Source organism: Hyperolius riggenbachi, chromosome 10 (genome assembly GCF_040937935.1).
Source record: "Hyperolius riggenbachi isolate aHypRig1 chromosome 10, aHypRig1.pri, whole genome shotgun sequence".
Taxonomy (NCBI): domain Eukaryota; kingdom Metazoa; phylum Chordata; class Amphibia; order Anura; family Hyperoliidae; genus Hyperolius; species Hyperolius riggenbachi.
The window spans coordinates 221884233-221955246 of record NC_090655.1 but is presented as its reverse complement, the minus strand read 5'-3'; the positions used below and the strand labels follow the sequence as shown (position 1 = coordinate 221955246).

General features: G+C 46.5%; 3 protein-coding genes across 7 annotated transcripts; all 3 read left to right on the top strand.

Annotated features, from left to right (window-relative positions):
- The first annotated feature begins 12103 nt into the window (after positions 1 to 12103).
- LOC137534568 (histone-lysine N-methyltransferase PRDM9-like) lies at positions 12104 to 24652 on the top strand. 3 transcript variants are annotated; one of them, XM_068256124.1, is made up of 8 exons: positions 12104 to 12146; positions 16901 to 17019; positions 18691 to 18949; positions 19062 to 19159; positions 19275 to 19386; positions 21723 to 21820; positions 22550 to 22661; positions 23644 to 24652. In XM_068256124.1, exons 2-8 carry the CDS (start codon positions 16939 to 16941, stop codon positions 24414 to 24416), a joined length of 1533 nt encoding a protein of 510 aa, XP_068112225.1. In that variant the 5' UTR covers positions 12104 to 12146; positions 16901 to 16938; the 3' UTR covers positions 24417 to 24652. The 3 variants fall into 3 exon arrangements, with proteins under 3 accessions (XP_068112225.1, XP_068112226.1, XP_068112227.1); XM_068256125.1 differs by having other exon boundaries at positions 12126 to 12189; XM_068256126.1 differs by lacking the exons at positions 12104 to 12146; positions 16901 to 17019 and adding an exon at positions 17916 to 18004.
- A 4805-nt stretch (positions 24653 to 29457) lies between these two features.
- LOC137534566 (oocyte zinc finger protein XlCOF7.1-like) lies at positions 29458 to 67649 on the top strand. Of its 3 annotated transcripts, none has more exons than XM_068256122.1 (8): positions 29458 to 30687; positions 40907 to 41280; positions 58447 to 58564; positions 59287 to 59478; positions 59563 to 59686; positions 59793 to 59890; positions 63255 to 63351; positions 65773 to 67649. In XM_068256122.1, exons 3-8 carry the CDS (start codon positions 58487 to 58489, stop codon positions 66792 to 66794), a joined length of 1611 nt encoding a protein of 536 aa, XP_068112223.1. In that variant the 5' UTR covers positions 29458 to 30687; positions 40907 to 41280; positions 58447 to 58486; the 3' UTR covers positions 66795 to 67649. The 3 variants fall into 3 exon arrangements, with proteins under 3 accessions (XP_068112223.1, XP_068112224.1, XP_068112222.1); XM_068256123.1 differs by lacking the exon at positions 29458 to 30687 and adding an exon at positions 39601 to 39742; XM_068256121.1 differs by lacking the exons at positions 29458 to 30687; positions 40907 to 41280 and adding an exon at positions 56815 to 56907.
- LOC137536835 (gastrula zinc finger protein XlCGF71.1-like) lies at positions 40942 to 42019 on the top strand. Its single transcript, XM_068259025.1, has 3 exons — positions 40942 to 41055; positions 41146 to 41280; positions 41474 to 42019. Exons 1-3 carry the CDS (start codon positions 40942 to 40944, stop codon positions 41933 to 41935), a joined length of 711 nt encoding a protein of 236 aa, XP_068115126.1. The 3' UTR covers positions 41936 to 42019.
- Positions 67650 to 71014: the final 3365 nt, after the last annotated feature.

Sequence of the window (71014 nt, the reverse complement as noted above, 5' to 3'; positions counted from 1 at the left end):
AATGGCTAAGAACTAGTTCTACTAGATGGTAATTCTACTTTGCATGTTCTTCCACTCTACCACAGTTGCTGCTATTAAAATGACAAGCCATAGCATGCCGTTTGGCCTGATATTTGACTGTAAACTTCACAGTGCAAGTTATGGTCATTAGACATATTTAAGTTCCTATAAATGTATTTCCATGCACTTGTGGCTCACAATATGCATAAGCAAACCTGAAACACTACAAGAAACCAGTAAGTGGTGGCCTACAGTCGTCTAAATAATGAAAAAAATGCCTGTGTCTTGAGAAAACTGGTGGTAAATGAGTGAAACGCGTCGACTCTTTTGGGGCCTTTTAGGCCTCCGTAGGAGCCATTGGGAAAAGCCCGCGCTAGCGGCGGTAAGCCGGGGAAACTACGCAACGAGCTGTAACAAGCCGCAAACAGCCTGGAGAAGTAGCTGAAGTACTAAGGATGGTAACGGCTATGGAGGTCGAGACTTATTCTAAGGAGGAGATGGAGGGCGTATAGAGTAAATGGAGACACCCACATCAGTTTCCCAAAACTAGTAGAATTATGGAAGCTAGCTTTCCCTTTACCTGGATAAAATAAACTCCATTATTTGGGGACGGTTCTCCATCCAAAGGCTTCCACCTAAGTATTGGACAGCAGAAGACTGGTATAAAGTCTTCTCTGATGAATCCTCCTTTTGACATCTGGAAATCGATTGTCTAGAAAAGGAGAATGTAACCATGAGTCCTGTTTGATGCCTGCAATGAAGAAACCGTGCCCTCACGCAAGCTTCTAAGGAAGCTCAAACATCTCTTTTCCATTGACATAGATGGGTCAGTTGAGGAGGATATTTACTGTAGAATGTATTGAAACTTTTTCCAAAAATACAGGCTAGTCAAAAAACATCTCCATAAGTGTCTAACCATCAAAAACTCTACATCCTTCACAAATGCATTGCACAGCAGTAGAAGTCCAGCACACGGCAATTCCATGTGCTCAATAAGATGGTCAGTGAGGTTCTAATAATTCCAACCTGGATGGAAATTTAAGCTGTAGAGTCTTTTCTGATCTGAAGCCGGGGGAGGGACTGAGCCGTATTAAGGGTCTGTGCTACATAGTGCACCCATGAGTGGTGAGAGAATAATCTGCAAGTTTGGCACTGGAGTTACATGTAGCACACACAGCAGGAAGCAATGTTGGATGTTATTTCCCTCAAAATAAGCTCCAGTATTAGACAGATAATTTGGGCACAACCAGGGCTGGATTCCCCATAAGGCACTGTAGGCACGTGCCTGCAGGCACCTGATGATGGAAAGGCGGCTCACTCCCTTCCCCAAGCACCTCCCTCCTTCCCTATGCAGTGTCCTGATGAGAGTATTACTCACCCAGCTCTCGGCATTCATCTGACAAGATCTCCCTTCAGTCGGGCATAATACTGAGGTTCCTCTAGCTACCTAATACTTAGGGCACCTGTAGCTAGTTAATATTGAGGTTCCTCTGGCTACCTAATACTAAGAAGCACCTGTAGCTACCTGTGATGGGCAAGTAAGGGAGAAGTGACAGCTAGTACAGACAGCACACTTGTGGTGCGGTTTGGTGGAGGTATGTAGGTTCATGGAGGGTGAAGTCTAAGGTGCCAGGACATCTGTGCCTATAGGCTACTGTGAGATAGTCAGGGCCTGGGCACCTGATAGCGAGGGCGATTTGGGTGCTGCCATAGGTCACAATGTGAATCACAGCTATAGTAGTGCTCACTGAGTAATTTGGGCGCAGGCAATAGCCAGCACCCAAATTACGATAAAAACACTGTAAATCGATCAGTAGTAATAGCAATTACACAAGGAACAAAATATCAGAAACATTTATTTCGCCAAGCATGACCGGGGTCATGCCCGGAGTTGGGTTTGGCACAATACATATCTCTATGTGGAGGATAAAGGTAGATTAATAGAGATATATAGTGCAGTTAACAGTGCAAGGAGGGACTGACAACCTAACAAACAGTAAACATCATAGACAACTTAGTAATCAACTATAAACATTGCTCAAGCATTACCAATAAGAAAAGGTCTATGTTGTCAGTAGGGAAATAGTTTTAAAAATAGGCAGAATAGCTAAAGCAGGGTGAGCAATCTTTTGGCTTCACCCTGCGCCCCAATGTTAAACGTGCCGTTTTTACATATCTAATTTCTCTGTTATCTGGGATGCCAACCCCTGTAGAGAGGTCAGTATTTGAGTTGAGATGATCTGGACTGGGACATGCTAGAAATTTAGCAAGCTCTTCTTTGTCCATGGTATGCATTAGTGTGCAAGTAATATCTCTGGATTTTGTGTAAATGACTAGTACAAAAAAGACTTTGCATTAGGGTCTGGATTCTCTATTAAAAATAAATACTGTATATACTCGTGTATAAGCCTAATTTTTCAGCATAAAAATGTGCTGAAAAGTTACCCCCTCAGCTTATATGCGAGTCAGTTGAGCAGAATGGATGGTGGAGCAGGTTTTGTTACTGGCAGAGGAGCAGAAGGATTGTGCACTAGTGATCCTGCTCTTGCCAGCTGGCTCCTTGCTGTGTCTGTGCCCCCATCCCCTGCCAATGGTGTGCACAGTGCACTGCTCAAGACTACCTGTGTCCCCTGGTTTGTGGAGCAGAGTGTGCAAGCAACATGTCAGTGGTGCAATGATCAGGGATTCTTCATGTGTGGCATTTGCGGTCTCATATCTATGACCCCATCTAGCGGCTTCTTGAGACACAACTATCATCCTTGTGGCACATCTGGCTATGGGGAGGGGTGCTGACCTGTACTGGGGGCACATCTGGCTATTGTGGAGTGGGCTATACTGGGGAGGGGACTTATATGCGAGTCATTCACTTTTTCCTGGTTTCTGAGGTAAAAGTGGGTACCTCTGCTTATATGCGGGTCAGCTTATATGCGAGTATATATGATACATGTACAATATTTATTTTAGTGCTAAGCATGCTCTTGTAATAAAAACAAAAGAGGGACACCAAGAGCCCAATATGGTGTAGTATGTAGAGATGGCCCGAACGGTTCGCTGGCGAACGGTTCCCGGCGAACTTCCGGTGGTTTGCAATCGCGGACAACCGCAAACTTTCCTGGAAGTTCGGTTTGCCCCCATAATGCACCATTAGGGTCAACTTTGACCCTCTACATCACAGTCAGCAGGTACATTGTAGCGAATCAGGCTACACTCCCTCCTGGAGCCACTCCCCGCCTTATAAAAGGCAGGCACCGCCGGCCATTTTACTCACTCGTGTGCCTGCAGTAAATAGAGAAGGGACAGCTGCTGCTGCTGCAGACTCTCATAGGGAAAGATTAGTTAGGCTCTTGTAGGCTTGTTAGCTTGCTCCTTGCTGATTCTTATTGCTAAAATAGCACCCCACAACAGCTCCCACTGACACTTGTGTTGCATAGACAGCCTTGATAATTCATACTGTGTGTGCCACTGCCAGCCAGGCCCAGCACATTCAGTGACTACCTGTGTGTGTGACAGGTGCACATTGTAATACCCATTACTGCATATACCTACCTACCTGTTGTTTACAGTGCACCCACGTGAGCTGAGCGCACGCAGTGTCACTGTGCCTTTCCTCAACCTGTCTGTGTGTGACAGGTGTACATTGTAATACCCATTACTGCATATACCTACCTACCTGTTGTTCACAGTGCACCCACCTACCTACGTAAGTTGAGCGCACGCAGTGTCACTGTGCCTGACCGCTACCTGTCTGTGTGTGACAGGTGCACATTGTAATACCCATCCATCACTGCATATACCTACCTACCTGTTGTTCACAGTGCACCCACCTACCTACGTGAGTTGAGCGCTGGCAGTGTCACTGTGCCTGTCCGCTACCTGTCTGTGTGTGACAGGTGCACATTGTAACACCCATTACTGCATATACCTACCTACCTGTTGTTCACAGTGCACCCACCTACCTACGTGAGTTAAGCGCACGCATTGTCACTGTGCCTGTCCACTACCTGTCTGTGTGTGACAGGTGCACATTGTAATACCCATCACTGCATATACCTACCTGTTGTTCACAGTGCACCCACCTCATCACTGCATATACCTACCTGTTGTGTTCAGTGCCCCCACCTACCTACGTGAGTGCACACAGTGTGATATACCACTCCGTGCATACCTGTTAGGCCCGGTTCACATAATGTTCGCTATCCGGATTTTCCGGATCTGATCTGGACCGCATACTGTACAAACGGAACGTACGTTCCGCATAGCAATGTAAAGTCTATGCGGACATTCACACGCTTCCGTTCCGTACGTACCGGAGCCGGATCAGATCCGGACTCCGGACTCTTTTCCAACATGCGCTATTTTTTGGATCCGGATCTCCGGCCCACGCACCCGAACCGGAGCCGGACCTGAGCCTGACAGCACCATCCGGAACACAGAAACCAATGGGAAACGGAAGGCACAGAACACACTGCCCACAGAAACCTGACATTCTACCCCACTTCCTATGCGTATCCAAGCGGCCATTTCGGATGGGGACACATGGGCCAAGCATGTCTGGAGTGGAGCAGCAGTGACAGACGTGCTGGAGCTGTTTGGCAGAATGTCGGAGGTGGAGGTGAGGCCTACAGCGGAGGAACCTGATTCTACAGGTGCACCAGGTGCACCTTCTGCTGACCCCAAAATTTTTTTCTTAAATTTCGCTATTTTTTGCCCACGGATCCGGATGGCAGCCTGATGCATGCCTGATGCAAACGGACCGGATCCGGATCGGATCCAGATCGGAACCGTACGGTTCTGATCAGGTCAGGATCAGGTCAGGATCCGATCAGGATCCGGTCCGTTTACTTGCCAAAACGCAAGTGTGAATGGGGCCTTAAAGTGAACCAGAGACGAAGCACCCTCATGTATTTTACCATATATATCAGTGGGGACATTAGAGAAAACATTTACCCTGATCTCTGTTTCATCCTCACTGCTAAAAGTGTCTGTTATCTAGCTGAGATAAGAATCCCGGACTGAGCATTCAGTCTGGCTTTGCTATAATGACTCAGCTATAATGATTCCTGAGCAGAGCCAGCAGGGGGCAGGCTTGGACTTGAAAAGACACCAAAGAACACAGTCTCAGCTATAATCATTCTGTAGCAAAGCCAGAGGACTGCTCAGTCGGGATTCTTATCAGAGGTGATAACAGGCAAATTAAACAGAGAACAATGAAACAAAGAGCAGATTAGGTGTTTACTGTCATGTTTCCACTGATTTATAAGGTAAAATACATGAGGGTGCTTCGTCTCTGGTTCTCTTTAACTGCACCTGTGGGACTGCTCATTGTATTAGTCAAGTCAGTGCATACCTTTCACTTCATCCCCCCCCCCCCCCCCCCGATGTGGACACAACGGACAAAACAGGTGGAGGCAGACTCAGAGGAAGGCCACCCGGCAGGTCTGTGCGAGGTCGTGTTGATGTGATTTCGTGCGGCCCTGGCCCAAAGTACAGTGCTCAGAAGAAGGCACGTCCCATCAACTCCCAAGATTGTCAGGACGTGGTTGACTATTTAACACAGAACACCTCATCTTCCGCAGCCATTAGCGCTACTACAAGCGCTACATCCGTTGCATTTGACACTTCGCAGGAGTTAATTTGTGGGGAATTAACTGATTCACAGCCATTATTGTTACAACCAGATGAAGGCGCTAAGCAAGTTACACCACCTCATATGTCTGAGTTAGGTGGCAACACTATGGACGTAATGTGTGAGGAGGAGGATGATGAAGTGCCTGCTGTTGGTGCAGTTTTGGAGGTGTCTGAGGCAAGCAAAGCTGGGCAGGATGATTATGATGATTATGATGATACGGATCCCACGTATGTTCCCAATAGAGGAGATAAAAAGGGGGACAGTTCAGAGTCGGAGTCAGAAAGGAGTTGGAGGAGACAAGTTCCTGAAAGAAGCAGGGGGAGCTCGTCGTCAGAAACAGCTGGTGGCAGTGTCCGGCGCCATGTTTCGCGACCTATGTACAGCCAACCAACATGCCCTTCAACGTCAGCTGCTGATGCCACCATAGTGCCATCACCCCAGGGGGGCTCAGCGGTTTGGAAATTTTTTAATGTGTCTGCCTCAGACCGGAGCTATGCCATCTGTTCTCCCTGCCTCCAAAAATTGAGCCGTGGAAAGGCCAACACTCACGTAGGGACAAGTGCCTTACGAAGGCACATGGAGAGAAGGCACAAACTGCCATGGGAAGAGCACCAGTATAAGTAGCCAGCTATAGGTGGTGCCCCAGTATAGGTAGCCTGGTAAAGCTGGTGCCCCAGTATAGGCCAGCAAGATACAGGTGCCCCCAGTATAGGTATTCAACTATAGGTGGTGCCCTGGTATAGTTAGTCTGGTATAGTTGCCCCCAGTATAGGTAGCCTGGTATGGGTGGTGCACCAGTATAGGTCAGCCTGGTACAGGTGCCCTCAGTATAGGTAGCAAGCTGTTTTTTTAAAAGAAGGATTTTTGTTTTTTTCCCCCCTTTACCAGCTGGCAGGAAACCTGGCCCTGTGACTTGCTAATTAAGCCAGAGGTGTAACACTCAGATGTTAATTAACAAACCAGGAGTCTTTTCAGAGCCAAGGAAGCTAATCCCAGCAGGGGGCAGACTTGGCGGAACCATTCAGCCAGAATAGGGAAACATAGAGTTATGATCTTTATGCATGTTTTAGAAGTACTATTCATAGGAGAGATGTGGACGTTATCTCATTCTGTTGGTCCGGATCTCGTGAGTATTTTGATATTAAATTGAGGCCACTGGCATAACCAGAACTAGAGGTATTCCACTGTTTTGTAACCGGGCATGCAAACATGCCCAAGTTTGGTATCATATGAACTGGCATATTCTTTCTGAGGAATATGAATCCGTGATGGTCGTGTGTGCGGGAAGCGTAAGCCGAGATATGACAAATGTCATATTTGGTGGGCATGGTAAACCCAGCCAGGAGATTAACCGCCCTTGTCCAGCCCCTGGGCTGAACCTGAGACTCCATCCAAAGATGGGGGTCAGTCAAAAGTGCTTGCGAGGGACTCCTCCCTCTGTCCTCCAAATTCCATCTGTATGAGAGTCTGTCTGCTGCCAGCCAGAGGACACATGGCTAGCGGCCATCTTGTTTGGACTTTGCTCTGATCTGCAACAAAAGAATTTTGCTGAAGTTGAAACCAAGGACTTTATGATTTTCCCTCAAAAGGACATCTTCCATGAACCTAAGTATTTTCTCCCTTTTTATTTCATACTGGCTATTAATGTTTCCATAATTGTTGATTTTAATAATTTTCTGTATATATTAATTATTTATATTGCACGTAAATAAAGACTTTATCAAAGTCGTTTACTGTTCCGTTACACCTGCTATACAGCCAAACACAGAAACTGAACTCAGGTCTCTGAATAGACGCTACTCTTGTACTGATTCTAGCTAGACAGAATAGAGTGTGTTTAACCGTTTTTATTTGTAGATCTAGGCTCAGACAGTCAGTGGGCTCCTCTGTCCCATGGTAACAGAGGTGGTGGCAGTTATACCCTGAAATAGTGTGTAAGTTATAATTACCGTAACCCACAGGCTCCCTTTTAGTCGGGCTGCTGCCCAAATTCCATCAATTTCCGTGCACCGATTGCGACTACAGTTTGCATGGTCTGTGTGCTGAAACCGATTGGAAGGCAATTTGCGTTCCGGCCACTAGGGGCCCTGTGACAGATGGTGCCCCAGTATAGGTAGCTAGGTATAGATGGTTCCAGCCTCAGTATAGGCAGCCAGGTATAGGTGGTGCCCCAGTATAGGTAGCCTTTAGCCAGATATAGGTGGTGCCCCAGTATAGAAAGTCTGCTGTAGCGGGCTCACTCATCTGCTCCTCACGTTCAAGCGCTGATGTCACTCTTTTCGCTGGAATGCGGTGTGATGGTTAGTGAGCCACAGGCCCTCAGCCAGCACATGTGGGCCTTCTAGCGCTTTGGGGGGGGGGGGGGCAGGACCTCCTAAAGCCCTGGGCCACTCACTGCAGTGTCAGTTGTCCCCCCCTGATAGCTGCCCTGATGACAACAGTAGATGACAGCAATATCAAGATAGCAGTTGACAATTAAAATATTGAGTGTGTGCAGGAATTCACCTTCCTTGGCTCTCAGATTGATCGAAATGGTGATTGTAGTCATGAAATAAAACGTTGGATAAACCTTGGCAGAAATGCGATGGCAAGCATGAACCAAGTATGGAAAAGCAAAGACAGCATTACGACCAAATGTAGACTGGTTGATGCCATTGTTTTCCCCATAACCATGTAGGGCTGCGAAAGTTGGACCCTAAGAAAAGCAGATAGAAGAAAAATTGACTCCTTCGAGTTGTGGTGCTGGCAACGGTTGCGTCACATTCCATGGACAGCAAGGATGACGAACAAAGAAGAAGGACCAGACATATCACTGGAAGGCAAGATCACCAGACTCAGACTCACATATTTCGGCCACGTGATGCGATCAAATTCCTTAAGAAGTGGAATGAAAATCATACATGATTCCAAACATTTTTTACAAATAAATAACTGCAAAGTGGTGTGTGTGTAATTATTCAGCCCCCTTTGGTCTGAGTGCAGTCAGTTGCCCATAGACATTGCCTGATAAGTGCAAATGACTAAATAGAGTGCACCTGTGTGTAATCTAATGTCAGTACAAATACAGCTGCTCTGTGACAGCCTCAGAGGTATAGGTTTAAAATCGAATATTATGAGCAACAACACCATGAAGTCCAAAGAACACACCAGACAGGTCAAGGATAAGGTTATTGAGAAATTTAAAGCAGGCTTAGGCTACAAAACGAATTCCAAAGCCTTGAACATCCCACGGAGCACTGTTCAAGCGATCATTCAGAAATTGAAAGAGTATGGCACAACTGTATACCTACCAAGACAAGGCCGTCCACCTAAACTCACAGGCCGAACAAGGAGAGCGCTGATCAGAAATGCAGTCAAGAGGCCCATGGTGACTCTGGACGAGCTGCAGAGATCTACAGCTCAGGTGGGGGAATCTGTCCGTAGGAGAACTATTAGTCGTGCACTGCACAAAATTGGCCTTTATGGAAGAGTGGCAAGAAGAAAGCCATTGTTAACAGAAAAGCATAAGAAGTCCCGTTTGCAGTTTGCCACAAGCCATGTGGGGGACACAGCAAACATGTGGAAGAAGGCGCTCTGGTCAGATGAGACCAAAATGGAACTTTTTGGCCAAAATGCGAAACGCTATGTGTGGCGAAAAACTAACACTGCACATCCCTCTGAACACACCATCTCCACTGTCAAATATGGTGGTGGCAGCATCATGCTCGGGGGGGGGGGGGGGGGGGTGCTTCTCTTCAGCAGGGACAGGGAAGCTGGTCAGAGTTGATGGGAAGATGGATGGAGCCAAATACAGGGCAATCTTGGAAGAAAACCTCTTGGAGTCTGCAAAAGACTTGAGACTGGGGTAGAGGTTCACCTTCCATCAGGACAACGACCCTAAATATAAAGCCAGGGCAACAATGGAATGGTTTAAAACAAAACATATCCATGTATTAGAATGGCCCAGCCAAAGTCCAGATCTAAATCCAATCGAGAATCTGTGGCAAGATCTGAAAACTGCTGTTCACAAACGCTGTCCATATGATGTGACTGAAGCTGTTTTGCAAAGAAGAATGGGCAAGGATTTCAGTCTCTAGATGTGCAAAGCTGGTAGAGACATACCCTAAAAGACTGGCAGTTGTAATTGCAGCAAAAGGTGGTTCTACTAAGTATTGACTCAGGGGGCTGAATAATTACGCACACACCCCACTTTGCAGTTATTTATTTGTAAAAAATGTTTGGAATCATGTATGATGTTCGTTCCACTTCTCACGTGTACACCACTTTGTATTGGTCTTTTATGTGGAATTCCAATAAAATTGATTCATGTTTGTGGCAGTAATGTGACAAAATGTGGAAAACTTCAAGGGGGCCGAATACTTTTGCAAGCCACTGTAAAAATGCTCTTATAATATCTTATCTGGACTATTGTAACATACTACTTTGTGGACTACCAACAGACTGGCAACACTCCAATCTGTACTGAACTCGGCTGCTCGTCTCATTGATCTTTCTTCTCGCTCTCCCTCTGCTGCTCCTCTCTGTTAAAGGATACCACAACTGAACGTTTGTGGTTAAAATGAGTGCAGCACTGTATAGGGTGTAATGCGCACATACCTACTGTTCCTCCCGCCCCCTCCGTCTGCCGCCGTTCACACTCTATACACTCCAGTGTGCGGCGACTTGTTTGACCTCTGCCCCGGACATACTGCGCACAGCGCGAGGCTCAGAAGCTGCTGTCCCCTCTGCGATGCGTGAGTGCTCCATTACACCAAGCGTCACATGCTAATTATGTGACGCTCGGTGTAATGGAGCGCACACGCAGCGCAGAGGGGACAGCAGCTTCTGAGCCTCTCACTGTGCACCGGTCAGAAGTGAAGGGGGAAGGACATACTGCGCACAAAGGGCGCAGAGGTCAAACAAGTCGCCGCACACCGGAGTGTATAGAGTGTGAACGGCGGCAGACGGAGGGGGGGGGGGGGGCGGGAGGAACAGTAGGTATGTGCGCATTACACCCTTTACAGTGCTGCACTCATTTTAACCTCAAACGTTCAGTTATGGTATCCTTTAAGCTCCTTATTGGCTACCAATTAAACAGAGGATCAAAACGAAACTTTTAAACTTAACCTAAAAAGCTGTTCACAATCTCTCTTGCATGTACTTCTCCTCACTAGTTTCCGGATATATCAACCCCATTGCAATCTCACATCTGCACATGACAATTTTTTGTCCTCTTCTAGAATTACCTCCTCTAGAATTATCTCCTCACATTCATGTATTAAAGATTTCACACATGCTTCACCCATCCTCTGGTATGCGCTTCCACAACACATCTGTCACTCTCCAACCTTTGATATGTTTAAAGGACTTCCAAGGCCAAATCTTAAGTTAAATACCTGCATCACATTTGAAGGCACAGAGACCGCCATCTGCGCCCTCCGTGCTGCTCCGCCCGGTCCCCACCGCTCAATAGCCCCCCAGGCCGGCTCCCGACTCCACAGCCCAGGTCGGGCTCTCCTGCCTCCACTAACATGGCCGCATGATGCGAGTGCGGCTGCGCAGCTCTAAGGCCTCCCCCCAATCCACGCTACAGGCTGTTTCCTGAAGCGTGGTTTAGGGGGGAGGCCCTAGAGCTGCGCAGCCGCACTTGCGTCAATGCGGACTGTGCAGCCGCGGCCAGCTCATGCGGCCATGTTAGTGGACGCAGGAGAGCCCGACCCAGGCTGTGCGGTCGGGAGCCGGCCCGGGGGACTATTGAGCGGCGGGGACCCGGCGGAACAGCACGGAGGGCACGGATGACGTCCTCCGTGCCTTCAAATGTGATGTGGGTATTTAAATTTTTTTTTAGATTTGGCCTCGGAAGTCCTTTAAACGCTCTCTCTCAAAACTCACTTTTTCTGACAAGCATACTCGCTACCATAGGCCATTCTCTCTTTGCCAAGTCGTACTACTATCCTAAAAAAAGTTGCCTCTAGGTATGTGTAATGTAAAGTACCCCACCTGTTGTTTCCCCCCCCCCCCCCCTTTCATTCCTTTAGATTGTAAGCTCAAAAGGGCAGGGCCCTATCACCCTTTTGTGTTTTGGAATTTATTATACATTTTATTCATAGTGTTACTTTTGTCACTGTATTTACCACCATTATCTGTATTATTATGTACCCCATGTTTGTTTCTTACTTTGTACAGTGTCATGAAATATGTTGGCACTTTATAATCGATATAATCATCAAATCAATAATAATAACAATCATAATAAAACATACAAATAAATAAAATGCATATTTTAAAATTTGTATTTATTTAAACTGATCACATTTCTATCCATATCTCAGAAAAAATTCACTTAAAATAACAAAAAAAACTGAGAGAAAACCATAATAATGGAAAATGTTGCCTCCATTTTGTTGTAGCCACATGCACAGACTGTAAACAGCAGTTTCCACAGGCAGGAAACTCTAGTGGCATGCAAACAGGAAGTTCCAGGTTAGATGTAGAAAAACAGGAAATGAGTGGCAGCCATTTCTCTAACTAACAGCAGGTAAGATGGAAATTCTCACTAATCCTCATCCAAAACCAAACAGGTAAGGAAAAAAGACCTGCCAGCAGGCACTTCTTACTGCATACTACATCTCTGGAGAGAGAGGCGCCTTTTTTGCATAAGTAATATTTAATCTTTACTGACAAAGATCAGGGTAATGCTGAAGTTTACACAGGTATAGTGTTTTGTTTTGTTCTTTTTTTTAATGTTTTGTTTTGTTCTTTTTTTCCTTAAAGCAACTAAGTGTATCATCAGAAAACCCATCAATGATGGTACAGTTATCAGATATATAGTTAAAAGGAACCTGAGGTGTAAGACCTTTGGAAGCTGCCATATTTATTTCCTTTTAAACATACCAGTTGCCTGGCAGTAGTGATGGGTCGTTCGCAAACGAGCCGGCTCTAAAAGCCGGCTCTTTGCAGCGAACGACAAGAGCCGGTTTTCAGTTTTTAAAGAGCCGATGCCTCAGCCGCCCCACACAGCTCTGATTTGCTGTGTAATAAAGGGCGCTGAGGCATGCTGGGAGATGTAGTCCTCTTGCAGCTTGTAGGGGTGTATGGGGCCGAGCAGCGCAGTAGCAGGAGGGATTGCCCCAGTCAGAGAAGCAGTCTGGAGTTGTCATGGGGGCGGGGCTTTTACTCCGATTCTGAGTGGTGTCTAGTAGTGATATTTAATGAAGAGCCGATTCAGAGCCGTAAGAGCCGGCTCTTTAATGGGAGCCGATTCAGAAGAGCCGATTCTCCGAGAAGAGCCGGAATTCCCATCACTACCTGGCAGTCCTGCTGATCTTTATGGTCAGTAGGGTCTATATTACACAGGCACTAGCACACAAGAAGACTGGCACCACTTAATATAATCAAAGCTCTTTATTCCATGTTAGTGACAGCAGTGACAGACCGCTGTTTTGGGTGAGACACCCTTTATCAAACTGCAAGAAGCCAATAAAACATACGTGATCCCTTACACCTTTAGATACGCCCATGCAAGTGGGCGGAGACAGAGAGTGGACCTGGTAGAAGACTGGCTATAGTAGTATGCAAATCATAGGCGCACTCACCTGTCCCTTGTATTGCAGCACAGTATGCGGAAGAAACGCGGCCGCTGTAGGACACACACACCTTGGACAAAAGTCAGAGGGATCACGTATGTTTTTTTCGCTTCTTGCAGTTTGATAAAGGGTGTCTCACCCGCAACAGCGGTCTGTCACTGCTGCCATTCACATGGAATTAAGAGCTTTGATTACATTAAGCGGTGCCAGTCCTCTTGTGTGCTAGTGGATTGTACACTCCAGAAGGCACTGGGGTGGGACTTAGGCACGCTATTTACTCCTTTTTGCTGGTCGGTGCTCCCTTCCCTTTGTTTTTTGTATATTACACAGGCATGCAGCTAATCTTGTCAGATTTGTCATAGACATCTGATCTGCTGCATGCTTGTTCAGGGTCTATGGCTTAAAGTATTAGAGGCAGAGGATCAGTAGTACAGCCAGGCAATGTGTATTATTTAAAAGGAAATAAACATGTCAGCCTCCATATTCTTTAAAGAGACTCTGAAGCCAGTTTAAAAATGTCTTTTTACCTTATATTTATCATGTTTGCCCCTGTTAAAACACCGCTATCCTACAGCAGAACGAGGGGTCTTTACCCCCCAACCCCTCCGACCCCCCCCCCCCCCCGGATGGATTTTGCTGCTCATGGAGGCAGAGCTTTCGGCTATAGCTGTGTCTCCATGTGCGTCTATCAGCCGGCGGATCTCCGCCTCTCCCCCGACCCCTCTCGGTGAAGGAAGACTGAGAGGGGTGGGGGAGAGGCGGAACTACGCGCTGATAGACGCGTGTAGAGGCAGAGCTGCAGCTGAAAGCTCTGCCTCTACAGAAAGCGCTTCCCGAGTGTGCCCTGGGGGATTTGGGGGGTAAAGACCTCTCGTTCTTCCACAGGATATCGGCGTTTTAACGGGCAAACATGCCTCAGATAAATACAGTATAAGGTAAAAAGCCGTTTTTAAACTGGCTTCAGAGTCTCTTTAACCACCCTGGCATTCTATTAAGATCGCCAGGGCGGCTGCAGGAGGGTTTTTTTTTCAATAAAAAAAAAACTATTTCATGCAGCCAACTGAACAATCATATAGGTACAAAACACTTGGCTAGCTCTCACTTGTAAAAAGAACAGTAAAACAACCATAACTAAAAACCACCAGCTCATTAAGAAAATCAGTGCACATCAAATGAATTATAGTGCGGTTCAAGAGGAATTTATACAGGTAGATCATATCTTGTCAAATTTAGACTGCACACCCTGCGCTGATATACTGCCTTAATGTGGGGGAGTATCCGATTCACGGACCTGATCCTCTCAGTGTACGATGGGGCTATCAGACTGGGAAAATTATCCAATATTTGGTAGAAGTTTGAGAGCTAGAGCAAGAACTTCTATAGCAAATCGCAGCAAGCACTTTCCAGCCAAGGTGTCTGGGAATATGTAGCAGAGAACCTTGAGGTCACGTGTAAGTGGGTAGCTCATGTAATCATTAAGAAATTTGATGACCTGCATCCAGTAGTTATTGACCAAGGGGCAGGTCCACATCATATGGACAAAAGTGGTGCTTCTGTCTATAAAACCTTTGGGACAATTAGGTAATGTACCTGGTTTAAATTTGGATAGACGTACTGGGTTAGGTATGCACAGGTGCATGTGGGGAAGCCTTAGATACCCTTTCAAGTGTCTTGTCCCATTCGTTCTCTGAGATAGAACCCACGTCCCTCTCCCGTACCGCCCAGCGTGAAGTAGCTTGGACACTGGCTAAAGGTGGTATTAACGCACTATACAGGGCTGAGATCAATTGCTCTTAGAGGATGGGCCCCCTGATAATGGCAAAAATACAAGAGTCAGTTATACCAGTAAGGAGAGTCTCAAGTTGGCGGTACAGTGCATGCTTAAGCTGCAGATATTTGTAGAAGACCGTGTGATTGAGATCAAACTGAGAAGCTAAATGGGCAAATTATTTAAAAACATTTTGCAAAGCTCTGATTTGCTGTATTCACATCCTGCTTTAACACAAGATCTTGACTAGCAAATTAGAGACTCGCATATCTCTCACCTGACCAAACTGATCACATGCTCCTCTATGAGTTCTTCTAGACATGACCATCACTAATCATGAGCCAGTGAAATAGTGTGATGAGGTTAACTCCTACCAGGCAAGAAAGTTTAATTGTCAACATTCTGTAGTATACCAGAGCATAATATGAAAGTGCACAATTGCTAAGCTCAGGATATAAATGAGCAGAGCAGGTTCTAGCCCAGAGCTGGGCAAACTACAGCCCAGTGGCCATAATGGGCCCATTAGTGCTTTGAATACAGCCCGCCGATGGTGGGTCGCTTTCCTCTCCTCCCTCCCTCCCTGCAGGGTTGCAAGAGGTCAGTACTTTGCCAGTGTGTCACATGACGCCACTGTGGCCATGGAGATTGGTGCTGGATGCTACGATTGGGTGAGTAACCTATCATATACCACTCACAATACTGCAGGGAGGAGAGAAATGTGGGGAATGCGATCCGTGACTAAAAAAGTTTGCACACCCCTATTCTAGCCTATTTGCCGCCTGAAGCAATTTCTCCAGCCGCCCCTCCCCCCCCCAAGAATTGCAATTGGTATCTTCCCCCTAAGTAAGGAGTGCAGCAAGTATCTGGTTCTCCCCCCATCTCAGTAAGAAGTGCAGCAGCCAGTTTTTAGGTCTCCTCTCTCCCCCACCTCCTGCTTCGCAAGAAGTGTGGCCAGACTCTGTGCCTCCCCCTCAGTGTTAGAAGTACCTGGGGCCCGCTCAGGGACGAATTTAGGCCAAGGCCACCTAGGGCACCCATGGCCTAGGGCACCACAGGAGCAAGGGCAGCAAAGCAGCAGGCTAAACTGGTGCAGTATTTGCAAGTTTGCAAATGCTGCAATGCAGAGAGAGCAAGCGAGCGCCTGACCCACATAACTCTGCTACTAGCTGCCTGTGCAGCGGCCACCTTGCTGTCTTTGCACGTTTGGATTGTGACCAGCAGCTACTGACTTAGGCAGCATTGGAGACTGACAGGAAGAGAAAGCTTCTGCCCTGGAAACGAGCGGAGTGAATGAGTGACACTGATTTCTGCTGTGGTGTGAAGGCAAGCTGGCTACCTATACTGAAAAGGGGGTGGGGGTGGCAAAAGAAGGGAGTCATCTGACTACCTACACTGGACAGAAAGGGGGGGAGAGATCATCTGGCTACCAATACCTGGGAGGGGGGGGGGTCATCTGGGCTACCTATACTAGAGAGAAGGGTGTTGGGGGTCATCTGGCTGCCTATACTGGAGGTAAGAGAAGGTCATCTCGCCACCTATACTGAGGGGGGGGTGCGACTGGTGACAGTGGCCTTGGGCGGTAAAGAGTACAAATCCTGCCCTAGGCCCACTTCTCTCTATCACCTCCCATCTATCCAGAGTGGCCACAGCAGAAGCACAAAAACCTGAAACTGCAGAAGTGTGCCTCCATAGGATCCCGATGCATGTCATGTGACATAAAGAGCCTACTGTGAAAGGCTGCTGCACAGTGATAGGTGCTAGAGTGCAGGACAGGAGAGAACAGGACAGGAGAGAACAGGACAGGAGAGAACATCGCATCAGGCTAAATAATAGTGCACTGCTACAGCAGCTCTGTCATTTGGATGCTGCCAGATGTCTTTTTCTCATTGGTTAGTTGTTCACTTTTAAAATTATTGATCCTTTCTTCTTTGCCTACAGGAAGACCTTTGAAAGTAAGTAAGTCAACTCTGCATGAAATGATGGAAGAGGACTGCAGTCACATGACTGAGAGGATATTGAACCTCACCTTAGAGTTTGTTTACCTGCTGACTGGAGAGGTGAGGAGGATTCTGAGAGTTTCTCATGGCAAAACATTTAACTCTGTTGCTATTAACAAAACAGTTCTGACTGGAGAAGTGAGGAGGATTCTGGGAGGGTCACATGACATCACTCTTATCTCTGTGAAAGCAGACCTGAACTCAGAACTTCCTCTCTGCTCTAAAACATAAGCAACAGCATAATAACCTTTAACCTTCCTGGCGGCTATGCCGCGCAGGAGGAATTTTCAGGCCCTGCTGGGCAGATTCGCATAATTTTTTTTTTTGTACACGCAGCTAGCACTTTGCTAGCTGCATGTACTGCCCGATCGTCGCCGCACCGCCCCCCCCCCCCCCCCCCCCAGGCCCCGTGCGCTGCCTGGCCAATTAGTGCCAGGCAGCGCTGAGGGGTGGATCGGGACTCCCTTAGACGTCATCCCGCCCCGTCGCCATGGCGACGGGGAAAGCCCTTCAGGAAATCCTGTATTTTGAACGGGATTTCCTGATCAAAGATCGCCGGAGGCGATCGAAGAGGGCGGGGGGATGCAGCTGTACAGCGGCTATCATGTAGCGAGCCCTACGCTCGCTACATGATTGAATTTAAAGAAAAAAAAAAACAGTGCTGCGCTGCCCCTGGCGGATTCTAATAGACCGCCAGGAGGGTTAATGAAAAACATTTCCTTGTTACAGCTTATAGAACTCCTACTGAGATTCTGCAGTGTGGTTACTTCCTGGTATCCTGGGTCGCCTAGACAACTAGACGCCAGCCCTACAACTCCCATCGATACCGCTGCGCGAGATGTAAATAGGGAAGTAGAGACGGAGTCACCTGACCCTTTGAGGACCAATGAGGCTCCGTCTACTAGACGCTCCCGAAAGGGAGACGTCAGGAATTCCCGCGGACCAATCAGGCATGGCTGACGTCACTGTCTGCCGGCGAATCAGTGGCTCAGGGCGGCGCTCGTAACTGGGCGCGCGCTCGGCGGTGGGGCGTTCAGGAAGTGCGGTAAGCCTACCATTCCTTATCTGAAAATGTATTTAATCTTGTGTTTTGCCATGTTGTTTGCTATTGTTGCCTCTGAAGAAGCAGTTTTATCTGTGAAACGGCTGTCAGGCTTTGCAATAATCTGTCAGGACTCTTGGGGATGTATTAAAGGTGTTGTGTGCAGCATATCCTGCTGGCTGGTGCCCGGGCTTCCAATTTGTTCCTCTTGGTACTACATTGTATGCTGACTGATCCTGAGGCACAACCTTTAACTCCTGCTACCCCCTTGGGTCTGCCTACCAGGGTATCTAGTGCCACCCTACGTGTCTACTTTTTACTGTATCCTGGGAGCACAGGAAGGGATAACCTCGCGTGTTTACACATTACCTCACAATTCGACAGATTCAGCAGACAACTGACAGCTGACAACTCAAATTACACTAGATTATTACTAGCTAAGAAGGGAAAATTAGACGGGCTGTTCTCTATAAACATACACAGGGTGGATTTCTCTGTGTTCTCCTCGTCTCCTCTGCAAGATTTCAGGTCCAGTGTAATTAAAAAAACAGACCTGACTGGGGATGTGAGGAGGATTCTGGGAGTATCACATAACATCACTTTAATTTCTGTTCATAAAAAAAGACTTGGCTAGCAGTTGTACCACCTGACATCACATTTACATGTGTCCTGCTTTTTCTCCACTATAGAAATATGCAGCAGTAAAGATGGTATCCATTGATGCTCTGATACAAGGCATGTATCCAGCTCTTTCCGAATCATGGAGAAGAAATCAGAGTTCCAATTCAGTGCCCTCACTACACTTCCTCATTCCTAGAAAAAATAACAAGCAGAAGATTCTAGAAGTCACCAACCAGATGACTGAGCTGTTTGCGGAGTATGTTGAAGGACACATTAATCTATGCAATGACACCATGATGGATAATCATGACATCATCGATTCGCCTGGTAAGAGGATACTTTAATTTCTTGTAAAGTAGAGAGGACTACAGAGGGTTTATATATCGCTATTATATGATAAACTACCTAAATGTTTTCAGTCAGTGTGTGTTTCCTACAGATGGTTCCAGTAACAGGAACCCACCAGAGATATGTACAGGTCCTCTTTATTCCCAGGATTCCCCACAGGAAGAGCACACCTTCCCTCGCCGTTATCAGGTAAGTTGAACTCATGTTCTCATCAAATGTCTGATAGATCTCACACATTGTAGTCTTTTCCCGTTGAGTGAAACCTTGCAATTATTCAGTTCTCATGTGATGAATTTGTTTTCAGAGCACAGGCGAGATTAATATTAAGGCTGAATTGCAGAAATTAACAGAAGAGATGGATGTGAGGATTGATGAGTTGTCCGAGGAGGAGAGAGTTCCTCTAGAGATCAGCAATGGTACGTACAACAACAACAAATAACATTTGTAAAGTGCTTTTCTACCATAGGACTCAAAGCGCATAAGCAAGGCTCAGACCAGTAATTTGTTGACTGGCAAATTGTAGTCCAGAAGACGAATTCTATAAGTCTGCAAATGCCAGGCTGAACAGGTGGCTTTTCTGTCTGGATTTGAATAGCTCCAGGGATGGGGCTGTTTTTACTGAGTGTGGTAGGGAATTCCAAAGGGTTTTGACAGAAAGCTCTGGCCCCAAAGATGTTGAGGTGCACTCTGGGAGTGACCAAGTTTATGGAACCTGCTGATCTGAGGTTGTTAGAGGTATGGTGCAGTTTCAGCAAGTCCTTCATGTATCCAGTGCCCAAATTGTGTAGGGATTAGAATGTCAACAGTCCCATGTTGAAGAGTATTCTCCATTTTTACAGATAGCCGGTGCAGTGAGCGAAGAATCAACCAGTTGTCATTCATCCACGCCTCTAGCTCAGCTAAGCAAGAATTTATTTTTGGAGAAGGGTCTGTTCCACCAGGTTTGAAGGATAGGCATAGCTGCGTGTCATCGGCATAGCAGTGGTACGTCAGGCCATGTTGTTGGATAATTGTACCAAGTGGTAGCATGTAGATTGCAAACAGCAGATGGGATAGGATTGAGCCTTGTTGCACTCAATTTTAGAGGTGCAGGGTTGGACTTCACAGGACCTAGGGATACTATAATCATAACACATATGAGCCAATAGAATACCATTGCTTAGGATAAGCACTATATACAAAAAGAGAAAGCCATCCATATGGCAACAAAATATAGAATCACAAAGATTTTGTGATTCTATATTTTGTTGCCATATGGATGGCTTTCTCTTGTGTGTATATATAGGTCCTAGGGATACTCTGTGTTTTGTCAGTTAAGAAAGATCTGAACTACTGCAGGACTAAGCCACAGATGCCACAGTACTCCTGCAATCTGTTGAGCAAGATTTCATGGTTAACTGTGTCAAAAGCTATTGAGAGATCCAACATGGAGCATTCCCCTCTTTAAACAGTATACAGAAGATATTCACTGTCTGTACCATCATGTTATTTCCCTTCCTATTTCAGTGTTTCCTTTTTTTCTTCCAACAAACCTCTAATGCACTCACAAGAAGAACTTATCTTTCAGGACAATTTGGATGTATTAATAAAGTTCTTACTGTGGATATGTGCACATGATTCCACAATGTTATATTATGCAGGTGAGTTTATTAAAGGGAACCTAAACTGAGAGGTATATGGATGTTTCCTTTTAAAAGGGAACTGAAGAGATAGGTATATGGAGGCTGCCATGTTTATTTCCTTTTAAGCAATACCAGTTGCCTGGCAGCCCTGCTGATCCTCTGCCTCTAATACTATTAGCCATAGCCCCCGAACAAGCATGCAGCAGATCAGGTGTTTCAGACTTTAAAGTCAGATCTGACAGGACTAGCTGCATGCTTGTTTCTGGTGTTATTCAGATACTACTGCAGAGAAATAGACCAGCAGGGCTGCCAGGCAACTGGTATTGATTAAAAGGAAATAAATATGGCAGCCTCCGTATACCCCTTACTTCAGTTCCCCTTTAAACAATACCAGTTGCCTGAAAGTCCTGCTGATCTCTTTGGCTGCAGTGGTGGCTGAATCACACACCTAAAGCATGCAGATAATCCAGTCTAGATTCAGTCAGAGCACCTGATCTGCATGCTTGTTGAGGGGCTGTGGCTAAAAGTATTAGAGAGACAGGATCAGGAGGAGAGTCAGGCAACTGGTATTATTTTAAAAGGGAAAATCCATATCCTTCTCAGTTTAGGTTCCCATTAAAGTGGACCCAAATTAAAAATACAAGATTTTAGAAATAAAATGTATTTTCTAAATTATAATAATAAATAGCAGCATTTTTTCAGCTGCATGATGACAAATATAAAATATTTTACATTTATTGGAGGAACTCCTCCCTTCCTTTCATATTGCTGGGACAGAATCTGGCAGACTGGTGGAGTAGGAGGTGTCCGGCAAAGGAGGAATTGCTAATGGCTGCCACCTGTATAACCCTAGTTCTGAAAAGAGAAGGGTGAAAAGCATGCACTGAAATGCTCATAGGCTTGAAGGAGTGTTTATTTATCTTTGTATGTGTAAGGGTGGAGCAACTAAATATTTTGAATTAAAAAAAATGTTTGGTTTGGGTCCGCTTTAAACTCTTGCCATCCAAGAGCAAATACATTATATTTTAATCCACAATTCCAGGTTTTCTGAATCCTAACATTCTTCACCGTTCCCCTACTTCAGTAAAACTATACAGAATATTTAGTAAGCATGTGTGTGTTTCCTACAGATGGGCATGGCAACAGAAACCCACCGGACAGAAGTACAGGTCCTCTTTCTTACCAGGATTGTATACAGGAAGATCACACCATCCCCCACCATTATCAGGTAGGTAGGTAGGAACAGAGGAATCTCACCTCACACCAATCAACCCCATGTTGCTTATTTTAACCTCTTAAAGTGCCCATATGTCTAGCGATGATGGGCAGATCGACCAAGCGACACATCTCTCTCTGATCACTTCTGATTAGAGAGAGATCTGTTGGCTGCCCATACACCACAGTCCGATTCCCGATTAATTTCAGCATGAAATATCTCAAAAATCAGCCTCATGACTCCTCATATGCCGCCTTGTCGCACCATAGAAGTCCCCCTCAATGTTAATGTGTGTGTGTCCCTTCCCCGTGCATTAAAATCTCTCACCTGTCTAGCCACAAGTCCAACTGCTCATCCTTCCTCATTTGCGATCCACGTGGCTGCTGTGCATAGCATGAGGTGCGGGACTTACGGTGGCCAGACAGGTGAGAGAATATCATACACAGGCACCAGGTGCACATTAACATTTGGGGAGACCGCGGTGGGGTTTTTTGTTGCAATCATTGCTTCTCTTAATATTGCACGCTGTTACTGCCACTCACCCGATTGACCACGTTGGCCCCAGATTTTCACTACCTCAGGTGAGCAGTTAATACTGGATTTAATTCATTTCACAGTTTTTGAATTGAAAATGGTTGAATCGCTGATCAAGCATGCTTGTTGAATCGGATGGTCGATCGCCTGCAAAATCACTAGATGTATGGCCACCTTTACACAATTTATTGTGTATTTGTTTTTTAGAACAAAGACCATGTTGACATTAAGGCTGAAATAAAAGAGGAGATAGAGGAAGTATTTGTAATGGATGATGAGCCATATATTGAGAAAAATATACCTCCAGAGACTACCTCAGGTGAGCAGTTAATACTGGATACAAAATAAATGTTCTGGTTCATTTTCTTTTTCCATTCCTGTCTATTTCAAGTTTTACCTAGACGTTTGCTGCTAACATTGTCTTGCTGATAGAATATGTAATTTCAACCACAAGCACATATTGTTGACCCAGAGTTTTAGAACAGTAGTGCAGGTTCTGACTGATGGTAAGATCATAGAGAAGACTGCTTCCGGTTCATGTTATGTAACTACATTTTTTCTATGCTGATTGAGGCTCTGAACTTATGAGTTGGTCTTGGATGTTGGTCATCTCTCTCTTACATTCAGGACCTGAAACTCTAGACATGTCTCAGGCTTGACCTGTGTCAACAACCTGTGCTTAGTTTATGGTACCAAGGTGTGTTTCACCAAGCTGAGGCTTATTCCTCATTCCAAGTCATACCCAATGCTATCTCTGTGCCAGTCTGGATTTAACACACTTTTTTCACTATATGTACTTGGCCTTGCACATTACTGCAATAGCCCAACCAATAATGCACTAACCTGTAGCAACTCTACTAACTGCAGAGATATTTTTAAAGTATCCAGTTAAGGTTTGTTGGATCACTTTTTCTCTTCTGCACAAGTGTCAAACTCCAGTCCTTGAGGGCCATATCCATGCCAGTGTTTAGGATGGACTTGGACATGGAGAAACGTGTTCTACTTGATGAACGACGCCTTTCCTGACTCAGTCCCATCAATTAATATAAGCTGTGTCAAAAATGTGTGAGGACCTTGGCCCTTGGGGACTGGAGTTCAACATCCCTACTTTAATGCATTCCTTTCTGTGTTATCCAACCTACATGCCACAGTTTCAGGTCAGTTTTTTTTATACCATGTTCTGCCAAAATTCATAGCTATGGAAGTGTATGTATATATATTTGTTTTGTGCACAAGTCATATAAACTGTTCAATTGTTATCAAAACATGGTATTTAGATCCATATATTTTTCTCCCACTAGATGGTTGTAACGTCAGAAGAACTTCAGTGGAACAACTTACAATATCTCAAGCTTTTGTTGGCTCCTTGGAAGAAAATCCTTTTAACTCAGATATCCAACCTCAGGAATCTTCTCCTAACATCAAATGTACGGTTAGCCCAAATACCCCACCAGGGGTTCACAGTATGAACATACCACAACATAGCCCAGACAAATCCCTTATTGATGTGTCAGAAATTCATCAAAGCAGATCATCTGATACCCCTAATCATAAAAAACGGCAGAAACCTTGCAAACGGGGTCAGCCCCGAAGGACTTTGACGCACAAGTCATCTTCTGGTGACCATCAGAAGAAGCACTTGGAGAAGGAACCTTTTTCATGCGCAGAGTGCGGGAAATGCTTTTTCTTCAGCTCAGATCTTCTTAAACATTACCAGGAACACCAAAGAATCAGGCCATTTTTTTGTACTGAGTGTGGAAAGTCTTATACCCAGAAGTCTCATCTTGTCAACCACCAGAGACTCCACACCGGCATGAATACTTTCCCGTGCACCGAGTGTGGGAGGTGCTTCACCCTGAAATCAAAGTTAATAAGTCACATAAGATCTCACACGGGGGAGAAGCCATTTTCTTGCTCAGTGTGTGGGCGGTGCTTTGCACAAAAGGCCACTCTCGATAACCACCAAAACGTTCACACTGGTAAAAAACAATTTTCATGTTTTGTGTGTGGGAAACGCTTGGCACGGAAAGCCAATCTCCTGAAACATCTTGAGACCCACACACAGGTCATCTGACTGCAAAGCCCAATGTTACTGCTGTGAATGTTGAGAACAGTTATTTCCGGAATGTGAACTTTATCACCCATCTTAGCTGCTCCATCTCTGTTTGGCCATTGATGGTGGGATCTGAACCTCAGTCAGTACCATAGTACCGAAGTACATTTGTTCAACTGTATGGCTGGCAAGTATCTACAACCGATGTTACTTTTTCTCTAACAAACTAACTTCTTTAATATCATGAGGAAACCTCCCTGAGTGTAAAAAAAAAAAAAAAAAAAAAAAAAAAAAAAAAAAAAAAAAAGAAGAATATGGACCTCACTAGCTCTTTCTATATGCTGAACATTTTGAAGCTCCATGTTTAGCTTTTGCTTACTTATGAGTCTGAAATTCTTTCAATTCCACATTAGCCATGCAGGCCCAAATCCAATACCTTAGAGGGAACCTGAAGCAAGAGGTGTGTGGAGGCTGCCAAATGTATTTCCTTTTAAACAATACCAGTTGCCAGGCAGTTCTGCTGAACTCTTTGGCTACTGTAGTGTGTGAATCACACACCTGAAATGCAGCTAATCTTGTCAGAAACATCTAATCTGCATGCTTGTTCATGGTCTAGGGCTAAAGGTACCCATACATCTAGCGATGATGGGCAGATTCAGCAAAGAAACTCTCTCTGATCTAATCTGATTGGAGAGAGGTCTGTCGGCTGCCCATACATCGCAGGCCGATCCCTGATCCATTTCAGCATGAAATCTCTTGGGAATCGGTAGAATCCGCCGCCTTGTCGCTGCCCCCTAGTGTATATACTGTATGTGCCTCCATGTGTGCATCTATATATTACCTCTCCCATGTCGCCCACCCATCTTCCGCTTCCTGCTCCTCCATTTGTGTCTCACGCGCTGCCGGTGTTTAGCACGTGGCGCATGTGATGTCATATAGTGTTATACACTAGGGCAGGGGTTTCAAACTCGCGGCCCGCGGGCCATTTGCGGCTCTCGGCACAATATTTTGTGGCCCGCGCCGGCAAAAGACACGGAAGCAAACTATTTTTGCCTATTTTACCTTATAGGTCGCGTCAGTGCTCCCAAGTAATCCGCCACATCCCCGCCGCTAAACGAGGGCTGCAGAGCCCCCAAATCCCCCGGGCAAATATTCACGACTGCGCTGAGGGGCAGAGCTTCCAGCTGTAGCTCTGCCCCTCCTGACGTCAATTGCCGCACAGATCGACCGCCTCTCTGTGAAGGAAGAGTGAGAGGGGCGGGCAGAGGCGGCGATCTGCTGCGATTGACGTCAGGAGGGGCAGAGCTGAAGCTGAAAGCTCTGCCCCTTCCAGGAAATGCCGGCAGATTGCCCCTCGGGCGATTTTGTGAAATCCCTTATGCGGCCCAGCCTCAGCCTGACTTTTCCTCCTGCGGCTCCTGCAGTTTGAGACCCCTGCACTAGGGGGAACAGTGCCAGGGGTTTTGTTGCTCGCCCCAATATCAGTTGCCATTACCGCCACGCACCCAATCGACCACAATGATACAACATCTTGCAGCATGTCTAATCATTACATGCATTTGGTAGCATCATCAATCGGGCATGTTCTTGGCGACATTGATCGGCCACCAAGTGGAGTAGTGTAAGGCCACCTTAAAAGTATTAGAGGCAGAGGATCAGCAGGACAGCCAGGCAACTGGTATTGCTTAAAAGGAAATACATATGGCAGCCTCCATATAAGTCTCACTAGAGAGTTTTGGCTACTCACTTTTCTAACTCCCGAAGAAATTTTACAGGTCTTCCAGGATTTTCTAAAGTTATTTATGAATAACAAGTAAAATATTTATCACTTCTTTATTTTGTATTGTTAAATTGCTTAATTAACCTGTGATTAACTGCGTTTGCATCTGCAGTTATTTTCCAACTTTCACAACACGTTTAATGACAATCATTTGTGCGAGGAGAGATCTTTTTTTTTTTTCTGATAAAAAGCCTGTTTTATTACTTCTGATTTTTAATGAGCAAAACTGGCTAAAAATAACCGACGTACAAAAAAGTTTTTTTTTACAAAAACTCTTCCGAGGTCTCTCAGTATTTTTTTTTTTCCATAACAAATCAAGTTTATTGTGAACCATCAACAGACAGGTGAAAAAACTTGTTTCCAACTTTTTGCGATACATTACAGAATAAAATATGTAGGAACAATTTCAAGGTTGCAACTTTAACTATTAGCTGGGTTACCTGGCACTATATACGTGTTTACAACTCAGCGCCTTGGAATATCGAATAGACAATCTCTCAGTATTTTTAACTAAAGAAAACACCATCAACACAAACCAAATATGAGCTTAAAGTGAACCTTAAGCCAGAAAAAAAAATGAGTTTTACTCACCTGGGGCTTCTACCAGCCCCCTGCAGCAGTCCTGTGCCCTCGCAGCCACTCACTAATCCTCTGGTCCCCCGCTGCCAGCTAGTTTCGTTTTTGCCGACAGGCCCGTCAGGACTGCGCAGGCGCATTTTGGAGTGCATAAGAGCCCGACCTGGAAGCCGGCCTGGCCAGGTCGGGCGCGCCACCGAAGAAGACCGGGAGCCTCCGGAGCGGTGCCGAGGGCACGTCCTGGCTGCCACGGACTGGAAGAAGCCCCAGGTAAGTGGATTAGTATTTTTTTTTTTTTTTATCACCGTCCGTGGATCTTCACTTTAAAGAGTCACTTAAGCCAGAAAAAAAAAGAGTTTTACTCACCTGGAGCTTCTACCAGCCCCCTGCAGCAGTCCTGTGCCCTCGCAGCCACTCACTAATCCTCTGGTCCCCCGCTGCCAGCTAGTTTCGTTTTTGCCGACAGGCCCGTCAGGACTGGCCATGCGTAGCTTTTTCCGCATTCCCGACTGTATTTAGCGCTATTGCGGACCGCAACGCGTACAAAAATACGCGTTGTCGCATATCTATGCGTGCGTAATGCGGCAGTTACAGTTGGGAATGCGGAAATAGCTACGTGTGGCCAGTCCTGACGGGCCTGTCAGCAAAAACGAAACTAGCTGACAGTGGGGGACCAGAGGATTAGTGAGTGGCTGCGAGGGCACAGGACTGCTGCAGGGGGCTGGTAGAAGCTCCAGGTGAGTAAAACTCTTTTTTTTTTTTTTCTGGCTTAAGTGACTCTTTAAAGTGAAGATCCACGGACGGTGATAAAAAAAAAAAAAAAAATACTAATCCACTTACCTGGGGCTTCTTCCAGTCCGTGGCAGCCAGGACGTGCCCTCGGCACCGCTCCGGAGGCTCCCGGTCTTCTTCGGTGGCACGCCCGACCTGGCCAGGCCGGCTTCCAGGTCGGGCTCTTATGCACTCCAAAATGCGCCTGCGCAGTACATCCCGGAGGACGTCCGATGACGTCAGCGCGCACCAGAGACGCAGATACACAATTGTATTTATCCTCCTAAAAATGACTTTGATATCCCACAGTTTTATTTTATATTTAAATTTACTTTTTAAGTTTTTATTGTTTCATTGTCTTTGCTCAGTGACATATTCATTGAAGTATGCCAGAGCTAAAACCTATGAACTATTGCCCCTCTGAGAAGCAATTTAGTGCCAGGAAAGTGGTTTATGGTTGTAAATCCTTATCAGTGAGGGCTACGCCCAGTCCTGACCCGGTGTATGTACTAGTACATCGCGGGTGATGGCTCTCCCTGCTGCTGCTACACTCCCTGGTGGTGTTAAATACTATTCCCCCTTCAAGACTTCGCAACTCGGAGGGAGGTGTAATTCTGGGTCCATCGATTGATGAGCACCGGTGCCAAAACCACCTGCTTTGCCAACCTGGACAGAAACGCACTTGCTTACATTATTCTTTTTAATTCTTTCAGGCAGAGAAAATAAAAAAGGACCACAGAATAGTTATTTGTGTGCATGGCACATTATTATTATTTTTTTAATGTATTTAAAAAGCACCAACATATTACGCAGCGCTGCACAATAGATAAATGGGTTAACATACAAGATAAGACATACAGAAAACTCAAGACAAAACAAGATCATGCAAATGATTTGATAACCGTACAGTGTGTCACAGGTCAATATAGAGACTGTTCTAGTCCACAAGAGGGGCGATTGACAGTAAGATTGCATAATCAAGCTGGAAACACTAGGGAGGAGGGCCCTGCCAGAGGCTTACAATCTAAAGGACATACACTGTACATATACATGTCTATCTCATCATGTCACGTCACCTCGGGTATCCTTTAATGCTTGAAAATGATTCTGAGGTTTTACCACCCTGCTCTGCCAACGTTGATGATGACTGTGCCCATTGGGTAACTTTTGTGGCAGATGGTGCGCATTGTAATTTTCAGCCACCAGATGTCTCTGTGGCAGCTGTGTGTGTACCAGCTAGGTAAATGTCCATGTGGGACAACTGAATAAAGGAAAACCTGCCAACCAACAATAGGTATGTAGGAAGCAAAGATGGAAAAAGGATGGAAGGGTGAAGAGCTATAATATTTCCCAGTTGACATGGATCCGTACCAGTGGTGTAACTACACGGGGCCACAAGCACTCTATTGATATGGAGCGCCAAAACCAAACCAGGACAGCTGCAGTGTCAGAGAGGTGTAATCAGAGTAAAGATTACTGTACTACTATGCAACGCACATATAGAGGTGTTCATTACCAGCATAGCTCCAATGTAAAGCTAATAAGATGGATGAAGGAGGGCCCCTATAGTTCAGGGGCTCTGGTGTGGTCACAACCTCTGCATCCCCTTTTGCTACTCCACTGATCAGTACTTAGTATAATGATAAATGTTAACAACAGATTAAACAGTATTTCCTCTACTTTACTCTCCCTAGCTAAGGTGATAGAATTTTTTAAAGGACACATCCAAGCTCAAAAACAAAAAAGATCCACTGACCTGGGGCTTCCTCCAGCCCGTGGCAGCCGTCCTGTGTACTCACCACAGCTCCAGTGGCTCCCTGTCTTCTCCGTCGGCGCAGCTGCCACTGCAGAACTACTGCGCCTGGGCAGTACCATCCTGATGACGTCGGGGATGACCCGCGCCGTGGAGCGCAAAAGACGCCAACCGGGAACCCAACCTGGCAAGGTCGGCTGTGCCGGCGGAGAAGACCGGGAGCCACAGGAGCTGCGGTGAGGGCACAGGATGGCTGCCACGGGCTGGAGAAAACCCCAGGTAAGTTTTTTGTTTGTTTGTTTGTTTGTTTTTTGAGCGTGGATCACTCCTTTAAGACATTTACAGATCACTTTGTGATGGACGCCTCTGGTCCCTATAAGGACCAGAGGCTTTTCTTTTATTTTCTTCCCTCCCCAATCACTGTGATTGGCTCACAGCGATCAGGAGGTCAGGAGCCAATGAAAACGGCTCCTGACCGATAGGAGGAAGCTCGACTGACAGCCAAGTCTACTTCCGCCAGGAACAGCGATTGGCACGGGACCGCGGTAAGCCATGGCGTAGAATCAGAGTTGGGCCCTTTTCCACTTACGGCGATTGCGATGCTTTTTAAATTGCTAGGGTTTTCTAAATAACATAGGAATCACGGTAGGTAATTTCCACTACCGCAATTTGACTTTTACTAAAGCGCAATCGTGGCTCAGAGCAATTTGTACCATGATTTTGTTATGCAGTGCATTGCATAGCAAAATCGCAATCGCCCAAAAAAATTAGCAACCTGCTGAATCGCAATCGCTAGCGTTTAGCGCAAATGCTAGCGATTGCTGGTGACAAAGGGCCCTTAGAGAGCCACAGATGCTGCGTAGATACTACCTACCATGGTCTTGGACCAGTTAAAGTAAGTGGAAGAAATGGGGCCTTGTGTGAAAATAAACATGGGCTCCCCATTCCCCAGATAGCAGTATTAGGCAGCACCAACCTCCCTAGATAGCAGAAGTATTTGTCCTTTGTTTCTCCACCTCACCCCTAGAGAGCAGTTTCGGGTGATCTTTGTCCCCCCACTTCCCTAGATATTAGTATTAAGTAGCACCCCCCCCCCCCCATATAGCGATACAAGATGGCCTTCCTTCTCCCCCAGATAGCACTATTAGGTGGGCTTTACTACCCTCCTTCCCCACAATGCAGAGAACACAATGGAGTGTTATATCTCACTTGTGCTGTGCCATGCTCCCTCCTTCACCCTTCTTCAGTGTTTTCTAGTCTCCTATATCCTCCAACTGGCACCTCTTCTTTGTTTCAGACATGTAAACACTGGCATAACATGCTGCCAGGTCACAAAGACATATACCGCTGCGGGTAGCCATGGAGACAGGAGGATGTGCTGAGAGAGGAAGAAGGAAGAGCGTGTCAGACAGGTGAGATATGACACTCCACTGTGCACTCTACCTTAACCATCAGGGGTCACCCCTCTGATTGTGACATCCGAGTTATGACACAACCACATGGTGATGCCAAAAGGGGGTAGGCTTAGAGGCCCCTACAGGGCTCTGGGCATTGCCTAGTTTGCCCTAAAGAATGGGGGTCCTGGAGAGGGTGTGTGAAAATCTGGAGAGCAGGCACAGTTGTTCTAACTGGACCTAGTCGGAGCTATAAATGGGACATGACAGGTGCACCGAGGGGAGTCTATCCACAAGTTAGAACTAAAGTTTAAGAATACTGAGGGATGGTTATCCTTGTACATTGTGGGCCATCTCAGGCTCAGGTACCCTTTAACTGGAGGCACTAAAAAGAGGTCCTTGAAGTGGGGACACATAGGGCATGATTCATAATGCTCTTTCACCTGTTTTCCTCTTATCTATGATACAGGGGCGTAGCAATAGCCATAGCAGCCATAGCAATTGCTATGGGCCCCAGAGATGAGGGGGCCTAGGTGTTACTCTGTGTTCTGTATTAACGTTCCTTTGTTTCTCTATCCTCTGACTTTGTCTCAATATATAAAGTGTACAATGCATGGACACGTAAATTGCCCAGTCAACTCATTCCATGGGGGCAGGTGGCATTGCTAAATAGTGCCTAGATCTAAAGGTGACATGAAAACTTTGCTATAGGGCCCCATAGTCTCTAGCTATGCCACTGCTATGATACATTTTTAAGCTCACAGAGAGCAAAAATATATAACTAGCTGATGGCCCAGTGTTGGCTGGGTATGTATTTGGCTGCTGTTGGCTCCGCCCACTTTTTCTAACCCTAATGCACAATTACTCAATGACCTAGTTTGTGAGCTTTGCGGTCTTTGGTATCAATCATTTGCAGTGAAATGAAACAAAGCGGATTGGCTGTGGCTCCACCCCCTTTTCTGAATTTGAACCCCAGTCACCCAATGACCAATTGTACCAGGTTTGAGGCTTGTGAAATAAATAGTTAATTGCTGACATTCTTGCACTGTTAAAGGACCAAGCTAATTGAAATCTAAGCCCTGTTTTGGTGGGCTCCTGGCTGGCAGGGCGTAGATTTCAATTATCCCCCGCTGTGTGCATTCGCCGTTTCCGTCACTTCCTGCCTATCGCGATGCTCAAACCCGACGAGTTTCACCGCATCTCACAGCCTCTGCCTGTCTCTATAATGGCAGAGCCATGTGAGCTGGTCAGGAGCCGATTTCATTGGCTCCTGGCCCTGTCTTTCAATGTAAGCCGCTCCCATTGGCTTACATTGAAAGACAGAGTCAGGAGCCAATGAAAGCGGCTCCTGACCGGCTCACATGACTCTGCCATCTCTATGATGGCAGAGTCTATGTCCTGGGGGTCCTGGTGACGGCGGTTGTAGCGGGTATGTGTGGCAATTCGTCGGGATTCCATCGTTCTGGTACCATCGGTCTCTGGTCCTTAAGGGGCACTTCAGTGGTTAAATATTCCCCTTGAAAATCAATAGGTGAATTTTGATCAGCTTTTGTAGGCTCCACCCACTTTTCTGAATATTAATCCCAGTCACCCAGTGACCAACTGTGCAGTTTGGGAACCCTGCCATTAACAGTGTAAGAATGGCTGCAGTTTACATTTTCCCAGTGAAATGTGTATTTGTCACCACCCACTTTTTGGTTATGGGGATAAAAAGTATCCTATTCGTTATTCCAGGTAGTGTACTATGTGTGCGCCAAATTTCATTCAAATCCGTTCAGCCATTGTTGTGTGATTCAGTAACAAACATCCAAACTTTCACATGTATAATAGTAAGATTAAGGTAAGAAAAATAATATTGAAATGAAGTTAATCAGGAACAACTTACTTTGAGTCAGCACATCAATGTTCAGCGCACATCATTCCATTAAAATCTTTAAAACCACTGGGTTTTGCAATACTTTCCAGCAGCAGCCTCCACCATAGACACCCAATGTTAAACAGACTCACCGGATGTATTGGCCACTGTTAGACTGGCCAACCATGCACAAGTCCAGGGAGCCTAGGAACTTCAGGATCCTGGTGTCACCACTGTCATATATCAGATTTTTTCCTTTTCACTTGCAGAACCTAAGGAAAAAACCTCACCTAGCATGATACTGTTTTCACTAAAATTGCTTTTATTTTAAAATTGCACTCACATTGCCTTTAGTAAAGAACACACATGGGGTTTTTACTCTCCCCCGTTGCCAAGCTGGGCGTGAGGATATGCTTGTTCCCACCACCGGCTGTATATTATCCTCCTCAAGTGACGCCGCTTCGGGGGTCCGTTGTTTGTTGCCTGGTATGTCCACCTCCGCCCAATCGATTTTGTCACTGACTTGTGACTGATCTAGTTTAAAAAGATAAGGGGGATGCATGGAGGAGAAAAACAGACCCCTCATAAAATCATTAGGTGACCACAGTCCTGCATGTAGCCTGACAAGAGTAGAGAAATGACTTTTAATTCACCTTGAGGTGAAAGAATAAGTCATTCAGACATTTTAGTAAATTAATCAGTTTTCTGTCAATGCTAGCCATTTCAAAATTAGCAGACAATTATTAAATATGATTTGTGGGTGTTTGGACCACTCAGCGCATCCCTAACACCGTCCGAAAGCAAGCAACAGTGTGCTCTGCAATGGAATACTCCAAGACACACGTTTGATATCTGTGTGACACAGAGAACACCAGAAGCGTGCCTGTGTCACTCTCTGCGGGTTATGGTCGACTGGTGCTTATGTGTCTCTGCGAGTTATGACCATTTCAGTTATTGCATATTCTTTCTGCTTGTCATGACGAAGGGCAGGAGAAGGTATACACCGCCCATCTCCCTTTTACAACTCCGCCCTCTGGCAGAGGAAGAGTTAAAAACAACACTGCTGGACACAAAGGCGAGCCTTCTGTCCATTCATCCATCTACCATCAAAGGATGGGCATTTCATTCAAGGACTTCTATCCATTCCACAGAACTTTTCATAACTGGACTTCATGTCTTCTGTTGGACTTATTACCGCAAAAGGACATACGGTGACTTGACCAACTGCTCAGACTATCAATAGCTATTTTCGCATTTAATCCGTATTATTTCTGTATCGATTTGTTTCATTTGCTATATTTTGTTCTGATTATTTCTTTAAATAAACGATTAAAAAGAGTTTGTCTAAGTGCTGTTCTGAAAAATCTCTGCCAAAAGGATTCACGACTCCTGAGAGACGTTACCATAACAGGGTTGATATTAATATTGTTATTTCACTATATCTAGAAAGGTTGTCAAATTAACCCTTTTTCCTACAGGATTTAGCTAGAGTTAGACTTAGCGCATTCCCATGCTTTATTGTGGATTGGTGGCAGTGACCTGGCCTCCATATGAGAGCCCAGATTGTATCGATTGTATATACAATCGAAATTGGACTGTGTGTGGACGCACCAACCAATCCAAAAGGTTACTTTGCCTCCAGTGCTGACTGTCTTCAGGATTCCCTCAGGATCTGAGGCTGAATGGTAAACTGCATGACAAAGGGAACAGGAATTGGAGGGTTACTGCGCACACGTCACAGTCACTGACTTAAAAAAACGTAGTGACTGACTAGTGGCAGTGACTGCAACTAACTGAAGTTGATCACTGGCTAATGAGCTGAATACAAGTGTCAGATACAGTAAAATAATAAAGAGCACAAAAGCAAAATAATTACAGCTAACCGAAGTTGATCGCTGGCTGGCTGGCTGCCGCTTAGCTAGCTAACAAGTGTACAGCAATAGAGCAGTGGAATCAGTGTGAAGTTGAACCTGCCTGCACTAAGCACAGCAATCAGTACATTGACTACAGCTAACTGAAGTTAATAACTCACTGGCTAGCTAAATACAAGGATATACAGTAACTAATAGATCAGTAGAATCAGTGACCCTGCCTGCCTGCACTAAGCACAGCAATCAGTACATTCTCTCGCTGAACTACACTGACTACAACTAACTTTAGTAATCACTCACTGCTAGCTAGCTGAATACAGGTAGAGACGGCCCGAGCGGTTCGCCGGCGAACTTGTTTGCGTGAACAACAGCGGCGAACACATAGCGAGTTCGACCTGCCCCCTATACCACATCATTGGGCTAAACTTTGACCCTCTACATCACAGTCAGCAGACACATGGCAGCCAATCAGGCTGCACATCCTCCTGGACCCCCACCCCCCTATAAAAACGCTGCTGCGTCGGCCATTTTCGCACTCTGTCTGCTGCCTTCTTAGTGAGAGAAGAGAGAGGTTGCTGGAGAGATAGGGAAAGCGGTAGTTAGCTCTTGTTAGCTTGCTCCTTGCTGATATTTGTTGCTGAAAAGCACCACAAAAAACTCTTTTGAGAGCTAATGTTCTTGTGATGTGGTGTTTTTTTTGTGTGTGTGTGTGCCACTGACACTGCATATACAGCCCTGTCTGTCGCAGCTGGCCCTTGCTATACTGTGCCAGGCCCAGCACAGTCAGTGCATACCTTTCACTTAATCTGTGTGACTGCACACTGTATCATACCAGTCAGTGCATACCTTTCACTGCATCTGTGACTGCACATTGTATTATACCAGTTAGTGCATACCTTTCTCTGCATCTTTGTGACTGCACATTATATTATACCAGTCAGTGCATATCTTTCACTGCATCTGTGTGACTGCACATTGTATTATACCAGTCAGTGCATACATTTCACTGCATCTCTATGTGACTGCACATTGTATTATACCAGTCAGTGCATACCTTCCTCTGCATCTCTGTGACTGCACATTGTACTATACCAGTCAGTGCATACCTTTCACTGCATCTCTGTGACTGCACACTGTATTAGTCCAGTCAGTGCATACCTTTCACTTCATCCCCCCCAATATGGTGGACAAAACAACAGGCAAAGGCAGAGGCAGGCCACCCGGCAGGTCTGTTCGAGTTCGTGCTGGCGTGATTTTGTGCTTGTGGCAGTGTCCGGTATGTATGTATTGCCACCTATTGGCAGCCAGCCAACATGCCCTTCAAGGTCAGCTGATGGCATCATCCCAGGGCTCACCGGTGTGGAAATTTTTTCGTGTGTCTGCCTCAGAAGACAGCGATGCCATCTGTACTCTCTGCCACCAAAAATGTAGTCGTGGAAAGAGTAAAGCTGGCCACTAACGGTCCAATTTCTAGCGAAAAATCATTCGAGCGATCAGAAATTCTGATCGGATTGGTTGTAAATAATCTCCATCAGTGGACACAATTGATTATGAACGAGTGAAAAAAATGTCGCCCGAATGAATTTTCGTCGAACGAAAATTTGGATTTTCTTGGTGGTCGTGATAGATAGGAAGCAATGATTGGTTACTTGATGGTGTAGTGAACGATTTTTCGTCCGATCAGAATTTGTGATTGCTCGAATGATTTTTTTGCTAGAAATTGGACCGTTAGTGGCCAGCTTAAGACCAACGTAGGGACAACTGCCTTACGAAGGCACATGATGAACAAGCACAAACAGCAATGGGATGACCACCTGAGGAAAAGCGGTACACAAACACAAAGCCACCCTCCGCCTCCTCTTCCTCCTTCAGGTGCAGCATCTTCAGCTGCTTTCTCCCTTGCACCTTCACAGCCACCCTCCTCCACTCCGCCTCTCACCTTGAGCGGTTCCTGCTTCTCTCCCTGCAGCAGCAGCCAGGTGTCCGTGAAGGAAATCTTTGAGCGGAAGAAGCCAATGTCTGCCAGTAACTCCCTTGCCCGGCGTCAGACAGCTGGCTTGGCGGAACTGTTAGCTCGCCAGCTGTTACCATACCAGCTGGTGGACTCTGAGGCCTTCCGAAAATTTGTGGCGATTGGGACACCACAGTGGAAGATACCAGGCCACAATTCTTTTTCTAAAAAGGCAATACCCAAACTGTACCGTGATGTTGAAGAAAGGCAAGTGGTGTCATCTCTGGCACACAGCGTTGGGTCAAGGGTCCATCTGACCATGTGTGACTGCCTGCCGAAGACTAGGTCAGTCCCCACACAGCATCTCTGCCTGCCTGCTGGACGCTGCTGTCTGTCCCAAGACTAAGTCCCCACACAGCATCTCTGCCTGCAGGCCACTTGACTGCCTTCTCCGACCACCATCTACAGGGTCCAGGACTCCAGGTGGATACCAAAACGCTAGCAGCGGCCACTAACGAAAACAATAATAATTTTTCTGGTGCGTGTACATTCCTGCCTAATTTTTCTGGCTGCACTGCGGCTGCAACAACAAAACAAAAAGGAATGTACATGTGTCAATTCCCCTTCGTGATCTTTACCTTGCCGCAGTTAAGGGGCTTGCTTATCACAATGAAGCAATGACCTATATGAGTGTGTTGGGGGGCACACCCAAGATAATAAAGTCATTGCTTCATTGTGGATAGACCAAATTCAATCAGCTGGACAGCCAGGGCCGGTTTAAGCCACACGTGGGGCCCTGGGGAAAAAGTAACTTGGGGGCCCCCCTACACCTTCCCCCAGCGAAGTCAGCCCCCGAACCGACTGCTGCCTCTCGTGGTCTTGCATAGACTTCTCCCATGGCCCCCGCACATTGTGTAGCTCAGCTGCCTTGTAATAACTCACCTGTATCAGCTGCTCCCTCCTGTGCTTTGCCTTCAGCCCTGCTGCCTGTGTCTCCTCCATCCAGCACATGTTACGTGTAAATAACATGCACAGGGTCATAGAGGCAGGCAGCGTGGCTGAAGAGGGAGTACAGGATGGAGCTGCTGCAGGGACAGGTGAGTTATTACAAGGCAAGCTGGGTAGGAGTGTAACTACATCAGGCCACTCTGCAGAGATTTGTTGATGGACACCCCCCTTGGACCAGAACAGAGACATACCAGTAGAATCAATCAGTAAAGAAATTAAGAGTGTCGCCCAAGAATGTCTCACAAAGCTACATATGCCATGTTCCAACAAGCTATTCAAACTACAATCAGAGAAAGAACATGTGTGCATCAACCAAGTGAACCTGACAAATCTGGCTTTGCAAATTTGGCCTATTGGCTAATCACGAGACATTGCTCATGCAAATAAGCATTTGCTTTCGCATGCCTAAATATGCAGGGTCAAAACCAAAAACCGCAAAACAATCGCCCTGCGGGAATTAGTTCATGCTATACAGCACTATCCAGGGGCGCCACGAGGAGGCTTCCCATTGCCCCCGCAGGGCAATGGGAAGCCTCCTCGTTGCGCCCCTGGATAGTGCTGTATAGCATGAACTAATTCCCGCAGGGCGATTGTTTTGCGGTTTTTGGTTTTGACCCTGCATATTTAGGCATGCGATCCACCCCTCAGCACTGCCTGGTACTGATTGGTCGGGTAGCGGAGGATCAGGGTAGTGGTGGATCGGTGGCAAGCGGCGGCGATCGCATACCACACGCAGCTAGCAAAGTGCTAGCTGCGTGTTTTAAACAAAAAATTGTGCAAATCAGCCCACTAGGGCTGGAACGGTGCACAGCGGCATTACTGGGCGAGCTGAGCTCGTCCAGAACGACAGGGAGGTCAAGATGGCCGCCGCTTTATATACAGGAGGGGAGGGCATAGCCTCCCCTCCTATGATTGGTTGCTAGGGCCTGGCTGGGGGCCTCTGATTGGGTGGAAATGATGTCCCTGGGCCAATCACGACATAACTAATCACGGCCTTCTACCGCGATCACGAGCGTGCTCATGGCCTGAAAATGTGTAATCATGGCTGCCTCATGGTTGAATACCGTGATTGAATATCAATCATGGCTTCGGATTCAGCAGTCGACGAGTGAAAAAATGCTCGGGAATCGAGGCTATTCCGTGATCACGGAAATGATCTGAGCAGCACTGATACATATCTGATTGTGATAGTATAATATATGATATATCGCCGCTCCCCGCCCGCATCCCCCCCCCTCCCTGCTGATTGGAGGGAAGGGATGTGGGTGGGGAGCGGCGAAAAAGAGGAGGCGGGGGAGTGGCGAGAGTGACCGTGGCCATTTAAACAGCCGGCTATCGACACGCTGCGTGTGGTTAGCACAGTGGTTGGATTTATGGGGCAAGCAGAGTGCAGGGGGGGGGGGGGGTGTCTGGGGGAGAACAATATAGCAACAGAGGCTGGGCATTATATGCAGACCCAGCCTCTGTGTGCTAATAGGATTTTTAAAACCCACCTCGGGTTCTCTTTAAGGTTTGAAGTGTTAACTTTAGAGATCTCTCCTTAACGTAAAGACAGAAGAGTTAACGTTTGGTTTGCCTGAGGTAAAATGTTTCCTAAGTACTGTAGCCTGGCCAAGGCGACAAACAAGAAGCATAGCTCCCAACTGTCCCTCTTTCGGAGGGACAGTCCCTTTTTGGGAGCCTTGTCCCTCTGTCTCTGTTTCCTCCTCATTTGTCCCTCTTTCAGGACTTTGTCCCTCTTTCTATATAAATATATATATTTATACTATACTAAAAATGTGTTTGACTCTAAACTTTATTCCCATCCTTTAAATTTATATATTACTAATCTTAAATGTTACTATGAAGGAAAATTAACCAGGATAGAAAGGACCAGTGTGGTTTAAATTATAAAACATATTTTTCTTATGAAATCTTTATGGTACGCGTGACTAGGGGCGTAGTGTGGGGCGTGGCCAGGGGTGTGGCATGGGTGTGGCTTAAGTGTCCCTTTTTCTCATCTCAAAAAGTTGGGAGGTATGAAGAAGAGAGGAGAGTGATATGTTTAATTGTCTGGCCAGCAGCTGTCACAGGTTAGGTGCTGCTTGCTCAGACTGATTGTGGTGCTGGCTCTGGCTGCCATACACTCAGAGAGGGAGGCGTGGTAGGTCTGGAATTTTCTCCTGCACGAGCAGAAAACCGTTAGGCTGTCAGTTGAAAAAGCAGGTAAAACCTGCTTCAAACCTGAGGTGACGCGGGAGAGAGAAATACAGGCAGCACACCCCGACCCCTGCTGTAGGAGCCAGAAAAAGAGGGGACAAACTTAAGAAATAGCAGAAACAAGATGAAAGACAGAGCAAGGCACAGCACAGATTAAAGTACTGCACACAGCGCTGGCAGAGAGCAGGGGTAAACCCAGGATTTTCAAGGGGGGGGGGGATTCCTGAAAGGCCTCTCTTGCCCAAACACAATATGCTTGCCGCACTGCAATGCACCCCCAATTCCTGACACCTATGACTGACATTCTAGCAGAGCAGAGGGCTGTCTGCAAAGTTTTCTGTTTGGTTGTCTCGCTCTGCAGACTCCACAGCATATGGGGGTACAGTGATGTAAAATGAATATTGAGTGGCTCTCTCAAATCTTTCTATGAATCCTTATCAGATGCATTCATTAGAACACTTGTGAGAACAGATAACTTTTTATCTACATACCCTTAGTTGTCAGTCACTCAGGCTTGGGGTTGAGGGGCAGAGAACAGCTATAAACCAGACACCTTCTTAGGGAGTGTCTGTAAATCTGAACTCTGAATGATTCTTTATCAGAGACTTAGCAGAAGGCTATTTGTGAACAGAGCAGAAGGCTATTTCTCTCCAGTCCCTTACAATGGTCTTTCAGAACAGGAATGTTTTCCCCTTGTACTAACAGTAATTTATTGCGCCTTTCCCCATCAAAGCCACTCCAAGCCACTGCCTGGGTGGTCTGTAGATTAAGGCTCCTCTGGTCCCCCCACCCCAGTAATGTCATTTATTTCTCGGTATAGCAATGTCCCCCTGTGTCCCCCATCATTGACATTATCCTCAAGTATGTAATGTCCCCCTACCCCAGTAATGCCATTTATTTCTCAATATAGCACTGTCCACACTCCAGCATTGCTCCCTTCCCGCACCTCCATGCAGAAGAGTAAAAGGAAGGATTTACAATGGTTTATAGCAACCTGTCACAGTGTGCTCCAGTCTTCTGCTCCCATTAGCCTCATAATCTGTCTCTTCTCTACTCATATCCTCATCCATCCACCACTACCAACACTGCAGCATCATCATCACAAGAATACTAACAGTGGATGTGAGGAGAGAAGTCCAGCTGGAGAGGAGGCAGATGGGAGGACAGGACTGCAGCACGCTGTGAGTATAGCACACAGCTAGCTAGAAACTTTGTATGCTTTCCTGCAATACTTTGCATAGCCCGACCACCCACAAGTGACAGCAATGGGGAGAAGGTGGGATCCTGTATCTGTAGTTCTACCATTGACAACAGTACAACCTAAATTGTCCTCCCTTTATTATCAAAACGTAGGAGGATCTATGGATCACAGGACTACATCACTGAGGATGAATGAGGACCAGACTCACATGACTGAGCGGATGTTCAACCTCACCAAGGAGATGTTCTACCTGCTGACTGGAGAGGCGAGGAGGATTCTGGGTGGTCACATGACATTATTCGTATCTCTATTGATAAAACACACACCTGACTAGAGAGGTAAAGAGGATTCTGGGAGATTATGTGGCATTATTGTTGGTCTTTCTATACAGAGTTTTCCTCCAATGAACGCTGGTGATCATGTGACTATCAGGATGCCCCCACCTCACTTCCTGATATCTCAGACACTCCACAAGGAGAAGATTCTGGAAGTCACCAATAAGATGAGGGAGCTGCTGACAGGAGAGGTGAGTGGTGCTGGGAATTATGGTAAATTGTCCAGTAACAGCAAGGGATTGTCTGGGTGGTGACTTTATCATTGTGATGCCAACGACCGGGGGGGGGGGGGGGGGGGTGTTAAGGATCGGGGGATTCAAAAGTCACACTGGTGAGACGCCCTTTTCATGTGCTGAGTGTAGGAAATGTTTTGGAACGAAATAAAACCTTGTCACACATTTCAGAAGTCACACTGGTGAGAAGCCCTTTTCATGTGCTGAGTGTGGGAAATGTTTTAGGACTACATCACACCTTGTCTCACATTTCAGAAGTCACACTGGTGAGAAGTCCTTTTCATGTGCTGAGTGTGGGAAATGTTTTGGGACTAAATCAAACCTTGTCACACATTTCAGAAGTCACACTGGTGAGAAGCCCTTTTCATGTGCTGAGTGTGGGAAATGTTTTAGGACTACATCATACCTTGTCTCACATTTCAGAACTCACACTAGTGAGAAGCCCTTTTCATGTGCTGAGTGTGGGAAATGTTTTAGGACTACATCACACCTTGTCTCACATTTCAAAACTCACACTGGTGAGAAGTCCTTTTCATGTGCTGAGTGTGGGATATGTTTTGGGCATAAATCAAGCCTTGACATTCATGAGAGATTTCACAAAGGTGAGAATTAATATGCTGAGTGTTGGAAATGTGTAGAGCATTAAAAACTGTTTGTGAGACATTGCGTCGTGTTGAGTGTGGCAAATGTGTTGGTCATACGCGTTCTAAAAAAATTATTATTTTCCAATCTGTCTTTCCTTTCCACATGGAAGCATCTGTACACAGAATTCTTAGGGCTCTGTCATGTTATTCATGATATGGTAAGTTAAAGCATTAAAGTGAACCTGAATCGAGTAAAATGATTTAAAATAAGCACATGATGTACCTTTCAAATGAATATTACATACTTACTTAGCTGTCAGTTCCCCTCAGAAGCTCACCATTTTCACCTTAAACAAGATTGTAAAGCTTGGTAGTATATTTCACAGTTTCAGCATGTATGTCAGGCTAAAGTCTCGCTCGTCACCTAGCTTTCCCTGCCTGGCACATCATTAGCTGGCCGTAATAGGACTTGGGCGAGCAGGGCAAACACACTGACGCAGTAGGCAGATATACCAACAGGAGCCACTGATGAGGCTAGCATCACAGTTCTGCAGTATCTCACACAGTTCAAGAATATCCAAGTATAATGCAAAACTATTCAACAGTAATAGTAATTGATTTGTGGCAAAGAGTCAGTTTCAGCAGACTTGCATGCAAGGTAGCAACAGATGATACTTAGACACAGCTCCTGCAAGTCTGCATACAAAGTTATGTAACAGAAATTCCAGGTGATGTATGACAAATGAGGCAATCTATATGCACACTGAGAGATTGACTGATAAGGAGAGTAGACATATTTATCATCCAGAGCTAGTGGCATATAGGGAGAGTACAGTAACAGTCCAAGGTCGGTCCAGGCAGCAAACAAGGAATGTCCAGTAACTAGCAGAGTTCAGTCCAGGTGGCAGGCAAAGGGTTATCCAGTAAACAAGCAGAGGTCAATCCAGGCAGCAGACAGGGGGGTATCCAGTAAACAGGCAGAGGTCAAACACAACAGAGTAGTCAAGGTACAAACCGAGGTCAAAGTCCAGATAATCTAAATAGTAATCAGAGTGCGCACCCAGCAACTAGCCCAAGCTATGCTTATCATGGACGATGACAGGAGCATTCTGCACGTTTAAATAGCAATCATTCACCAATCAGTGGCCGGCCACCTTCCGCACAACCAATCACACAGCAAGCTCAGATATCAGCTGACACCTACTCTATCAGCTGAGCGAGTCAGCTGACTGCTGTTTACACTTGTGGAGGGCGTACTGCGAACAAGCCCTCCGCCTATCACCTTGCGTGGACTGTGAGTCACTGGCAGGGCCAGCGGCAGGGAACAAGCGCCGAGACCCGGAGGTGGCAGGTTCAGAATGGGTCTCTGCGGCGTTTTCAACATCAACAGGTAGATTCCTTATAGTATCCCTCCCTCTAGGAGTGAACACTCCAACCTGGGTTTGTCAGGATGTTTAGAATAGAATTCTTTAACCGCTAGGTCAACATGAAGTACAGCTTCTATGCACCCCAACTAAATCAACTCTCCCCAATACTACAAGAACTGGTGCTGTAATGAAAGCTGCCCCTTTCTAATTGCTGCTAGAATTGGCAACTCTTGTTTACTTCCTATAGAATTACACGTAGTATGTTTATTACTCACGTGTGCTCTGTAAATGTATCTTCTTTAATTTTGACAGTTATAATTTCCTCTGTGGACTGCTTATCACTCCACACAGACACCTCTTCTTCTTCCTCTTTGTCTTTAGCACTATACCCTTCACCACACATTGCTGATCACCACTCACACACGTCTCTTCTTCTCGTTTAATTGTCCTGTTCATTATATCCTCCTTTGGAGACTGCTAATCTCACCCCACCAAACTTTGACCTGCTGGGTTCTGAGATGTATTCATGTCTCAGTGATGAACGTGAACTGTTCAGCTCATGAAATGATGTGTCCTCCAACATTTTTATTCCAGCCCTGTGGCATGAAGCCCCAAGTATAGGTAGCCAAAGGTAGTGCCACCCCCAGTATAGGTAGTTAGAGGTGTCTCCCCCAGTATTGGTAGCCAAAGGTAGCCCCCAAATATTGGTAGGTATTTAGAGGTAGGTAACCAAGGCCCGGATTTACATCACTGGAGCCTATAGGCACAGATGTTCTGGTACCCTAGACTTCACCCTCCACGAGCCTACAAACCCCCACCGAACTTTCTCCCTTACTTACTCTGTCCTGTGTAGGTAGCAACAGGTGTCCCTTAGTATTAGGTAGCCAGAGATACACTCAGTATTAAGGAGCTAGAGGTGCTGCTGACTTAAATGGGTTCTGTGGATTATTAAAACAACAAATACTGACACTTACCTGGGGCTTCTATCGGCCCCTTGCAGCTGTCATGTCCTGCGCCGTCCTCCTACGATCCTCTGTCCCCCGCTGCTCTGTGTTCATCTTATTAGAGGGATAATTGACTGGTTCCGGCGGCGGGGAATGGATAATCATAGGAGGATGGCGCAGGACATGACAGCTACAGGGGGCTGATAGAAGCCCCAGGTATGTGTCCGTTTTTTTTTTTTTTACTATCCACAGAACCCCCTTAAAGAGATCCTGTAACAAATAAAAGTACTCACTTCAGAAGGGGGAAGCCTAAGGGTCCTAATGAGGCTTCCCACTCCCCCGTAGCTGCAGGCAATCCAGCGCTGGCTCCCCGAAGTGTCCCGGAATGCTCCCTCGACAAGCCTGACAAGTGCTGATTTACCTACCTCTCCTGGCTCCAGCGGGGGCGCTGTTGCGGCTCTCCGCATGGAGATAGGCGAAATAAGCCGATCTCTATCGGGTCCGATCTACTGTGCAGGCGCAGGAGACTTGCACCTGCACAGTAGAGCGACCCGACAGCGATCGGTTATTTCCACCTATCTCCGAGACGGTGAGCCGATCCTGCGCTGGAGACTGGAAGGTAAATATTTATCCAGCCCCTGTTCCCAGAGCTTTTTTGCCGCTGCCGTGGGACCGAGGAGGAAGGGGAAAGCCTCAATAGGATCCGGAGGCTTCCCCCACCCGAGGCGAGTGACCCCCGGGGAGGTTTTTAAAGTTACAGGTTTTCTTTAAGGGAGATCTGGTTAGTGGAATGCAGGGAGCAGGGTAAGTAACTTCTCATTTACACTCTGCTTGGGACTCTTCATAGGGAGGGAAGGAGGGAGGCACTCGAGGAGGGGAGTGCTTTTCTATCATCAAGTGCCTATAGGTCTACAGTGCCTTTATAGAGAATCTGATGCGGATATATATCATATATATATATCATATAAAATGCAGCCAGCCATGATACCCACATACCAAATGCAGCCATGATAACTACATATCAAATGCAGCAATGAGCCTCACATACAAAATGCACCAATGACCTCCACAGATCAAATGCAGTCACGACACCCACATATAAAATGCACCTATGACCCCTCACACATAAAATGAAGCCATGGTACAAACATATCAAATGCAGCCATGACTCCCAGATCCTCGGTGCACAGTGGGGTGAAGGGAACACACATACTCACCCACTTGATTTTCATCTTTCTTCTCTTGTGTTTCATCTGCTTCTCCTCTCCTTCTCCTGGGGCTCCGTGCTCTCTTGTTGTCTTCTCTCCCGATGTATCACTTGCTTGCTCATTCTCCCTTGCTGTCATACGTAGTCGCTGCCCGCCTTCCTGTTCAAAAGCAAAGCCAGCCAATCACAGCTTGGTGATGTGCTGCGGCTAAAATCAATACACCAGCTGCGAATAAGATCAATTCGCCGGCTGCATCAGCAAAGGAGTGGGACTACTTTGTACCACGAAAATGGGGAAGTGGGACTATTTTGGCCTGCAGAAGTAGTAAAATGCTGCGGAACCCCGGTTGAGAATGGCTGCTTTAGATTGTAAGCTCGCAAAAGCAGGACTCTCTCCCCCTTTTGTGTCCTGGAAATCGTTATCCATTTTATTCATCATGTTACTTTTATCACTGTCATTACCAATTCTGCATCTTGTATTATGTATTTTGTATTGTTTTTGTATTTTGTCACCAATGATGTATTTTGCATATTGATGTGCACCATTGTGCTGCTGCCATGCGCCACTAGCTATTGTGCCACTAGCTATTACGCCACTACAATAGCTATATACTGTTGTAAAAAAAAAAAAAATCGGAGGTTTCTGGGTTGTAAACTGTGCTGTCCCAGTTGTGCATTGGACACAATGTGGGCTTCATGACTGCTGTCCGGAACCTCCTGATTTTGGTGTCTTTTTCTACAGCCGTGGTACCAACGCTAAGTACCATAGCCCCGTTACATTGTCTGCTGCCACACGCCACTCCTCCTCCTGCTGCTGCTGTATTTATCCTCCTGCTGTCTGTGTTCCCACCGCCATCACATTTTTTTTGTTTTTTTTAATTACACCTATTTAAATGTGATTTCCCTTTAAAAGAAAAAAACACATCCGAATTCGCGAACACTGATTTTTTCCCGAATTTTGTTACCGATCCCGAACCAAATTCAAATCCGAACCGAATTTCGGCGATCGCAACCGAATCAGAATTTTCCCCGGACCCGAATTCAAATGTACCCAAATTGAAGTTTGGTACATTCGAGCATGCCTGGTGGCATTACCATTCTTTGTGGACGTGGATGCCTTTTAGGTTGGAGTAGGAGCAGTGTTGTCCCAATTTTCTGGGAAACCTGAGCGGTTTCTTTTCTAAGAAATTTTCGCCGGCAGAGAAAAATTATGATATTGGTAACAGGGAATTACTTTCTGTTAAGATGGCTTTTGAAGAGTGAAGACACTGGCTGGAGGGGGCATTTCATCCTATTACTGTGTATACTGACCATAAAAACCTACAATATATTGAGGGAGCCAAGAGATTGAATCCCAGTCAGGCCCGTTGGGCAATGTTCTTTTCTCGGTTCAATTTCATCATAACATATAAGCCAGGTCCAAAAAATGTGAAGGCAGATGCCTTATCAAGATGTTTTGAAGTAGAAGTGTCCACTCCTGTGACCCCAGAGACCATCCTTCCCTCTAAGTGTGTGTTGGCTGCACTCAATACTCAGGAGTTTCCTGACTTGAGTGCTTCCTTACAGCCTTTTCAACAAGAAAGCCCATCTGACAAACCCCCTGATGTTAGTTATGTGCCTCTACATCTACGCCTTCAGGCACTACAGTTGTTCCATGAATCAAAGTTGGCAGGACATCCTGGCGAGACAAAAATGATCGAACGTTTGTCCCATCAAGTGTGGTGGCCCTCTTTAATTAAAGATTTTAAATCGTTTGTAGCAGCTTGTGCTACTTGTTCCCGGATTAAGGTTTCTCGGGCTGCCCACCGAGGTTATCTTATGCCACTCTCCATCCCTTCTAAACCATGGACCCACCTAGCCATGGATTTTATTGTTGATTTGCCCTGAGCTCATCTGGAGGAAAAAAGGTCATCTGGGTTGTGGTTGATCGTTTTAGTAAAATGGCCCATTTTGTGCCACTGACTGGCCTGCCATCTGCCAAAGAGTTGGCAAGGCTGTTTGTGGTTCACATTTTGCGATTGCATGGAATTCCTGAAAATATCGTGTCTGACCGGGGATTGCAGTTTGTTTCCCATTTCTGGCGAGCTTTTAGTGATCTGTTAGGAATAAAACTGTCACTCTCTTCAGGGTTTCACCCTGAAACCAATGGGCAAACTGAAAGGACCAACCAGACTCTAGAACAATATTTGCAATGTTTTGTGTCTGACTGCCAGGAGTCTTGGTTGGAGTTCTTACTAGAGATGGGCCAAACGGTTCGCCGGCGAACTTTGGGTGGTTCACCTTCGCAAGCGAAAGCGAACTTTCCCGGAAGTTCGATTTGCCCCCATAATGCTCCATTAGGGTCAACTTTGACCCTCTACATCAAAGTCAGCAGGCACATTGTAGTCAATCAGGCTACACTCAGTCCTGGAGCCACTCCCCCCTGTATATAAGGCAGGGAGCGCCGGCCATTACACTCACTCGTGTGCCTGCTATAGTGAGAGTAGGGCGAGGTGCTGCAGACTGTTTCTCCTAGGGAAAGATTAGTTAGGCTCTTGGCTTGTTCGCTTGCTCCTGGCTGATTCTTATTGCTATAATAGCACCCCACAACAGCTCTTTTGAGAGCTAATCCTGTTCTTGTGATTTTTTTTTCTGTGTGTCACTGACACTTGTGTTGCATTATAGATAGCATTGATAATTCATACTGTGTTTGTGCCAGCCCAGGCCCAGCACAATCAGACTAGTGACACTGACTACCTGTGTCAGTCAGCTGCACATTGTGTAATACCCATTATTACTGCACTTGTGTTGCGGCAACAGCTTTTGTAATTCATACTGTGTGCAGTGTCACCGCCAGCCAGGCCCACCACATTCAGTGACTAACTGTATTAGCTGCACATTGTGTAATACCCATTATTACTGCACTTGTGTTGCGGCGACAGCTTTTGTAATTCATACTGTGTGCAGTGCCACTGCCAGCCAGGCCCAGCACATTCAGTGACTACTGTACCTGTGTGTGTGATAGGCAGCTGCACATTGTAATACCCATTACTGCATATACCTACCTAGCTGTTGGGTTCAGTGAACCCACCTACCTACGTGAGTGCACGCAGTGTGATATACCACTCCGTGCATACCTGTTAACTGCTGCACCTGTGTGACTGCACATTGTATTAGTCAAATCAGTGCATACCTTTCACTTCATTTCCCCCCACCCCTGAATGTGTGGTGGTAGCCGTTTCTTAGGCTACAACTCCGGACCGGAATCAGACCAGGAAGGATTCCCCGGCCATTACCCATGGTCAGTGGTCACAATGGCAGACTTGACCTCCATAACAGATTCTCGTTAAAGGATTTAAAGTTGATTCATTACAGCAGGGCCTCGAAAAAGTCCTGGTCGTGGGTTCTTTCTTTTACAGTCAGGACCAGTGTATCCCCTGCCATGCCTGCTGCCTTCCTTGTGGTAGCCGTTTCTTAGGTTCCAACTCCCGGAACGGAATCGAAGCAGGATTCCTCGGCCTTTTGGTTACCCGCCGTGGACACCATGGTACTGAGAAAGTACCAAAGAAAGTTTCACACAGTTAAATAAATGGCAGACTTGCCCTCCATAACACAAATGCTTTTGATTTGATTTGTCTTGGTCAAGGGTCTGACCACAGATGCCTGGTCTGCAAAGCGTGGTCAGGGCAGGTACAGGACTTATACAGCATGGGTCTCAGGCTCCCACTTCGGACCGGAATCGAACCCTGATTCCCCGGCCATTACCCTTGGTCACAATGGCAGACTTGCCCTCCATAATAGATTTTCGTTGCAGGTACTGAACAGCAAGTAGAAAATGTAATGTAGAAAAAATAGATGTAAGCTTTAACAATGGTAGCGAAAGAACCATCGAAAGTTGATAAGGCAGTCAGACAATACCTAACCTGACATCACCGAGTGAGGAAGAGCAATCTCGCCATGGTGCGCACTGCGCAGTAGTCCAGCATGGCCATCACTGCACAAACGGCTGTTTGCGGTGCGCTACACAGTGAGTTTGGTGTGTCAGTGTGAAGCAGTACTCTAATTACACTCCTTGATTGATGTATACACATGCAAGAAGTTTTAAAGCACTTTAGGACTGTAATTTAGCATTCAATGTGATTTCTGCCCTTAAAACACTGCTTTGCGTCAAATCCAGATTTTTCCCCGGGACTTTTCGCATGTATCCCACTCCGCCATGCCCCCCTCCAGGTGTTAGACCCCTTGACACATCTTTTCCATCACTTTTGTGGCCAGCATAAGTGTTTCTAGTTTTCCAAGTTTGCCTCCCCATTCAAGTCTATTGTGGTTCGCGAAAGTTCGTGCTAACCGAACCTTCCGCGGAAGTTTGCCAACCCGAAAATCGGAGGTTCGGGCCATCTCCACTCCCAGCATGCTCCCATAGAAGAACCACAGCTTCCTGCATGCCCCCATAAAGGCATCACAGTGCCCATCTTGGCACCACAGCTCCCAGCAAGCCTGCCATTAAGGCACCACAACTGACTCTACCTGGGGAACACCTGGGGCACCACAGAATAGATCCAGGGCACGTGCCACTGACCTTTGGGGCTAGCAACGCCCCTGCACCTCAGGAGGGAAAAGCCTCTGGATCCTCAAGAGGCTTCCCTGTCCTTCTCGACCGGCCCATTCCAGCGCTGAGACACGCACGCACGCACGCACGCACGCACACGCACACACACACACACACACACACACACACACACACACCTTGCATCCATCATGGACATATCTGGCTCTGTTTTTTACACCGAAGCCTGAGCAGCTCGGTGCTACTGCGGCTGCACTTTGGGGGTCTCATCGCTGGATCAGCCGGACTGAGGAGGGTAGGCAAAGCCTATGAGGGTTCCAAGTTAAGTATCCAAAATAGGCAGTAGCAAAAAAAAAATATAAAAATATATATAAAAGTCAGAAATTTGCTACATTAGTGGAAAGCCTGTAGGATAGACTAGAGGCCTCCTGGATCCTTTTCCAGCCCACCATACAGCGCTGGGTCCCTCTTTACCTCTCAGCTTTGAGAGTGGTTGCAGATGGGTGCCTTTCTGCAGCTCGATTATGCCGCCCGCTCGTCCCCGCGGCCGCCTGGATCGATTCCCGCTCATCCCCGCAGGCGCTTCTCTTATCTTCTGCTCGTTTCCCTTATCTTTTTCCATTGTCCCGCCCGCAGTATCAAGCGCGTAATCGATCCGGCGGGTGATCGGACACGTCGGAATTTATCAATCGAGCCATCTAATGGCTCGATCGTTCCGCAGAAACGCACCGTCTATTCCCAGCATTAGATTTTCTGTTAGATTTACCTGCCAGATAGATAATTTCCAACATGTTGGACAATGCACCAGAGATAATGACCAGTCTCTACAGAAAATAATCTAACGCAGAAAATCTAACAGAAAATTGTATGGTGTGTACTAGGCATAAGGAGGGATTGTCAGCCATAAAATCAAATTCCATTTACCCACTGCTCTGTGTTTATTATATAGTTTACATGATGCAATCTGCATTGCAAGCATTCCAATATAATCATAAATGTTTCTGCTGTAATTAGTATCTTTTCCTCGGTCAGCCTGGCTCTATTCTGGTACATTGCAGAGGAGAGGGAAGCTTGTTATCTCCCCCCCCCCCCCACATTCCTGCTCCTCAGTGATTGGCTGATGGCAGTTCAGTGTGACAGGAGGCTGAGAAAATGTCGACGAAAATGGCGCACTGGGTGCCTGTTAAGCAGCGCTATGATGCGCCGCTTCGGGGGCACCCGATGCGCCATTTTCGTCGCACCGGGTGCGACTTTTAAGGGGCGGCTGGTGCAACATTATCTTCGCACCGCGCACTAATATCGGTGCACCCGTGCTGCGCTCGCAGTGCACGGGGCTGCGCGCAAACTAGGTTTGTGCACACTAGTGGCCAAAAAGGGCTTTTCACACCGGCGCTAACACTTAGCGCTGGTTAGTGAATCAAGCCCCATCTCTTCATAGGGGATTCTCAGCAAGGCTTTTATTCTTTATAAAGATATTCTCTAAAAAGCATTTAAACAATGATGCTGGCCAGCTTCCCTGCTCGCTACACAGTTTTTTGGCAGTTGGACAGAGCAACTGGCATTCACAAGTGCTTTTGAAAATAGATAAATCCCTAAGAATCCCCCCTTGAAGAGATGGACTAGTCCAAAACCTGTCGCTTCTGTCCGATTTCTTCTACCTACTGTAAGTGACAGCAACATAGGAGAAAGGTAATTTATGGCTCATTTTACTCTGGAAAAAAATTACGTTTTATTTGTTTGTCTGCACATATTTTACATTTTACAATTTTTTGCCATAGTGCCCCTTTAACTTTTTAAAAAAATCAACTGCTCAGCCTTCAAGTGCAGTGATTAGACTGTCCTAGTCCTGCTCTCTTTAGTTTGATGTATAACTCAGAATTGATCGATGATTGCATCGCAATGCCAACAAAAGCCTTCGGAGATTACTGCGGCAATGAGCAGTAATCTCCATTCTGGCAGCAGGCCAAGCAGGAAGTGACGCTCTTTAGCGCTCACTTCCTGTGGCCGGTATTCAAATTGCGCGAAAGTGTTTTGAAAAAATACACTTCTGCGCATGCGCAACGCGAACAATAAAGTAAAGCTGTGTTGCAATAGACTTACATGACATCCGGTTCGCTGCACGTCACTGCGCAAGTTGTCGACAATGACCTGTTGCTCTAGCGTTGAATTGGGCACTTCTGGCAGATTGCATTGCACCGCACTAGATATGAAGTGCCCCATAGATTTGCACTGGCTTAGAGTTGGCCTGCTGACAAGTAGGCCAACGCAGCGCGCCAGTGTGAAAGGGGCCTCAGGCTTCTAGCATTTCTTTGAGGTTTTTGAATCTTATGTAAAATAATGTTCAGCGCATCAGGTGACAAAATGCTCTTTTATCTATTTCATATATTTTTCCTTATTAAAGTGTTTTATGAAGCTGTGTGCTATTGCTTTCTCAGGTGCATTTTCTCACTTTAATTCAGAGATATCAGTTACGGTATTTCTTAACGATGGTTTGTAAGCTAAACATGATTTAATAGTTTCTTCTGATGTAAAGCATTGATCACAATTTATAACATTTTTACAAAATTACTTTATAAATCATTTCGTCAGTGTTTGCCTGTTGTAAAATCTTACCTTACTCCAATTCACAGTGTATAGCAGCTCTCCAGTGCCCTCCGCAGTGTATAGTAGCTTTCCAGTGCCCCCCAGCAGTGTATAGTAGCTCTCCAGTGCCCCTCAGCAGTGTATAGTAGCTCTCCAGTGCCCCCAACAGTGCATAGCAGTTCTCCAGTGCCCCCCAGCAGTGTATAGTAGCTCTCCAGTGTCCCCAGCAGTGTATAGTAGCTCTCCAGTGCCCCCGGCAGTGTATAGTAGCTCTCCAGTGCCCCCGGCAGTGTATAGTAGCTCTCCAGTGCCCCTCAGCAGTGTATAGTAGCTCTCCAGTGCCCCCAACAGTGCATAGCAGTTCTCCAGTGCCCCCCAGCAGTGTATAGTAGCTCTCCAGTGTCCCCAGCAGTGTATAGTAGCTCTCCAGTGCCCCCCCCCCCCCCACCCCCAGTGTAAAGCAGCTTTCCAGTGCCCCCGCAGGGTATAGCAGCTCGCCAGTGCCCCCGCAGTGTATAGCAGATATCCAGCGCCGCCCTCCCCTGCAGTGTGTAGCAGCTCTCCAGTTCCCCCGCAGTGTATAGCAGACGTGCAGCGCCCCCGCAGTGTATTGCAGCTTATCAGTGCCCCCAGCAGTGTTTAGCAGCGTCCAGTACCCCAGCACTGCAAAGCAGCTTTCTAGTGCCCCAGGCAGCGTATAGCAGCTCTCCAGGGGTCCTAACAGTGCATAGCTGCTTTCCATCCACCCCCCCCCCCCCCCCCCCTGCATTTTAAACAAGCTCTTCAGTGTCTTTCAGCAGTGAACAGCAGCATTCCAGTGCCTCCAGCAGTGCATAGCAGCTTTCCAGCGACACCCCCCCCCTGCCGTTTATACCAGCTCTCCAGTGTTCTCCAGCAGCATATAGCAGCTTTCCAGTCCCCCAGCAGTGTATAGCAGCTTTCCAGTGCCTCCCCCCCCCCCCCCCGCAGTTTATACCAGCTTCCCAGTGTCCTCCAGCAGTGTATAGCAGCTTTCCAGTGCCTCCAGCAGTGTATAGCAGCTTTCCAGTACCCCCCCCCCCACTGTTTATACCAGCTTCCCAGTGTCCCCCAGCAGTGTGCAGCAGCTTTCCAGTGTCCTCCAGCAGTGTATAGCAACTTTCCAGCCCCCAGCAGTGTATACCAGCTTTTCAGTGTCCTCCAGTAGTGTATAGCAGAATTCCAGTGCCCCCAGCAGTGTATAGCAGCTTTCCAGTGTCCCCCAGTAGTGTACAGCAGCTTTCCAGTGCCCCCAACAGTGTATAGCAGCTTTCCAGCCCCCCAGCAGTGTATAGCAGCTTTCCAGTGCCCCCAGCAGTGTATAGCAGATTTCCAGTCCCCCAGCGGTGTATAGCAGCTTTCCAGTGCCTCCAGCAGTGTATAGCAGCTTCCCAGTGCCTCCAGCAGTGTATAGCAGCTTTCCAGTGCCTCCAGCAGTGTATAACAGCTTTCCAGCCCCCCAGCAGTGTATAGCAGCTTTCCAGTGCCCCCCAGCAGTGTATAGCAGCTTTCCAGTGCCTCCAGAAGTGTATAACAGCTTTCCAGCCCCCCAGCAGTGTATAGCAGCTTTCCAGTGCCTCCAGCAGTGTATAGCAGCTTCCCAGTGCCTCCAGCAGAGTATAACAGCTTTCCAGCCCCCAACAGTGTATAGCAGCTTTCCAGTGCCCCCCAGCAGTGTATAGCAGATTTCCAGTGCCCCAGTAGTGTATAGCAGCTTTCCTGTGCCCCCCAGCAGTGTATAGCATCTTTTCAGTCCCCTAGCAGTGTATAGCAGCTTTCCAGTGCCGCCATCAGTGTATAGCAGCTTTCCAGTGCCTCCAGCAGTGTATAGCAGCTTTCCAGTGCCCCCCAGCAGTGTATAGTAGCTTTCCACCCTTCCAGCAGTGTATAGCAGCTTTCCAGTGCCCCAGCAGTGTATAGCAGCTTTCCAGTGCCCCCCAGCAGTGTATAGCAGCTTTCCAGTGCCCCCCAGCAGTGTATAGCAGCTTTCCAGCCCCCTAGCAGTGTATAGCAGTTTTCCAGTGCCCCCCAGCATGGTGACCAGCCGCTCATCCAGGAGGAAGCAGGGACCAGGAAAACACACAGGCCAAGAGAGCCCGGAAAGCGACACCTCCATGGGCGCCGCACACTGACAGCCTGCAGTACCGCTACAGGACATCAGGTGTCATCACGTGGTGGTGACATGATGATGACTTGACGTCGGACGCAGACAGCCCAGGAGGAGTCAAGGAAGGTGATTGCGCTGTTAATTTTCTTTCTTCTTCCATTTGGCTGCACCACTCATCACCAGCTCCCTAGCGGTTATGTCCTTCTGCCTGTGCCCCCCTTCTTGTACTTGCCGTTCATTGCCCAGGGTCGTCGCCCTGCCCGCACTGCCCAAGAAACAGCCCTGGTGCTATGTAAATACATAATAATATCGTAGGACATTACAGCAGATTATGACTATGGTAAGATTAAATTGTGCACGAAATCTGCAGAAGCTGCTGATGCTACAGTATTATAACATTTAATAATTATGAGCCTCAAAAATGCCAAATTCTGCAACAATAACCCCAACTTAGAAAATGCAGTCTCTATGACCATCAAATAATAACTACAGCAACCGTTACCTCTGACACATGAATTGCAATAACTGTTACCTCCGACAAAATGAAATGCAACTACTGTTACCTCTGACATATGAAATGCAGCAGAAAACGATTACTTTGACTCGCAAACAGTAAATGAGGCAAACATTACCTCATGCGGCCACAGAGTCTCATGGCTGGGACACCTGGCGACCAAAAGTGAAACATAACCTGGGACACATTGCAGCCTGGGACAGGGGACCCTGAACCTGGGACGTGTCCCAGGTAAAACGGGATGTCTGGAAGGCAGCAGGAAGGGTGTCTATTCACAGGGAAGGGGGTGGGGATGTTAGGGTTACGCGTCAGGGAGGTAGGGCTATTTTACGATCCGTCTTTACAGTAGAACAATGGTAATTTAACAAGATTCTACTATTGGCTTTCCTGGGTGCCCAAATATCCAGACACCCTTTAATTACGTACACCTCTAATCAGGCTACACAAAGCAGCAATCAATATACTGTATTCATTTCCAAAAAAAAAAAATGCTACTTCCTCTGCTAATGATCTTCTCTTTTCTTCCACCATAATCACCTCTTCTCACTCTTGTATACTTAAATTGTCATGCGCTTTGAGGTAAAAAATAATTTAAAAATGTATAAAATAAAATGAAATCATATTAAAATTAGTAGTGTTAATAATAACAACAATAATCATGTCAAATAAAATGAATGGATTAGAAATACTAAAATAATCCCACAAGGAATATATCTTTAATAATCAAAATAGCAAAACAGTAGACAAGAGATTGAAATTCTAAAAGCAGCTGCCATTTTCTTGTAGCCTGATTCTGGGACAGGAAGTAGAAAAAGCAGGAGGCTAGCAGAGACTAGAGATGGGAAGTTCGGATCTTTTCAATGATCCGGATGATTCGAATCGGATCATTGAAGAGATCCGGATCTTTGATCCGAATCTCGGATCATTTTACTACCGGAAGCATTCGGGGGTGAAATGAACAGCAGGACAGGTCTGTGGACAGGAGAAGGGGAGGGGGGTGGACACACAGAGAAGGGGAGAAGATGGACAGAGGGCAGGGAGTGGACAGAGATGGGAGGAGGGACGAGCAGAGAGCAGAAATGTTTGCACGTAATACCCACATGCTGAAGTCATATGCTTTACATATATTTCACCTATATGCTCATCTGTGTACTTTGAAAGAAAAGGTCGCACAGTGAAAGAAAGCATTCCCAGAAGATAAGTGCAGCTGTTTAGTGCCGAGTGCAGGAGGATTATATTGCCTTTCAATCACACTGTCTGCAAAGTTACTGAGCTGTGCTGAGCCAAAAGCTTCCAATGTGATCACTGTGCAGCACAACTAGGAACAGACAGCCTATAATGGGCAGCACATTTCAGCCAGTATGTGTGCTCTACACATATCTGGCAGTGGCACCCAGGTCCCCTCTCTCTCATCTACCTGCTGTCCCTGCAAGGCTGCCTCCCTTCCAACAGAGCGATCCATCTCTGCTCTGCTTCCAAGACCCCGCTGCCCGCTGAGAGGGGGCGTGTCGCTCCTGGCCCCACCCCTTTTGCGATCCGAATCACTCATTTTGATGATTCGGATGATCGACTCATAAAATAGATTCGGATCAAAGATCCGAATCGTTCATGATCCGGACAACACTAGCAGAGACAGGAAGCTGGGTTCAGAGGTAACGTAACAGGAAGCTGCAGCTGGAGGAGAGAAGAAAAGCCATTGATCTAACTGGCAGCAGGTAAAGTTCCCCTTTTTCATGCAATGGTTTTCTCTGTATTGTAGTGTATGTAGCATGTGACAGTCATTCTCCGGGACTCTTATTACTTGTTCCTCTGCTGCTGCTTCTCTTTCAGGTCTAAACTATCTATTGATAGGAATAAATAAATGTACTGTCCTAGTCTGTGTATTATGCTGTTATGTTATCAGGTCTTAGTTTCCCAACCACAGGGACTGAGGTGATAGATGACATGATAGCTCTTAGCAGCTCTTCTCCTCTGAACAGGACTGAAAAAATACAAAACCGAACCCCATAATCCAATTGGGGCAGATTTTAATTATAACTATAAATCCATTATTATTTGTATTTATATAACGCCGACATCTTCCGCAGTGCTTTTGCATAGTGTCCTCAGAGGAGCTCACAATCTAATCCCTTACCATAATCGTACACTGTGCTTTATTCTCTTTCTATTGCTTAGAGGGGTTCTGCGTTTTTTAAAAAAAATAAAAACTGACACTTACATGGGGCTTCTACCGGCCCCCTGTAGCTGTCCTGTCCCGCGACGTCCTCTACGATCCTCCGCTCCCCGCTGCTGGTCGCCATCCAAGTATTCGTCTAACTAGATGAATGCAACTGCGCGGCCACATGCGTCCTCACTCCCGCCTCCGGGAGCTTCCTGCGCAGGCGCAGTATGAAGTTTTCTCGTACTGCACCCGTGCAGGAAGCTCCCAGAGACGCGAGCGTGGGCGCAGTTGCATTCAGCTTGTTAGACAAATAATTGGACACTGATCGGCGGCGGAGAATGGAGGATCGTAGAGGACGGCGCGGGACAGGACAGCTACAGGGGGCCGGTAGAAGCCACAGAAAGTGTCAGTTTTTGTTTCTTAAAAGAACCGCAGAACCCCTTTAACCTCCTAACGACTGCGTCATGCTGATGGGTAAAAACAAGGAGGCTCCCCCAGGACCGCCTAACGCCGATTGGGGGCATGTTTTGCAGGAGATCACGCGCGCTGATGCACGCTATCTCCGCTCCGTCATCAGTCTCCCAGCGGTGCTCACCGCTAGGAGAGCATGAGTATTCGATACGATTAAAATGTATTAAACCTATTTTCTAAGTAAACATTTGACAGATTGATTACATCACTAATATTATAGCTCCCAACTGTCCCTTTTTCGGAGGGACAGTCCCTTTTTGGGAGCCCTGTCCCTCTTTCACCCTCATGTGTCCCTCTTTCAGGACTTTGTCCCTCTTTCTATGTAGATATATATATTTCTCTACTAAAAATGTGTTTGATTGACTCTAAATTTTATCCCCATCCTTTAAATGGATATATTACTGATTTTAAAATGTTAATATGAAGGAAAATGAACCAGGATAGAAATGACCCGTGTGGTTTGAATTCTAAAACAACATATGTTTCTTATGAAATCTTTATGGTATGCGTGACTAGAGGTGTGGTGAGGGCGTGACCAGGGGCGTGGCTTAAGTGTCCCTTTTTCTCATCTCAAAAAGTTGGGAGGTATGACTAATATCTTTAATCTGTACATGATTTATAGGGAGAATTTCTGAAGTAAATCACAGACTCTCCTTGTCGTGATGAGCAGGGACCAAAGTCACATGACTGAGAGGATGCTAAACCTCACCATGGAGATCATCTACCTGCTGACTGGAGAGGTGAGGAGGATTCTGGGACTGTCACAAGATATCACTCTTACCTCTGTTTATTAAAATGCAGACATCAATCAAATGACAGCGCTCATAAGCTACAACTGAATTGTACACCAACACAGGCATGCAGAGCCCCCAGTTGCAGCCTATGAGCGCTGTCATTTGTTTGATGTCTGTTTGAGAGAAATGTGTATACCATTTTATGACTAGCAGCACTAGGAAAAAATCGTGTTTTTATCGTTAGACTAGCGGTAGGTCTTCCCCGAGAGGACCCGTCACCGCCGTGGGGAAGTCAAGTAGGGAATAATTTGTGCACATAATATTTATACTGAAGCTAACGTCCTCCTTTGCTGTACCTGTCTTGAATGCATGTTGTGTATTTTAGTCCACAATTGTGGAGCTCTGCACATCTATTGCAGGTAGTCAGTTCGGGTGCAGCCTCTGTTTGGAAGCGCTGCCAATGTATCCTGTTATTAAAATGCAGACCTGACTGGAAAGGTGAGGAGGATTCTGGGAGAGGCACATTACATCACTCTTATCTCTTAGGATGATCACATGACATCACTTTTATCTCTAATAATAAAACACAGACCTGACTGGATAGTGGATGAAGATTTGGGAATTCTCACACAATATTCTTGTTTCTATTAATAAAGATTAGAGCTGACTAGAGTTGTGAGGAAGACTCTGTGAGTGTCACATAACGTCACCCTTTTCTGTTTGTTCAGAAATATGCTGCAGTGAAGATGGCCACTATAAACGCTCTGTTAGAAGGCATGTGGTCACCTCTGTCTGAAGGATGGAACAGGAATGAGAGACCTGTAACAATGGCCTTACCTCAGTCCCTGATATCTGGGAATAACAACAAAAAGAAAATTCTTGAAGTCACCAATAAGATGATTGAGCTGCTGTCAGGAGAGGTGAGCAGTGCTGAGCATTATGGGACATTATGCAGTAACATACGGGAAGTGTCTGGATAGTAAGTGTATCTTTGTGTGTTTCAGGTTCCTGTAAAGTGTCAGGACGTTAATGTCAGTTTATCAGTAGAGGCCATGGGAAATTTAGAAGAACAGACAGATCCTCACAAGAATGTCAAAGTGGAGAACCATCAGACCCTCACATCACCGGGTAAGAGGAGACTTTCATGTCATCTAAAAGGAGAGACCAGTATGGAGGATTCACCTAGATCCCTCACATCCAATTCATGTGTTCATTCAATGTGTGTCTCTTGCAGGTGGATCTAGCAACAGAAATTCGCCAGAAAGAAGCCCCAGTCCTCATTGTTCCCAGGACAGTTCTCAGGAAGAGGACTGCAGCCAGCAGCATAACCAGGTAACGGTAACTGAGGGTAGCAACTAATACAAGATTTACATTGCTAGATGTGAAGTACTGTACACAAGCTCACTTGCTGTACCCCTAAATCAGGGATGTCCAACTCCAGTCCGGTGGGCCATGTCCATACCAGTGTTTAGGATGGACTGAGACACGCAGGCATGTGTTCTACTTGATGAACCACACCCTTCCTGATTCAGTCCCACCAATTAATACGAGCTGTGGACTGGAGTTTGACATCCTGCCCTGTATGATCACTGGTCAGTCATTAGGGTGACAAGTTTGGTCGACAAGCCCTGTTAGGCACGCTGTTTAGCTATAGTCAGGCAGTGTGTGTGCTACTCATTGGAGAAGAAAAGAGGGACAACAGACGGTGTACCACCTAGTGGCGTTTGCAGTGTGAGTAGTTAAGAAAGACAATGCACTCAATCAGCCCTCATCATTTAAATACCCTATGGCTGAAGCCTATGACAGCTGATTGCCAGGATTGGCTGGCTGGGGGGAGGGAGGGGTTTGAAATAAATAAACAGTAAAAAAAATAATAAGAAAATACTGACATAAATATTTATTGTCAAAAAAATAAACACTAGGGGGGGGGGGGGGGGGGGCGATCAGACCCCACCAATAGAGAGCTCTGTTGGTGGGGAGAAGGGGTGGGGGTGGGATCACTAGTGTGCTGTGTTGTGTGGCCCTGCAGCATGGCCTTAAAGCTGCAGTGGCCTATTTTGAAAAAAATAGCCTGGTCTTTAGGGGGTTTAGCACTGTGGTCCTGAAGTGGTTAAAGGGAAGATCCGCGCTGAAAACAAACAAAAAAACCTCCACTTACCTGGGGCTTCTTCCAGCCCCTGCCAGTCGATCTGTGCCCTCGCCGCAGCTCCTCTCACTCCCGGCGTCCTGCGCTGAGGAAGCCGACCTCGCCAGGTCGGCTTCCGGGTTGGCTTCATGTGCACTCCACGGCGTGGGTCACGTGGTGTATGCGACGTCATCAGGTCTCTACTGCACAGGCGCAGAACTACTGCGCCTGCACAGTAGAGACCCGATGACGTCACGTACACCACGTGACCCGCACCGTGGAGTGCACATGAGGACGACCCGGAAGCTGACCTGGCGAGGTCGGCTTCTTCAGCGCAGGACACCGGGAGTGAGAGGAGCTGCGGCGAGGGCACAGATCGACTGGCAGGGGCTGGAAGAAGCCCCAGGTAAGTGGAGTTTTTTTTTGTTTTGTTTTTTTTCAGCGCGGATCTTCCCTTTAAGGTACCCATACATCTAGCAATGATGGGCAGATTTGACAAAGAGACAAACCTCTCTCTAATCGAACCTGATTAAAGAGAGAGATCTGTCACCTCCCCATACACCGCATGCTGAAATTAATCAGGTATCAGCCTGTTACGCCTCATCCGCCGCCTCACCAACCAGGCGCTGTTCCCCCTAATATCAAATGTGCCCACCTGGTGCTCTATGCTTTACCTGTCTGGCTTCGGTCCATACGAACGCCCCATGTAGGCACGTATGTGACGTCACACACGCACCCACGTGCACACCGGCAACCACGTGGGGGGGGGGGGCATGTACAGAGGGAGCCCAGAGCCAGCAGTGGACACATACGGGTAAAGTATAGTGCACCGGGCACATTTAATATTAGGGTGGACAGCGACGGGGTTTCATCCCGTTTGTCAATCGTCCCAATATCCGATTGAGCTGTTCGGACCAAAATTGGTCGTAACATCAATCGGGCATGCACTTGACGCCACCAATTTTCACCCAATTCGGTAATGATTATTGAATCGGTTGGTCGATAGATGTGTGGCCACCTTTAGTGATACGCAATGCCTAACTCATAAATGACATTGTGGGGCAGCTGTACACATGCCAGAATGAACATCGTGGCTGAAGGTTATCTGGCATGCGAATGAGGCTTAACCTATACCTAATATATAATCTTTTGAAATACATTTGTCTCTTTAAGCACACCTGACCCGAGGCAAAGCTACCTAAGGTAAGCACAGAAGTATGTTCATTCTAGATCCCCATACCTCTGTGCGTTGTTTGTTCTTCTCCTTGTTCCTCCAGTCCCTGTAATCCCTCCTTGAAAAATCTGACTGTCCAGAAAAGAGGCGGAATTGCTGTGATGTTCCCTCTCATCCCCCTCCCATTCCTTCCTCTTTCCTGCCCCATTCACTTCCCTTAAAGGGAAACTGAGCTGCTCTTAAAAATGAAAATCTGCACTTTCCTGGGCTTCCTCCAGCCCCCCCCGTAGCTTGGGAGGTCCCCCGGCGTGTTCTGGATCCCCTCCGTGGTCCCGCTGGTGGCGACTTCGGCTGAAGTCGTGAGCAACTGCGCATGCGCGGCCAGTCCACGCACCCGGCTCGTTCACGTGTCCATTGCTGTAAGCATCCTGCGTATTCTCGAAAAACTGGACCGGGCATGCTCAGGAGGCTTGCAGCGTAAGTGCAGATTTTCATTTTTAAGAGCTGCTTAGGGTCCCTTTAGGCTACATTTCCACTGTAGCGTTACTCTTTCGCCTCCAAAAAATCGTAAAAAAAATTTCTGATTGGTGAAAATTCACATGTAAATTTGTACGCGTTTTTATGCGAAAATTCGCATTAGTTAAATATACATAATCTGCCTAGTAACAATTTAGTCATGACTGCTGCCAACTTCCTGTTACCATGGATCTAATGGGAAGTTTTGCGCAAATAATGCGAAAATCCTCATTGCCTATACAAAGCATTGTACGCGAATCATATGCGATGTCCGAAAATATGATGCAGGACCTCAGATTTTTTTCACACATGCAAACGTGTACGAAAATTTGCATAGAGTGGAAACGGCTGCATTTACTAACATTAGTTTTAAAATCTATGCAAATTTTCTGAGGGAAAAAACTGACACAAAACGCACAAGTGGAAACATAGCCTAAAGGGGCAGGGAAGAGAATAAATGTGCAAAGGTGATAGGCGGGAACATCACAGCAGCCCTGCCTCTTCTGTCTGAAAATTAGACTTTAGCTCAAAGTCAAATTTTTCAGTGAGTGGTTACGGGAACTGGAGGAACAAGGAGAGGAGCAGAGAATGCGCAGAGGTATGGAGATCCAGCACGACCGTACCTCTGTGCAGAGATGGATTAAGATGTAATGGAGCAATAGGCAAGGTAGTAGATTTAGGGCCACCTTGAAGTCTTTGGTAACCAGAAGTGGAAAGAGGTCAGAGAAGGTGAATGATGGTGCCCTTGACACCCTGTGGGCCTCAGGCACCTGCCTAGGATACCTGGTGGATGATCCTGCTCTGCCTCTGTGCTTACCTTATGTAGCTTTGTCTCATGTCCGGTATCCTATACGTAACAACCTGCGTATTTATTCTTTCAGAGTAAGGACCAGATTACTGTAAAGATTGAAGTTTTAGAGGATGAAGATGAGACGTATGAGAGAAGTGATGAGCTGCATGAAGATGAGTTCAGCACTGGTAAGGAATAATTATATTAAATATACCATGACAGCCTTCAGATACATTCAAACATTAGCACCACTCTATTGGATTCAGTAGGAATGGCTCCCCTGGCTGGGGGAGGAGTAATCAGATCTTTGGTCTGTGGATATGGTGCTGCTTTGGCTGCAACATAGGGAGACTGGCAAGGAAGTGAGACCGGAATAGACCGTCATGAAATAGTTTCACCTTAAAGTGGATCCGAGATCAACTTTTACTCATTGCATAATTGTGTTCCTTTCATGTATTTATAGGGCATTTCTCAAGCCAAATACTTGTTTTGTTTTAATACCCTTAATTCCCTAAACTAAAACTAAACAAGCCTCGCCCACAGCTTCTCCAGTGCCTTGGTACTGTAGCAACGGCTTATGGGAGCTCAGTCTGGGCAGGAGGAGGAGGTTACTAGCAAGAGATTTCAGAGGCAGAGGGGAGGAGGGAGGAGGAGAGGGGAGTGAATCTACCCACAGGCAAGCTGATAGCATCTCCAGCCCTTAGCCTGTGACAATCAGAACATGGCTGCCCTCATTGTATTACAGGAATAAATAATTATAAACTTTTGAAGCTGTTTGCAGCTAGATATGCTGTGTAAACTTTAGATAGGATATATAGACAATTTACTTGTTATAGATAGTTTTTCATCTCGGATCTGCTTTAAGTGTTGGCTGGATAGCCCGTATGGGTGTGCCAGCAGAAAGGCTTTGTCCCACTAGCCGGGGACATGGCAGGTGGAGACATGTCCTGTCCCCGGCTAGTGGGACAAAGCAGTTCTGCTGGCACACCCATAAGGATTATCCAGCCAACACTTAAAGTACTCCTGACCAGGTTCCCTCTCCCACCTCCTACTTTAATATTGTTTAATTACTGGTGCTGTGACTAGCACACAGCACCACCCTCCCCCCCCCCCCCCCCCCCCCCCCTCCTGCGCCCTCTGTAGTTCCCGTTCTGCTCAGTCATAATCTTCGACTGAGGCAGAACGTGGATTATTTGCTGGGAGGAAGTGACAGTTTTACCTCCCCTCCGCTCGTTTTTAATTCATCCCCCTCCACCCGCCGCCATAGTTCCCCTTATGATATACTGCACGCAGCGTGCAGGGGAGATGCACTGAGAGCGATCGTGTGGTATGTGAGGTCGGAAGGATATCTGACCTCAAATACCACAGGCAGGGCTGCCACCAGAAATTTTGGGGCCCCTCACACATCATCAGGTCTGGGCCCCCCCTCCCAGGGCCCACCCACTGATTGCTGTGCCCACCCACTAGATACCCCACCCCCATGTCCGTGCGCAAAGTGCGCTGCGGCGAAAAATGTGCATGGCTCCGACACTGAAGAAAGTGGCATGCACAGCGTGATGCGGCAAACAGTGGCATGTTGTGGGTGGAGCCAAAATACAGGTAGTCTCTGGTTAACAAATGAGATGGGGACTTTTAGGTCCATTTTAATCCTTTTTCCGTTCTCTTTTGTCCCCCTTTTTTCTTCCTGTGCCTCTTTTGTCCCCCTCTGTCTCACCTCAGTTTGTGCCTCTTTTGTGTCCCTCTGTGTGACCTCATGTTCCCGTCGCATCTCTTTTCTCCCTGTACCTCTTTTGTCTGCCTCTGTTCCTCCTGTGCCTCTTTTACCCCCTGTGTTACCTCTCGAATTATAAACGAGCAGAGGGGAGGAAAAACTGTCACTTCCTCCCAGCACATATTTTATGTCAGAACGGGGCCACTGGGGGCGCTGAAAGTGGGAGGATGGTGCTGTGTGCTAGTCACACAACACCAGTAATAAAACATTTTAAAAGTATGAGGACCATGTACCAGGTCAGGAGTACTTAAAGGTAAGATTATTCCATGACTGGCCAGTCCGATCTCACTTCCTTGACATTGAGCACGCCCTCTCCTGTCTCTCACTCTATTGGATTGACAGATACAGGGACACAATTATTATTTCTCCATTTTTCTGTTCCACGCTGCAAGTTACTGTATCATCGGGATTCTTTACATACTGCACACTTTGCTTTTTCTATAGGTGGGTGTTGCCTGATGGCAGCTGCAGAAACTACTTAGAAAACTTTGTGCGCCGATCCTCTTTACACCCTGCAGTTCCCAGCTGCTTTACTACATCTGCTCTGTACGGCTCCTGATGCGTCACATGACCAAATGTGGGTCAGGTGACAAATCCTGCGCCGTATAAGGATGCAGCAGAGCAGCCAGCAGCTGCAGGAGTGAGTTTAGTCAAAGACGAACACCCCCACTCATGCCCTGCCAGTTGTTTGAGACTGCCGGTTGGCAAAGTCCCACATAACCGGGACTGTATCGTATGAATTTTATTTTAGATACAGTTAAGTGTTTAGAAGTTTTTAGCCGTAAACTAGATTTTAAAACGTGATTTTAAAGTTTACCACCTTGCGTTCTATTTTCAGCAGAAGGACAAGACATTAGGAGAACGTCGGAGGAACAGACTTCATCTCCAGCATTTGATGTAGATTATAGTGCCATCACAAAATACTTTTCAGGAGAAAACCCCGGTACTCCAAGTATCCATTTTGATGAATACTCTCCTAGTAAATCACATGCTGTTACAGCAAATGTCCAACCAGGACTTCACGGCATGAACAGACCACTCCACCCCTCTCATCACATGGGACTCTCTCATGATAATTTGAATTTTGCTACCTCAGATATTTATCAAGAACCCCATATTGTAGATCGATCATCTGGTCCTGCAAATCTTGAGGAATCCCTCCTTAAGTCAAGTTCTATGATCCCAAATGTTCATCAAGGTCTTCTTACTGAATATGGCCCATCAATTCTTTCTAACCATGAGGAATCGTCTTCCAGTGCTATGGTACAGCCAACAGATCGGGGTGCAGATAACGTTTATTCATGTTCTGACTCATGGAAAAGCTTACCTATTTTGGGCTACCAACATGAACACCAAAGAACTCAAAAATGTGATCAGCCTCACAAGTCTTTGAACTACAAGTCGGTTTCTGGTCAGAAAAAGTACTTAGGGAAGAAAGTGTTTCCTTGCACGGAATGTGGGAAATGTTTTACCTATAGCTTGGAACTTATCAAACATCAACAGGAACACAGGAAAGTCCGGCCTTATTCATGCTTGGACTGTGGAAGGTCTTATACCCAGAAGTCCCATCTCCTCAATCACCAGAGACTCCATACTGGTGTGAATACTTTCCCATGTTTGCAGTGTGGGAGGTGCTTCACCTTAAAATCACAGTTTATACAACATATGAGGTCTCACACTGGGGAGAAGCCATTTTCCTGCACAGAGTGTGGCCGGTGCTTTGCCAAAAAGTCCACTCTTGACAACCACCAGACTGTCCACACGGGAAACAGACCATTTTCCTGTTCTGTCTGTGGAAAACGACTGGCGCGGAAAGCCACCCTACGTCAGCATCTGAGGACTCATGTGGGAGATGTCTGAAATTCACAAGACCACAAAGCCCTATGGTCATTGTGAATGTTTCTCTGGAATACCATTCATTTGCGAACACTGAAAAGTCTATGCACATGACTATCTATACCTGGACGTGGTGAAGGTCCCCTGAGGCCACACTTCACAAGACATCCGAGGATATTATTATTTTTTTATTTGTACAATGCCAACCTCTTTTAGTGTGGAGTATAGATACATTAGTAGTTGAACACCGTACATTCAGAACATCCAGCATCACAAGCACAAAATAGTTCATGTGTGGTTTATATTTACAGGGTTTATTACCTCAGTCCTCAAGTACCCCCCACAGTGCTTGTTTTGTGGAAATCCACAGAGGTAGTTAATGAGCTCGGCTGAGACACTAATCACCTGTGAGTGTTTTTGGTTTTCTGAAAAACATCTGCATTTAAGATACTTAAAGGATACCGTAGCCTAAACAACATTTATTAAAATGGGGGGAGCAGGCATGTGTAGTGGGCTCTCCTCATATCCAATGCTCCCCTCTGTTCTCCTCCGTCACCCTCCGTTACTGTGTATGAACCCTCCGAAGCTCCTTCCAGGTCTGGAGGGTTGGTGAAGACTGCAGGTGCTGCCCGGCGACACGCGTCCTTGATTGGGCGGCCGGGAGCGCTCTGTGCATGCGCACTACGTACGTAGAGGGCACACGTGTCTTGCGCAGACTGGCCGAAGTTACGGGACCCAGTAAAGGCGATACAGAAGATTGAGGACGGCGGCATGGGAGAGATCCGTGCACATGGGGCTGGAGGAAGCCCCAGGTATGTGTAAAATTTTTATTTTAAAGAGTCTCTGGTTTCCTTTAAAGTACAACATCCAAGCTAAAAAAAAACGAACAAACTCCACTTACCTGGGGCCTCCTCCAGCCCCTGGCAGTCGTTCTGTGCCCTCGCCGCAGCTCCGGTGGCTCCCGGTGTCCTTCGCTCTAGAAGCCGACCTCGCCAGGTCTGCTTCCGGGTCGGCTTCTTGTGCGCTCCAAGGCCGGGTTTTCACGTGGTCCGGCCGACGTCATCAGGATTGTACTGCACAGGCGCAGTAGTTCTGCGCCTGCACAGTATAATCCTGATGACGTCGGCCGGACCACATGACCCTCGCGGTGGAGCGCAGAAAAAGCCGACCCGGAACCCGACCTGGCGAGGTCGGCTTCTGCATAGGGGAAGACTGGGAGCCACCGGATTTGCGGCGAGGGCACAGAACGACTGCCAGGGGCTGGAGGAAGCCCCAGGTAAATGGAGTTTTTTTTTTTTTTTTTTAGCTTGGACCTTCACTTTAAGGACTGGGTTGAAAAACCCTGGATTAGAAAGGACTGGGTTGAAAAACCCTGGATTAGAACATCAGCAATACTGGTACATGCTCATTTGATAAAATAATGTCAGATACGTGGCACCAACAGTCTTGTTTATTTTGGGATATTGTGTTTGAGCCCAGGTACCTTTTTAAATTTTGCTCTGTGTATTTACCCAGCCTTGTGAGCTCCTCATATGATGGTTATCAGCCCAACTTTTTTACTGTGTATATTTCATAAAGTGCAGCAGAATCGGGAAACTCAGGGTAGGTGTGTGTGTGTGTGTGTGTGTGTGTGGGGGGGGGGGGGGGGGTTCCCTTGCGATCTTACAATCTAGAGGGTAGTGGAATGGAGACAGTATGTGAGGAGATGAAGGTGATCGTGGTTGAGAACCTGAGGCCCTTATTCAATTCACTTCTTCTCATACGGTTTCTCCTAGTAGATGATTTTACATTTTCTGCATACCCTGCAATTGAAAATGTACAGTCAAGATTAGGATTTTCTTGGTTGCTGGTGGCTTAAAAGGCCTTTTATTGTTAATGTGAAAATAGCACCTCGGATAAAACTGTGAATTGAATAAGGCCCTGAGCCTCAGCATAAGTTCTGACTACGGTAATTTAAAACCTGTCTGCAGAGGTCCATTTTAAGGTATCAATGTTAGGAGCTGACAAGCTGTGGGAGAGAGTTCCGAAGGAGAGGGGACACTTGTGAGAAGTGCTGGATGCAAGAGTGAGAGGTGGAGACTGGGCTAGAGGACGGGAAGGATTCATAGGAGGAGTGAAGGTTTCAGGTGCGTTGGTATCTGGAGATTAGTGAGGGAATGTATGGAGGAACAACTTAAAGAAAACCTGAACTGAAAATTAAGTCAAAATAAACTTACACATACCTCCCATGTAGTCTACTCCTCAGTCTCTCTCCTCTCCTGGGTCGTTTGTTCACTGATCAAGGGAATTTTTCGTCCTCCATTTTGAAAATGGCCATTTACCATAACAGCTTTCTGGTCAGCACACAGTTAAACTGTAACATCGCCCACTTGAGCCATAGGGAAACATGAACATTACCTGGTACATCAGTTGTCCTCTCAGCTATAACAGACAACAACTGATATTTTACTGACAGCAACTGATATATTTCAGTTCTGATAAAATGTTGTCAGAACTGGATGGGATTATTGTCAGAAGAAAACGGTGAGCTTCTGAGAGGAACTGATGGCAAGGTAACTATGTAATGTTCATTTGAAGTTACCTCATGTGTTTATTTTAAATATTTTTACTCAGTACAGGTTCCCTTTAAAGAGGGATAAAACTCCGACATAACATCCAATAAAAATGTGAGTAGGAGGTGGGGCAGAGTAGACAGTTGAAACTTATTGTTTGGGGTTGTTGAACTGCGAGTAAATGAGCGAGGAGAAGTATGACTGCTTGGCGAGGGAAAGGGGGGATCCCTGAGCTTCTGTAGTGCTTGTATGCAATGATGGTAGCCCTCTGCACTACAGAAGTGCTCCTCCTCCAGCATGGTTACACCACCCTGCAATGCCAGTTGCTTAACCCCCTTGGCGGTATGAAAAATACCGCCAGGGGGCAGCGCAGCAGTTTTTTTTTTAAATTATTTTTTTTTTAAATCATGTAGCGAGCCGAGGGCTCGCTACATGATAGCCGCTGCTCAGCGGCATCCCCCCAGCCCCGCCGATCGCGATCAGGAAATCCCGTTCAAAGAACGGGATTTCCTGGAGGGCTTCCCCGTCGCCATGGCGACGGGGCGGAATGACGTCACCGACGTCAGCGACGTCGGGACGTCATTGGGAGACCCGATCCACCCCTCGGCGCTGCCTGGCACTGATTGGCCAGGCAGCGCTCGGGGTCTGGGGGGGGCGCCGCACTGGATAGCGGCGATCGGTGCGCGCGGCGGCGGCGGCGATCGGGGTGCTGGCGCAGCTAGCAAAGTGCTAGCTGCGTCCAGCAAAAAAAAAAATTAAGTAAATCGGCCCAGCAGGGCCTGAGCGGCACCCTCCGGCGGCTTACCCCGTGTCACACACGGGGTTACCGCTAAGGAGGTTAATGGGTTCAGTTAGCCACGGTTGCCAGGTGATGAGGGGGAGCAGCTATATTCATATGTTCTGTTTAGCTTTGTGTTTGCTAGCGGAAGCTGAACCCCTAATCAACTCCAGAGAACTAACACAGGCTGGTATCTTTTCATCTGCTGCCATCCTCTGTTTTCATCATACCTGTCTAGACTTGCTATTTAGTGGTTAAAAAAACTCAGATCTTTACTTGTTTTATTGTTTTCTTTCATGTTTAAAGAGATCTAAAGTTTTGTTGAGGATGTAAAAAAAATATGCATAAAATGTTCTTCACAACAGGCGACTAAATGTATATCTTTTATCTATTTATCATATTTTGTAATTATTAAACTATTTTATTAAATTGTGAAATAGTTTCCCTTTCCGTGGTTTTTTACTTACTCTTACAATGATTTGCAGCTAAGTAGACCATTATTACGTCTTCTGACAGTTGCTGAAACTAAAGTTAAGTTGCAGATCTGTTTCCCTGATGGACCATTGGAGACCACAGAGATGTTATGATACAGCCTCCCACGTTTCACTAACAAAATACATGTATTTAATACACCCATTGTATAGTATTTTTAAAGCGAACCTGAACTCAGAACGTCCTCTCTGCTCTAAAAGATATTCAGCAGCATAATAACCTTTAAACAAAAAAACATTTCTTTGTTACAGCTGATACAAATCCTAAACTAAATCTGTACTGTTTCTACTTCCTGATTCGTGGAAGCAGACATATTGTTAACAGCCTGTGCTTTCAAATTCGTTTATCTTTGCCATGGAAGTCATGTGACACAGGTGAGAGATCAAATTACAACTTGTGATTAAGCACAGGTGAGGGGTAAT

Coding starts and splice junctions, on each gene's coding strand:
- LOC137534568 (XM_068256124.1), top strand. CDS start 16,939: ATGATGGAAGAGGACTGCAGTCACATGACTGAGAGGATATTGAACCTC. Junction 17,020..18,690: donor TTTACCTGCTGACTGGAGAG/GTGAGGAGGATT, acceptor TCTCCACTATAG/AAATATGCAGCAGTAAAGAT. Junction 21,821..22,549: donor CCATCCCCCACCATTATCAG/GTAGGTAGGTAG, acceptor TTTGTTTTTTAG/AACAAAGACCATGTTGACAT.
- LOC137534566 (XM_068256122.1), top strand. CDS start 58,487: ATGAGCAGGGACCAAAGTCACATGACTGAGAGGATGCTAAACCTCACC. Junction 58,565..59,286: donor TCTACCTGCTGACTGGAGAG/GTGAGGAGGATT, acceptor CTGTTTGTTCAG/AAATATGCTGCAGTGAAGAT. Junction 59,891..63,254: donor GCAGCCAGCAGCATAACCAG/GTAACGGTAACT, acceptor TTATTCTTTCAG/AGTAAGGACCAGATTACTGT.
- LOC137536835 (XM_068259025.1), top strand. CDS start 40,942: ATGAATGAGGACCAGACTCACATGACTGAGCGGATGTTCAACCTCACC. Junction 41,056..41,145: donor GTGGTCACATGACATTATTC/GTATCTCTATTG, acceptor CTTTCTATACAG/AGTTTTCCTCCAATGAACGC. Junction 41,281..41,473: donor GGGAGCTGCTGACAGGAGAG/GTGAGTGGTGCT, acceptor GGAACGAAATAA/AACCTTGTCACACATTTCAG.